General features: G+C 38.1%; 1 long non-coding RNA gene across 1 annotated transcript; it reads left to right on the top strand.

Moving 5' to 3' along the window:
* Positions 1 to 30,008: 30,008 nt before the first annotated feature.
* Positions 30,009 to 46,866, top strand: LOC307125226. The gene is made up of 3 exons (XR_013816341.1): positions 30,009 to 30,150; positions 43,720 to 43,766; positions 46,730 to 46,866. It is a non-coding gene; the product is annotated as an uncharacterized lncRNA (long non-coding RNA).
* Positions 46,867 to 72,089: the final 25,223 nt, after the last annotated feature.

Below are 72,089 nucleotides of genomic sequence, written 5' to 3'. Positions count from 1 at the left end.
TTACAATGTACAGCTGTCAGTGTGACAACCTTATCCCAAGATGTTTTTGGACACCGAATGTAGCGTATAACCCTGTCCGAATGATGGCCAAACTTTACTGATGGTTTAGGAAGTTTATTACATCGTTTTTCACTTAAAAAATCATCGTAAGAGCTGAACAAACAAACAAAGCATAAGTGCACATTAACGTCTCATTCACAATCTCTCTCTCTCTCTCTCTCTCTAGCCCTCTCTCCGTGGCACTACCATTAACATACACAGCAAATTACACAAAAACACTCACAGTAAAATAACACACACACAGACCTTATGCCTTTTCGGGGGTGCAGTTGACTGGTGAACTTTGTATCTGCAAAACAACTCCGATAAACTGCGTGCAAGTTCTCCCTTTTACAACCCGTAGACTATAATACTCATCAAAATTGGAGTCCTCCTTATAAGACAGATAATGCAGACCTTTAAACATATCTAAACTCCCAGAAATAAAATGGGAATAAAATAAATATGGTGAGAGAGTAATTTAGAAGCGATGGTTTACAGATCTCAATGCAAACGGGAGAAGCCTCTTGTTACGATCGCAGATGATAACATCCAGGATCAACACTGTTCATGTACCGCAGGATAAGATTACATAAATTCACATTTAATCAGTTTAATGTGGAGAGATGCACTGAAATGTAGACCTTCGTGTTTCTGACCTACACCGTTGCATGAGAACAGTTAGTTATAGTAAGTCTGTTTGTACGTTAGCAGGGAATTACTAACTTTAATAGTAACTTAATGAGAGTATGACAACCAGAAAATCCTCTCAGGATCCCTGGAATCAGTGTTGCAGTACCTCAGGCACGACGTTTACCATTTTTGTAGCATAAACACCATCAAACCGATGACAGCTTCGGATTTTCCAATGTTTTTCTATGGCGCTGAAACCTAAAGATGTCCGAGTTCCGGTCCCATCGCAACTGATACTCAACTCCCATTGGCTCATCTGCATTCGATGGGAGGAGCTTACTGATAGGTCAATTGATCATTACATATTGGCCCAATAAATGACTTCCAAATAATTATCCCCATGCAAAAAGATGCATTGTCCTGATCATAGCTTAAGGTCTTCACTCAAAATTAAAAATGTATATTCACCGAACATATTTAATTGTGCTCAGTCAATCTATGAAGTTCTGTAATCGTAATGTTGGATGAACAAGTCCTATGTCTGAAAAACTGGATACGCATGTGTAAAATGCACCTGAGGAAAACCGTTCGTGTGGAGATTTCATATGCGGATGCACGAGCAGAGCCAAACCAGCCGATGCTGAAGAAGACAAAATCTAGACATCGTCTATTCATCATATTCATCGTCACAAGACGTTGGTGAGTATTGAGCATTGAAATTATTCTCCAGAGTTTTGCTTTATGACCCGGTATGATGTTTAAAAGACATTTTGTATAATCACGAGTTCATGCATTCATTGGTTTCATGAGTGTGTTCTCGGTTACCACACATAATTATCTAATGGTACCCAAAAGTTTTATTTTCCTCATGTCTTATATGTCTAAAATAATAGGTAATAAGTAAATTAAGTCATTTGTGTGATATGTGCGCCATCCGACCGCTGAATATGGTGCCGTTAGATTGCATTTGGCGTCTTTTAATATCAGACACGTCAAGCTCGTGATTTTATTCGTCCATTCATTCGTCTCATCCTTATTATATAATGAAGTAACTTCTGTTCTGTCACTTGCCAGATGTGATGCAGGGGAACTTTGTCATTAATTGTATTTTATTTTTTATTTGCAGTGCCGCATTTTCTTCACCACATTAAGACCTCCTGTTATGCAGAAGACTTCTTGAATGTATTCAGAGTTTTTCCTTATTGAAAATAATGTATTTTCACCAAATATCCTGTGTTGGAATTGACTTGTTAATAAAGTAATGTGATAAAATATCATCCCTGTTGTCTGTGTTCATTTTGCTTAACGATAGTGGTTCATGTAGGTTGTCTACAAACTGGAAGGTTGGTGGTTCGATCCCCGGTTCCACCTGACCAAGTGTCGAGGTGTCCATGAGCAAGACACCTAACCCCAGCTGCTCCCGACGAGCTGGATGGCGCCTTGCATGGCTGAAACCGCCGTCGGTGTGTGAATGAGTGTTTGAATGTGTGGCAAATGTAAAGCGCTTTGGATAGCTGTAGGTCTGTTAAAAGCGCTATATAAATGCAGTCCATTTACCATTTGAATATGTTTGTTTTTAGTCATTTTTTGTCTTTTGGGACAGTGAGACATAAACAATTGTTACTACAATTTAAAATATTTAATTGGACCAACCTCAGTTTGGTAAATTACATGTTTCCATTAGCTCAACATATTTTTTCTGATTGAGCCCATGTTAACAGACTGTTGCCACAATTTGGTAAAATTCAATTCACAGAAATTCAATTTGGGCAATTGAAAAATTTAGAAGTGATCAGTCACTAGAAAATGTTGAATTGGAGAAGCCTGCATTTTTTTTTTACAGTGTAGAGACTACAGCCAGTAGAAGGAGCTAGTTCCGCATATGTTCAACCCGCCAATAGGGGTGGGATCTCACTCACAGAATGTAAATGAGCACGGCCTGTGACGTGACTTTCGTTCGGCTCACTCACACTTTATTGAAAAGACACGTTCCGTTTTTAATTGTAGTGTCTATTCTCTAATGGAACTAAATTATTTTATTACTATGAAAATCAAAACGACGGTGGGGGTGGTGTCATGGTGGGCAAGTGATAACCAGTGGCCGTGGCTTTGGGAGTGGCCTAGTTGAGCAGCGAAGCAAGTGCATTCTGGGAGTTGTTGTCTTTCATCCACGAGACAAAAATACATTTTCTGTCTTTTCTCAGTCTAGAAGACACCAAGTTCAAAAATAATTTCACATTTCCACTACATAAATGACCCAGTTTAAATACACATTCAACTTCCCAGCACTGAAGTACCCCTTTAAGCACACCCCTGTTGCCATTAAGCTCACAACATGTTTTTTGGGGAAAATTCTTGTTTATTTTAAACATTTTTAAGGAATTATTTTATAAAGATTAACTTGAAGTGACAACCATCAGTTAATATTTAAAGTCTGTTAATGAAGTATATACATAAACATTCGATGTGGATGAGCTTAAAGGGAGAACACTGAGCTTAACTTTTGGAACGGCGAACATTTTAAAAAGAATTAATAAATATTATTAAATTACATTTAAAAGGACAATTTTGCTAAATAAATAATCTAGGTCATGTATTAAGTTCATACATATTTTAATATGAACAGCTATTGAAAATATCTATGAAATTATACTTTTTCTTATTGATGTCACACTGTATGCTGTATGATTTCAATAGTAGTGCACCCTTTAAGCTGCACCTTACAATAATATGAAGTCTTTAAAAATTACAGCAGTGTAAAACCACAGAACATCAATAAACTGTAAATGTATAATATAATAGATTTAAAAGTACAAGCCAGTAATGCCTGGGAAGTAATATATTAGTGTAGCACACAGTCTTATTCAGCTAGTAAGCTAACAATGTTCTGCAGCATCTGCGCTATGTTGCTAAAACTATCTTTTGGATCGACTGTAATATTTCCCACATCCAGGTTCCAGGTTATAATATGCAAAAGTCTAAACATCAATGTCTTAATTTTGCAGTAAGAAGTTATACTTATCCAAAATAAAGGCTTAAACATCTAAAAAAAAAAAAAAAAAAGCACATTTAAGGGACTACTCTTTTGGTGAAAGTTTTCAGACAGCTTTCAAAATGGCCACCAGACAGTGTAAACACATAGATACCCATATCTCAGTGTGCAATGGTCTGATAAGCTTGAAATTACAGGATGCATATAGTAACAAACGCATCAATTGGTTGACATCAAGTAGGATGATAAATTATTTTCTTCTTTTTATAATCTGAGCTCAAAGATAGTAGTGTGCTTAATGGGTACTTGAGCTTAATAGGTACGTTTACCATACTTTTTGATTTGGAATTGATTAAATGGTGAGTTTTTGTTTTTTGTGGGTCAACAGCCTGAGGGTGGCTGGATATTGTTACCTTCAGAAAATCGTTCCTTGCCTTAGTCCTTCTTTGCCACCTTTCATTGGTTCAACCTTTCATTCAAAGTGAACATGTCTGCGTCTCTGTGCACAAACTTGTCAACCCTCTGTCTTTAGTACCACACACATACTTGCACACTCGCTCGCTTCTCTCTCACTGCGCACAAGAGCTCTTTTGTTCTGTATGTTTCTCATGACCTTTGACCTTAGGTATCAGTCGGGTGTCCATTGGGGTCTAAGAGGTGTTCCCTACTGTGTGTGTCTCTCACTTGCTCACACAAACTCTGACAAAGAAACTGGTCTGGAGAAACTGCAAGAACAGATAGCAAACTCTGTGAAAAGAATTATTGACGCTAATCTTCTTTACCTTTATTGTCTCCAAATGAAACAAGATTTTGAACAATTCAGCAGCTCAAAAAAGGCTTTGTTGGTGAAGACTCGAAAGTATCTGTAATTTAAATCAAAGTGACGTTTTAGTGAGCTGAAACATTGTGCGTGGGCTGCGATTTTACACAGCAGACGGACTACCCTCAAGTGAGGATCTTACTGACCTGGATCTATCTGACCTTGTCTGGCTGCAAACATCACCAACCAAGTGCTTTCCAGAATGACAGAGTTTCGTTTTCCTTCACTATTCTTGTATAATCCTCATATTCCTTCATGGTTTACGAGAAAAGTCAAAAATTGGGGGTTTGCCATCTAAGGGTGGTAATCAGCATTAACCTGGCAATACAATATTTATGTTTTTTTTAATCAATATAATAGTGAAATATTTAATGTTAATATTAGAATAATACTTATTTCAGTAATATTCACATGCTGTATTAGGAAATATATTTAAGATTTTAAAATATTTATTAGGACTGGACCAGAATATTTGAATATTCGTTCGATGGATTGGTATTCGATTTTCAATTTTGAGATCCGAATATTCGTTTTTTTTGTTTGTTTTTGTTTTTTCACACACCTGGCATCCCCCTCGAAACAGTTCTCATTCACGCTTGCATATGTTTACACTATAAAATCTGTCGTGGTTAAAAGTTAATTTATATCAGTAATTATATAGACTCATAACATGCAAAGTGTGATATTTCAAGCCTTTATTCGTTATAATTTTGATCATTATGGCTTACAGCTTATGAAAACCCCAACATCTAAATCTCAGAAAATTAGGATATTGTGAAAAGGTTCAGTATTGTTGGCTCAAAGTGTCACACTCTAATAAGCTAATTAATCCAAAACATCTGCAAAGGATTCCTGAGCCTTTAAATTGTCTCTTAGTCTGGTTCAGTAGAATTCACAATCATGGGGAAGACTGCTGACCTGACAGTTGTGCAGAAAACCATCATTGATACCCTCCACAAGGAGGGAAAGCCTCAAAAGATAATTGCAAAAGAAGTTGGATGTTCTCAAAGTGCTGTATCAAAGCACATTAATAGAAAGTTAAGTGGAAGGGAAAAGTGTGGAAGAAAAAGGTACACAAGCTGCAGGGATGAAAAGATTGGAAAAGATTGTCAGGAAAAGCCCATTCAAATGTGTGGGGGAGTTTCACAAGGAGTGGCCTGAGGCTGGAATTACTGCATCAAGAGCCACCACACACAGACGGATCCTGGACATGGGCTTCAAATGTCGTCAGAAGAGTCTTTCCTGGGCTAAAGAAATAAAGAACTGGTCTGTTGCTCAGTGGTCCAGTCCTCTCTTCTGATGAGAGCAAATTTTGCATCTCATTTGGAAACCAACGTCCCAGAGTCTGGAGGAAGAATGGAGAGGTACGCAGTCCAAGATGCTTAAAGTCCAGTGTGAAGTTTCCACAGTCTGTGTTGGTTTGGGGAGCCATGTCATCGGCTGATGTTGGTCCACTGTGCTTTATTAAGTCCAGAGTCAACACACCCGTCTACCAGGACAATTTAGAGCACTTCATGCTTCCTTCAGCAGACAAGCTTTATGGAGATGCTGACTTCATTTTCCAGCAGGACTTGGCACCTGCCCACACTGCCAAAAAGTACCAAAACCTGGTTCAATGACCATGGGATCACTGTGCTTGATTGACCTGCAAACTCGCCTGACCTGAACCCCATAGAGAATCTATGGGGCATTGCCAAGAGAAAGATGAGAGACATGAGACCGAATAATGCAGAAGAGCTGAAGGCCGCTATTGAAGCATCCTGGTCTTCCATAACACCTCAGCAGTGCCACAGGCTGATAGCATCCATGCCACACCGCATTGAGGCAGTAATTCATGCAAAAGGGGCCCAAACCAAGTACTGAGTACATATGCATGATTATACTTTTCAGAGGGCTGACATTTCTGTATTTAAAATCCTTTTTTTATTTTTATTTTTTTTATTTCATGTAATATTCTAATTTTCTGAGATTTAAATGTTTTGGGTTTTCTTAAGCTGTAAGCCATAATCATCAAAATTATAACGAATAAAGACTTGAAATATCTCACTTTGCATGCAATGGACCTCATTCATAAAACGTTCGTAAATATATGAGCAAATTCTAGTAATTTGCGCATAAAATGGACCTTTACGAAACTCTCCTCCAGATTCACAAATGCTTCGTGCCTGGCAATAAATATTAAATTATCATGTGTCCATCAAAGCATTTTTAGTCAGCTAAAAAATGCCTGGTGCTCTTCTGAAAACGGCCAGCTGGTGGTGCTTTGCAAGGGCAGCGTTTTTCCATCAGAGATACTTTGATTGCTATGAAAATGATACCAAATATCCATGGCTACTAGTTATAGTTATAGTTACTAGTATCTCATTTTGAAGAATATTACTGAATATAAAAAATGCAGTAAAGAGCAGTATTAACTTCTCCATTATTGTTGTTCAGTGGGATGATTGGTCGTGTAGTTTTTGTCCCGCCCCTCCTCCACTGTGATTGGGCAGCTGGTTAAAAAGTGACAGTGACGAGCGCTGCCTACCCAACGTTGAACAGTAAAAAAAAATAAAATAAAAAAATAGACTGTGCAAATCAACTCTTGAAATATTATGATGGTACATAGTGCATCAAACTGCAATGTCGTTTGCCTAAATTAGAACATAGAACGTTCAAATGTTTTATGCACCATTTACACGTGGTAGGGAGCAGGTGTAAATTTTTTCGTACCAACTAACATTTCGAAAATACAAACATTTTCGTGAATCCGAACATTTAGGTCAGAGCGGCTTTACAAACGATTTACACACACATTCGTTCTGCTCGTGTTTCATGAATGAAGCCCAATGAGTTTATATTAAGCCTGTAGCACTCCTGTCAGAAACTGAAGCCTACGTGCCTCAATTGTCCCCAGGTGGCTGGTCCCAGTATAGCTCATAACCCCCGCCCCTCCGTGTTTTCTAATGGATGCGAGACAAACTAAACAATCAAATTACACTTCAAATAATTTTTTTAAATTATTTGTTCTTTAAATAAGTTAAGTTTTAATTAGTTATTTGATGCTATAAAAACGGAGGGGTGACGTCATGATCGACAGCTGTGATTGACGGCTTCTCTGAGTGAAGTTGTCACTGAGGCACTAACGTTTTTTTTTTTTGGATTTTTGGGAGGAGATTGGAGCTTTTATAGTTTTAATTTCTACATTTCCATAACTGTTTATTTCACACCAACATAATGAATTGTTCTGCATCTGCGAGAGTGTGGGTGAAGCATGAAGTGATCTAAAATGTCCTGGTCAGGGCACTGCCACCTTGTAAAGTTACTGTCAGTGTCACTGGACACTTTTATTTACTTCGTTATTTATCATTGTTGCCTCCCCTCGATGTGTGTTAATCCATTGCTAGGGTCAGACAGTATTTTATCTAACCGTTTTACTGGTGTGTCAGCGTTTATTTTGTATTAAACAACCATATAGATTTACGTTAATTAGTTAAGATAGGCTGTGATTTGACATTTGAACATGGATTTTTCTTATTTTACATGTATACACAGACTTTCATGGAAGGTTAGGTCCTGAATATTTTCTTAAAAGTCATGGAAATGTATTGTTAGAAATATATATATTATACATTTGTATTTTTTTTTAAAAACAATTGTCTTATAGCCTAGCCATTTTTAATAGGATGGACAGTTGAATAGGAACCTAACCTAGTTACTAGTACCTAGTACTTAAAGGTCCCATGGCATGAAATTTTCATTTTATGAGGTTTTTTAACATTAATATGATTTCCCCTAGCCTGCATATGGTCCCCAAGTGGCTAGAAATTTTGATGGGTGTAAACCGAGTTTTGGGTATCCTGCTCTGCCTTTGAAAAAATGAAAGCTCAGACGAGCCGATCTGGAATCTTCCCTGTATGTCGTCATACGGGGAAAGGTTACCTCCCCTTTCTCTGCTTTGCCTGGCCAGAGAATTTGGAAAAAAAATGGATTCAGTTTATTTTAGTCGCAATGTCAGCACAGGCTTTACAAACAGACTTTTACGATATGGGTTCGATAGCACCGCCACTAACAGTGTTCATTAAAGGGATAGTTCACCCAAAAATGAAATTAGCCTATAATTTACTCACTCTCAAGTCATCCTTGGTGTATATGACATTCTTCTTTCAGGCGAATAAAATCTGAGTTATATTACAAAAGTCCAGGCTAATCCAAGCATTAGAATTGGATTCATTGTTGCTCTGTTTTTGAAGTCCATAAAAAGTGCATCTGCCCATCAAATAACATGCTCCACGCGGCTCTGGTGTGTTAAAAAAGGCCTTCTGAAGCGAATCGATGCGTTTGTGTAAGAAAAATATCCATATTTAAAACTTTTTAAAGTATACTTTCGACCGACCGCCTTCCCTGTTTAATTTATGGAAAAATTGTTGAAAGTTCCCCTGCCGATCGAAAGACTTACGCGACCAGGTAGGCTCGTCATGACGTCACGTACGCATCTTGAGTTTCACTTTCAACGTTCAACACTTTTCAATGGAAGGCGGTCGGTCGAAAGTTTACGTGATAAAGTTTTAAATATTAAATATTTTTCTTACACAAACGCGCCGATTCGCTTCAGAAGGCCTTTATTAACACCCCAGAGACGCATAGAGCATGTTATTTGACGGACAGATGCACTTTTTTTATGGACTTCAAAAACAGCAACTATGAATCAAATTCTAATGCTTGGATTAGCCTGGACTTTTGTAATATAACTCGTCTGAAAGAAGAATGTCATATACACCTCGGATGACTTGGAGGTGAGTAAATTATGGGCTAATTTTCATTTTTGGCTAAACTATCCCTTTAATGCCTGATCTGTGATCAGTGATTTCTGATGTGTAGCTAATCATTCAAGTTCACATACTTTCTTTTTTAAATCTACTGTTTATGCATCAGTGAATCAAGCCAGTGACTAAACGATAAACTTCACATCGTTTCTGTTAGTAGCATGGAACAAATCTGTTATCTAAATGATTAAACTACAGAGAGCGATCAAAGAACACTCTCTTTATAATGTTTGGAGCTGTCAATTACACATCACCAGTGTATCTGCACACTTTCCCAAACTGCCGTTAATGAATTACGCTGTTATGTTGCACAACGAAGCTCTTACTGTATTCATATCAATATTGTGTTTGCTGTTAGTTGTGGTGAAAGCATTCTCTAAGAGAAATAGCATAGCAATAACGAGATCATTGCATTCACGCGATCAACAGACTGTCATCTACTCAATGCTCATCACTGCAGCCTTTCATGTGATGGGAAAATATCTAAAAATAATGCTATAATCAACACTTTCACAATTTGTTCATCTCGACAGCTGTAATGGTAAAAAAAAAAGTAAAAGTATTCGAGAGGGGTTCCACATGTTACAAAGTTCGTAGAATAAGGAGGAAGAAGACAGGGTCGATGTGACTGGGACTCGTGTTTATTCAGAACTCTCTGATACAAACAAAATAAACTTGCGCTCACGGCGTTCTCAACAACTCAGTACAATATAACTTTCTCGGCAATCTGTCTCCAGCTCTCCGTCTCTCTGGTCCATGAGTGTCCAGTCCGTCTCTCTCTGGCAGTGCTTGCAGCAGACCTCGCTAAACCACGCCCCCTCCGCCACATAATCTAATACTCATTTCAAATGCAAAGATGTCAGCCAATCACAACAGGGGTGTTTTCACTGACGGCTCACAGCAGACACGCCGCTTGAAACAGCATTCAAGCCTAGAGGGATAATATCAGGATCGAAAAAATACCTTCTATTTCTAAATTATGACATTTTGTGATGTAAAAAGCATACTAACAATATAAGTACACCTCACGAAAACATTATAAAATAATTTAAAAAATTCACGCCATGGGACCTTTAAATATAGTTGCTGCTGCTTAGCCTAAGTGTTCCCTGCAACTGGAGTATATTCTCTGTCTAGAGCGCACAACTGCATGAGCTTATATGGAAGAAGCGCATGCCTGAGCTTGCATTTTGGGTTAAGCTGCGTTTGTTTGACATTGTGGAAAAAAGAATAATAGGATTTTAATAGGATAGGCCTTTTTACCCATTAGGAATGTGACAGTGAGAATTTTCCCTCACCGTCACATTACAGTGCTTATGCACTGTGCGGCTGTGAATGAATGACAGTGCAGCCATGCACATTTTACTTTCGGTTTACCAATTCGCGGGCGGGTTGCTTGAATGGGGGGTCGTTAGCCTATTATTCTAAATAAAAAACACAACAACAAAACAGTACATTACAAATATAAATAGGCGCGTTTACATTTCACTTTGAAACCAAATTTTCCGCGATCATCTTGTCATTCAGCTCCTCACTCTTGTGATGAATGAAATTTGACTCCTGCTGCTGATGTGCGGTGACTCTCGTTCAGCTCACGCTGCAAGTTTAGGCCCTGATGGTCATTCTGACAGAGCTCCAGCGTTTCTCTGTGGAGAGAGGAGAACCTTCCAGAAGAACAACTATCTCTGCTGCACTCAACCAATCAGGCCAGACGGACGCCACTCAGTAAAAGGCACATGACAGCCCGTCTGGAGTTTGCCAAAAGGCACCTGAAGGATTCTCAGACCATGAGAAGCAAAATTCTCTGGTCTGATGAAACAAAGATTGAGCTCTTTGGCCTGAATGGCAAGCGTCATGTCTGGAGGAAACCAGGCACTGCTCATCACCTGGCCAATACCATCCCTACAGTGAAGCATTGTGGTGGCAGCATCATGCTGTGGGAATGTTTTTTAGCGGGAGGAACTGGGAGACAGGTCAGGATCGAGGGAAAGATGAACGCAGCAATGTACAGAGACATCCTTGATGAAAACCAGTTCAAGAGCACTCTGGACCTCAGACTAGAGCATAGGTTCATCTTCCAACAGGACAATGACCCTAAGCACACAGCCAAGATAACAAAGGAGTGGCTACAGGACAACTCTGTGAATGTCCTTGCGTGGGCCAGCCAGAGCCCAGACATGAACCCGATTGAACATATCTGGAGAGATCTGAAAATGGCTGTGCAGCGACGCTCCCCATCCAACCAGATGGAGCTTGAGAGGTCCTGCAAAGAAGAATGGGAGAAACTGGCCAAAAATAGGTGTGCTAAGCTTGTAGCATCATTTTAAAAAAAGACTTGAGGCTGTAATTGGTGTCAGGTTCTTCAACAAAGTATTGAGCTAAAGGCTGTGAAAACTCATGTACATGTGATTTTTTTTAATTTTATACCTTTGCCAGTATTTCAAATTAATTTCTTTCACGTTGTCATTACGGTGTATTGTTTGTAGAATTTGGAGGAAAATAATACATTTAATCCATTTTGGAATAACGCAGTAACATAAAAAATACTTTCCGGATGCACTGTATATATAGGCAATATTTCATCAAATATTCCAAGCTTTATAATGCCAGTGGCTCATGAGTTTGAAGCTCAAATAAGTGCATCCATCTGGTGGAAGCTAGATATTATACTTTATAAAGTAAATATGGATATTCTTCTTACAAAAACCCAAGTGAAAATTTTAATATGCTGATTTATTGACCAAGCAACATGTCTTATGATTTGCTGTTGTGCTGGTTTATTTATATATATGTATAGAGGTTGGACAATGAAACTGAAAAATTATTTTAAAATAATGTATTAGTATGGTGTAGATAGGGCCTCCTTTTGTAGCCAATACAGAATCAATTTCTCTTGGGAATGACAGATACATGTCCTTAACAAGTAACCAGAGGTATTTTGAGCCATTCCTATTGCAGAACAGAGGCCCTGCTGGTCACTATGTGATGCTGGTGGTGGAAAACGGTTTCTGACTCACTCCTCCAAAACACCCCAAAATGACTAATATTAAAGGGTTAGTTCACCCAAAAAATGAAAATAATGTAATTTATTATTCACCCTCTGCCGTTCCACACCCGTAAGACCTCTGTTCATCTTCGGAACACAAATCAAGATATTTTTGTTGACATCCTATGGCTCAGTGAGGCCTGCATAGCCAGCAATGACATTTACTCTCTCAAGATCCATTAATGTACTAAAAACATATTTAAATCAGTTCATGTGAGTACAGTGGTTCAATATTAATATTATAAAGCGGCGAGAATATTTTTGGTGCGCCCAAAAAAAAACTAAATAATGACTTGTAAAGTGATAACCGATTTCAAAACACTGCTTTATGAAGCTTCGAAGGGTATCAACTCAGCGTATCGACTCGGCGTATCGATTCAGCGGCTCGGAGCGCCAAAGTCAAGTGATTTCAGCAGTTTGGCGGTTTGACACGCGATCCGAATCAGGATTCGACTCACTGATTCGATACACTCCGAAGCTCTACACTTCCATTTTTCTTGTGGAGCACTTGTGCTCCTTAATTTAAAAAAAATTAGGAGCACAGTCAAAAATTTTGGAGCACTAACTTCCCCATTACAGGACGATCTTTGTCCCTTTAAATTAATGTCCAGGGGCATTTTTACCATTATAAGAGCAATGTTTTCAAATCTTTTTAAATGTATGTATAATCTTTTGTCAATTTCTTCAATTAAAATAGAAAATTTGTTTTTAAAATGTTAATTTAAATAATAAATTCAGTTAGAGCAATAAGACACAACCAGACTGTTACCAATCTAATTAAATCCGCATCGAAAGATCAATCTTTGCACTGTAGAAGTGGCACAGCAGCTCTATCTGAAGTGCTGTTTAGACACATTTACATAGACTTAATGCAGCTCATGGGTATATAATGCCGTATAAATGTTTTAAATATAAGTTTTTGAATTTAGAAATAGGCTATGTACAAGTTAAACTTAGTTAAAATATTTATATTTTATATAAAAAAAAGTCCATGCAAAGTATAAATATGAAAATAAAACCGCCAGTAGGTGGCGTCAAGTCTGTGTGAGTCATTCATTCAATCGTTCAAACGCAGATTCATTCGAATCGAACCGCTTGGAGATGCGCAACAGTTCTGGTGTAGTTTTGATTTTCACAAAATAGACAGTATTGTGGCTAAAACGTTGTTACTTAATATCAACTTGTCTATTGGACTTTTGTACAAGATAAGTATCACATTTGCAATCATGCCAATACTCGGAGCAATAGCAGTCCGTAACTTTAGGCGTTCTAGCGGTTAATAAACAGAACTGCACGTGTCTTGCGGAAGAACATTGCAGACGGAGCTACTTCTCTCTGTTTATGTCTATGGCGAGTCACGCAGGGACTGTGCTCCTTCCTCCGCAGCACTGCGACCCGAACTGGATATTCAGAAAATAAACACTTATTATATGTGTACCGTAGTGATTCAGGGTAAGACAAAAACACGGTTTGGAAAATTAAACACAATACAAGTTATGGACTGCAGCTGATAAAGATCAAATCAAGAACTCATACAGGGACGTTTTTAATTTTTTTTATTAATACATTTTTGGTGGCATTTTTGCCCCAAGCCCCCGTTAATTTCCGATCTTGTTTATGATAATCCACATGTGGTATTTCTAGTTAATTTTGTCTGCATTAGCGCGAGGCGTCTGGTTAGTGCGCATGGCTGCGTCACACCCGTTTCACCTTGTAAACAATCTTTGAAGTGTGGTCCGTCACACCCGTTTTTTGCACATGCTCTGCTGACAGAAGGCTTGAAAAGCAGTCGATCGCAGAATGAAACGTAACAGTTGCTCAGTCAGTGTTGATGCACTTTGGCAGTTGTAGTTTTTATTCCGATTGTATTATACATCTATTCATGAGAATCGATCGGGTCCTTCGCACCGGTGCGCCTAAATATTTTTCCACAGTCGCACGCAGTAATTTTCAGGTGCAAATGCTACATTATGTAGAGCCCTGGTTATGTATAGCTGTGCTATTGCTCTGCTAATTCAACCTCCACACTCAGCTCTTACTGATGGAATGTGCAATCATTGAAGATTTGCCGCGCATGGGCGTGGAACTGCCAACACTATATTGGCCAGTGTGGGACAACTCCATATTACACCCTACGGATTAAGAATGAGATATCTTATATATAATATTCAGAATACTGTGAATAATTAATGCATTTTAAAAATACTGTTCCCATCAACCGGTTAAAATGCAGAACACCGCTGTATGCTGTGTCAAAGAGGTATGCGTGCTCTCTGATGTAAATGAGTCTAATGGTGCGTTCACATGTTAAGTCAATTCAGAGACACGAATAGGCATTCTGCGGCGTGATTCGCGCAAATGAGGCGGCGCGAATTGACCGTTTTGAACGTGTGATTCACGCGAATCGCTCAAGTTGAAAAATCTGAACTTTGCCGGATATTCGCGCCGGGTTAACCAACCAGGAGCTTACTCTAGTAGTGACAACAATGAGGAGAAAATCTTTATATTAATATCTGGTTCAGACAATATGATTATCAATGTGATAACATTAAATGACATGAAACACAACCCAGTCTCTTTTTGTAAAATGCAAGTTTATGTTTGATCAATAATACAAAAGTATAATTAAAAGGTATAATAAGCTATACATGAAATAAAGCAAACATTTCAGTCAAACATTCAAAGTCAGTGCTAGTAGGCTACAACTATAACGTAAAGTTATAGCCTAAAAATAAAAAAATAAACGATTTGCCAGGGAAAAAATTATAGATCCACGAGACCAAAGATCGGCCGTTACATCTAAGACGAATTATAGCTCGAGACACCACAGAGACATCAGAGCCAGCGGCAGACGGCAGAAGGACTGGCCAAGGAAAGGCTACTCTCGCCGGGGTAAACAAGCGCAGAGCGCCGCTGATCCACTGGAGCTCACAATTCTGAAACGCCAGATAAAATGTTCAAATAGGCACTCTTTTTATAAATAAACCACAGATTTGAGCTTTAAACAACTACATTATCGCCTGAAAAGTCTTAAAACTACGTTTTATCACACATTCATAGTAGATTTTAACAAAAAAAGACGTGTAAACGGCCCATGTCAGCCATTTCTCAACGAGACGAGCCGGCAGACAGAAGTTGACAGAAGCCCCTCCCACGGCGCGAATTTGCGTCTGTTGTGCAGTGAATGTCACTTGCGAATGAAGCCAGTAAACTCAATGTTCAAGCGTCCACCTTCGCGCGAATCGCGTCCGATGTGAACGCCACATAACACAGATGAGAAGCGATGGCGGAACATGTGAAGTAGACACACTGAATGAAAATGCACATTCACTCTGACAGCAAAGGGTGCTAACACTTTAGATGCAGTTGTTACCTTGGTAACCCCTGTAAACATAGCAGCCACACTACTTTCTTTTTTTTTAACAGAATTTCGATGTGCTGCGATGAACACCACTGCGAATAAAAAAATCTGATTTGCTGTTTCGAAATTCTGTTCAAAAAAGAAAGTGGTGTGGCTGCTATGTTTACATGCATATCCCATACTACACTCTCAGAAAATTTTTTTCTAAAATGTGTACCTTAAGTGGTACAACACTGGGGCAGTACCATTAAAATGACATGTTATACCCCTGAAGGTATGAATTGACGCCTTGTTTTAGTGGAATCGTGGGAGTTGTTGTCTTCACCTTTAGAAATGCAGAAATCATATTTATGGATGAGCTAATTTATTAAAGATTTATTAACGTTAGTGTAGTTTGAAGCGGGATGAGGTTGAAAGCCGTTGGAGCGGAACGAGGCTGCTGGAGCGATTGCTAATGAGAAACAAGGGCGACACACAGCTCAAATACAGTGGAGCTTTTATTATACCAAAAATTACCGCTTCCACTTCCGGTCATGCGTATGTGGGTAATGCAGCGCTGTTTAATGTGGGTATGATATTGTGGCGAGCAGAGAGGCTGAGGGACCGTGAGAGCGGGACGAGGCCGCGGTCATTAGTGATGATGAGCACCAGCTGCGTGCTGTCGGCCTTGTGTCTCATGGAGGAGTGACGGGAGTATAAAGGAGGAGCAACGACAGTGAAGGACGAGAGAGGACCAGGCCTGGATTTTAAGTTGTGTTTTATTTATGTTATGTGTGTGCGCGGCAGTCGTCCGTGAGGGGCTGCCGCTTTTACTTTCCTTTTGTGTTCATTTATTTTATTAAAAGTATGTTGAACGTTCGCCGGTTCCCACCTCCTTCTTCCCACACGAACAAACTCTGTTACAGATATCATTCAGGGCTCGACATTAACGCTTGTCCGCTTGTCTGGGACAAGTGGATTTTTTTAAGGGGCAAGTGAAAGAGAATTTTACTTGCCCGACGGACAAGTAGCCTGATAAAACGTCATTAACAAAAATAACTAGAGAATCACCCAAATGCAAGAATGATTCTGCATTCATTACTGTAAGTGGCGATTGACAGTGAATGATAATAATGTATAATGAACTGACGTTAAAGTTGCACTGTTGACACTCGCGCAGCCTCTCCAGGAGAAATCGAAACAAATGTGCACCGCTCACACAGAGAAACTCAGTTAACACACTGCCATAAAAATGTAGAAATGTGGAGTTTATTTATATTTATAACATGATACAGTTGCAACGTCACATTACCAAGAGTGCTGTTTTCCTGAATAACATCAAGACTGAAAATGACACTGATTTCATATGACAGTTCCAAAACAATTATTAACATTAAGTCACTTACATTTTAGATACAATAGTGCTTTTGTTCTATTTCAGCAGCGAAAATAGTTCCAAAAGATCACAGCAGAACGCGTGTCACAGCAACAGCGTGTTAGTGAATGATTCAACCGTTTTGAATGAATCGATAGAATCAAAGATTCAGTTAACTGTTCGTAAACGACCGCCTCATTCTTGAATGAATCAGCGTTTGAACGAATCGACTCAATGACTCACTCATTCAGACGGTCACCTGCTGCCACCTACTGGTGGTTTAGTTTCATCTTTCCAACATTTCTTATTTGTATATTCAAAAAATATTTAAAACAATCTCATAACATTATTTAATGCAGTTGTAATTTTTCAGAGTAAATTATTTAATTTGACTGGTAACAGCCAGTGTCGTCTTCTAATTTAATTTATTGATCCAATTTAAGAATATAAAAGGAAATCTGAATCATAGCCTATATTTAATAAGATTAGGGGAAAAATGCCCTTTATAAAAGGTAAAAATATCACAAATATACATATGTCAAAGCTGATTGAACACTGGTGAGAATATTGCTTCAGAATAAATGATTTACAACACACAAAAAAAAAAATGGATCAGAGCTAACATGAACTAACAGTTAACAGTATTTTTTTAACTAACGTTAACAAAGAATAATAACTTATGTGAAAAATATAGCTTGTTAATGCATTAACTAATGAGACCTTATTATAAAGTATTACCTATTGTTCTTTATAATTATTTTTCACTTTAATCTGTTTGTTTACTTTATACATTTGTCTATTGCTTTATTGTATTTAAATATAGTTTTTTTTGTTATAAGAAAAAAGGCTTACCTGTTGACCTGTAACCTGTTAAAAGTATGACACCACTTTTTTTGCAACGTATTTCAATATCGTGATAATACCGTATACCGTGATAAAAACTTAGGCATTTATCGCAACATGAAAATTTGATACCATCACATGCCTAATACACACCCAAACATCATCTATATATATACCCAAATCATCAGATTAGACATGGACTTCTCAAGCTGACCATGGTTTAGCCTTACCCAGAGCCACTATGTCATCCCAGCTGCACTAGTCACAGTCTGCGTGTAACTGTCCTCAGTGTTCTGCTCATTGCTATGAATCAGCAAAGCCAGCAGAGCATAGTACAAAACACAGACAGAATGTTCTGTCTGCTCGCTGGATTACTGGAGCTATTTCCAGATAGCACTCTGTAGTTTTCTTTCTGCCACACATACACACGCATACAAGGTTTTTAAGGGCGGCCTGCCTCTGGGGACAGCTGTGCCTCTCTGAGTTAGGCTCACTGAGCCATGGCTCCTATACATTCATGTGTGAAAGCGACGATGGCTGATTTATATGTCTATAAATCCAGAAGTGTTCTGTCCAGTTTTTGAATGCATGAATTTATAGATCCTAGAATGTGGTAATATTTCTATTGGATGCTGGACTGCATATGGCAAACATGACCCGTTCAGTCCACTGAAATACCCTATCAGATCAAAAGCACTGTGACAAAGGATTTTCAAAGGATCCATGATGGAGACAAGCTCTGGGTGTGACCATCCCAACTGTGTTTGACTGTGGGACATTATGTACTTTATCTGCTGTCATATAGATAGACTGTTTGCTATATGTGTGTGTATATATATAGACTCATACAGTATGTAAATGTGTAAATGTGGGTCAGGAAAAAAAGAGGAGATTATGTGCAGACAGATCCGCTCTTGGTGTCAGTGCTGTGGGATATATTAGATTGAAGGATTTCTAGGACAGACATCAGAGAACATTCAAATTGCCCTCAACCACACATACACAGTTCAGAATGTCCTCATTCATTCGCCATATACAACACACTTCCATTGCTATATGTGTAATGCTCCGGACAATAATGCAGGTACAGTTTAGAAATATACAGTATTAGATAAATGTTGGACTAACAACCCTCTACACACACCTTGACAATAGAATCACCATTGACTAGTACATTTTTTTTTATCTTACTCACCAGACTATATATATATATATATATATATATACAGTGAGGAAAATAAGTATTTGAACACCCTGCTACTTTGCTGCTATTTCTGCTATTAAGTTCTCCCACTTAGAAATCATGGAGGGGTTTGAAATTGTCATCGTAGGTGCATGAGACATAATCTAAATTTTTTTTTTCAAGAAATCACAATGTATGATTTTTTAACTATTTATTTGTATGATACAGCTGCAAATAAGTATTTGAACACCTGTCTATCAGCTAGAATTCTGACCCTCAAAGACCTGTTAGTCTGCCTTTAAAATGTCCACCTCCACTCCTGCATAAAGACACCTGTCCACCCCATACAATCAGTAAGAATCCAACTACTAACATGGCCAAGACCAAAGAGCTGTCCAAAGACACTAGAGACAAAATTGTACACCTCCACAAGGCTGGAAAGGGCTACGGGGAAATTGCCAAGCAGCTTGGTGAAAAAAGGTCCACTGTTGGAGCAATCATTAGAAAATGGAAGAAGCTAAACATGACTGTCAATCTCCCTCGGACTGGGGCTCCATGCAAGATCTCACCTCGTGGGGTCTCAATGATCCTAAGAAAGGTGAGAAATCAGCCCAGAACTACACGGGAGGAGCTGGTCAATGACCTGAAAAGAGCTGGGACCACCGTTTCCAAGGTTACTGTTGGTAATACACTAAGACGTCATGGTTTGAAATCATGCATGGCACGGAAGGTTCCCTTCTTAAGTTTGGGGCCCGTCTTAAGTTTGCCAATGACCATTTGGATGATCCAGAGGAGTCATGGGAGAAAGTCATGTGGTCAGATGAGACCAAAATAGAACTTTTTGGTCATAATTCCACTAAACGTGTTTGGAGGAAGAAGAATGATGAGTACCATCCCAAGAACACCATCCCTACTGTGAAGCATGGGGGTGGTAGCATCATGCTTTGGGGGTGTTTTTCTGCACATGGGACAGGGCGACTGCACTGTATTAAGGAGAGGATGACCAGGGCCATGTATTGCGAGATTTTGGGGAACAACCTCCTTCCCTCAGTTAGAGCATTGAAGATGGGTCGAGGCTGGGTCTTCCAACATGACAATGACCCGAAGCACACAGCCAGGATAACCAAGGAGTGGCTCTGTAAGAAGCATATCAAGGTTCTGGCGTGGCCTAGCCAGTCTCCAGACCTAAACCCAATAGAGAATCTTTAGAGGGTCTCAAACTCTGTGTTTCTCAGCGACAGGCCAGAAACCTGACTGATCTAGAGAAGATCTGTGTGGAGGAGTGGGCCAAAATCCCTCCTGCAGTGTGTGCAAACATGGTGAAAAACGACAGGAAACGTTTGACCTCTGTAATTGCAAACAAAGGCTACTGTACCAAATATTAACATTGATTTTCTCAGGTGTTCAAATACTTATTTGTAGCTGTATCAAACAAATAAATAGTTAAAAAATCATACATTGTGATTTCTGGATTTTTTTTTTTTAGATTATGTCTCTCACAGTGGACATGCACCTACGGTGACAATTTCAGACCCCTCCATGATTTCTAAGTGGGAGAACTTGCAAAATAGCAGGGTGTTCAAATACTTATTTTCCTCACTGTATATACGTACACACATATACACAGGTGCTGGTCATATAATTAGAATATCATCAACAAGTTTATTTATTTCTCTAATTCCATTCAAAAAGTGAAACTTTTATATTATATTCATTCATTACACACAGACTGATATATTTCAAATGTTTATTTCTTTTAATTTTGATGATTATAACTGACAAATAAGGAAAATCCCAAATTAGAATATTGTGAAATGGTTATATATTGAAGACACCTGATGCCACACTCTAATCAGCTAATTAACTCAAAACACCTGCAAAGGCCTTTAAATGGTCTCTCAGTCTAGTTCTGTAGGCTACACAATCATGGGGAAGACTGCTGACTTGACAGTTGTCCAAAAGACGACCATTGACACCTTGCACAAGGAGGGCAAGACACAAAAGGTCATTGCAAAAAAGGCTGGCTGTTCACTGAGCCCCTTGTCCAAGCACATCAATAGAGAGGCGAAGGAAAAGATGTGGTAGAAAAAAGTGCACAAGCAATAGGGATAACCGCATTCTGAAGAGGATTGTGAAACCAAACCCATTCAAAAATGTGGGGGAGATTCACAAAGAGTGAACTGCAGCTGGAGTCAGTGCTTCAAGAACCACTACGCACAGACGTATGCAAGACATGGGTTTCAGCTGTCGCATTCCTTGTGTCAAGCCACTCTTGAACAACAGACAGCGTCAGAAGAGTCTCGTCTGGGCTAAAGACAAAAAGGACTGGACTGCTGCTGAGTGGTCCAAAGTTATGTTCTCTGATGAAAGTAAATTTAGCATTTCCTTTGGAAATCAGGATCCCAGAGTCTGGAGGAAGAGAGGAGTGTACAGTTTCTACAGTCAGTGATGGTTTGGGGTGCCATGTCATCTGCTGGTGTTGGTCCACTGTGTTTTCTCAGGTCCAAGGTCAACACAGCCGTATACCAGGAAGTTTTAGAGCACTTCATGCTTCCTGCTGTTGACCAACTTTATGGAGAAGCAGATTTCATTTTCCAACAGGACTTGGTACCTGCACACAGTGCCAAAGCAACCAGTACCTGGTTTAAGGACCATAGTAACCCTGTTCTTAATTGGCCTGCAAACTCGCCTGACCTTAACCCCATAGAAAATCTATGGGGTATTGTGAAGAGGAAGATGCGATATGCCAGACCCAACAATGCAGAAGAGCTGAAGGCCACTATCAGAGCAACCTGGGCTCTCATTACACCTGAGCAGTGCCACAGACTGATCGACTCCATGCCACGCCGCATTGCTGCAGTAATTCAGGCAAAAGGAGCCCCAACCAAGTATTGAGTGCTGTACATGCTCATACTTTTCATGTTCATACTTTTCAGTTGGCCAAGATTTCTAAAAATTCTTTCTTTGTATTGATCTTAAGTAATATTCAAATTTTCTGAGATACTGAATTTGGGATTTTCCTTAGTTGTCAGTTATATTCATCAAAATTAAAATAAATAAACATTTGAAATATATCCGTCTGTGAATGAATATAATATACAAGTTTCACTATTTGAATGGAATTAGTGAAATAAATCAACTTTTTGATGATATTCTAATTATATGACCTGGGGCCTCATTTATAAAACTTTGCGTAGGATTTGCGTCAGAAGTGGCATACGGATGAAACATAGGACGTGCGTACGCACAGAAATATTCGGATTTATAAAACCGTGCGCACGCACATCCTACGCAGTTTTCCCTTAATAAATCACAATCAATTCTAAATGTAGCGCAGCTTTTAAGTCTTCATGTCACACCCATAGTTGTAGGAAATAAAAAAAAGTAACTTCACTCAATGTGCGGTAGAAGTTATCGTTGGCGAGGTTGAAAAGAGAAGAAAAATGTTGTTTTGGAGGGCACAGTTTGGGTATTACTAATGCCAAAAAGGCACTTGAGTGGCAAAAGGTTGCAGACGCCGTAAATGCTGTAGCCTCACAACCTCGGACCATCGCCGAAAAAAAAAAAAAATGGTCGGACATCAAAGTCGAGGCAAAAAAGCGTCTAGCGCTCCATCGCCAGAGTGTGTCCTAATTTGCCAGCAAGTCTTCTTGCTGTCTGAAGATGCGTTCACTCCGAATCCTTCCATTTGCCACATCTTCTAGAGCGCAAGATCAGCCATTGTGCGTCATTACACATTGAGATGGGCATTTTATTTCCATCCATTTAATTGCATCTGACAAGCTACAGATGTCGGTTATAATCTACGTGGAAATGGGAAATAGTTCAGTGCAAATGTAATGTCTTGCAGCTTTCTGAATGGTTGAGACATGCGTCATACGTTATTTTATCAAAAATAAAACTAAAGGCATATCAATGAATACCATGATTCCGTAGCTGATGAAGAAATTTTACTATGAAAACAACTTTCCCCAGTGGACAATTAATACATCTATCTATCTATCTATCTATCTATCTATCTATCTATCTATCTATCTATCTATCTATCTATCTATCTATCTATCTATCTATCTATCTATCTATCTATCTATCTATCTATCTATCTATCTATCTATCTATCTATCTATCTATCTATCTATCTATCTATCTATCTATCTATCTATCTATCTATCTATCTATCTATCTATCTATCTATCTATCTATCTATCTATCTATCTATCTATCTATCTATCTATCTATCTATCTATCTATCTATCTATCTATCTATCTATCTATCTATCTATCTATCTATCTATCTATCTATCTATCTAATCTCCCTAATTATCTATCTATCTATCTATCTATCTATCTATCTAGATCTCCCTAATTATCTATCTATCTATCTAATTGCATCTATATCTGCTCCGCCAGACGGACACATTAGCTATTTTGTTCTGTTTACCATATTTATGAGGATGAATTGCAATGCATAACATGCCAATATTATTGCAGAACATATTTCACTTTTCTTTTTGCAAATATGTGTTAATTTGCATTTCTGTTGTAATTTTCGTTTGATTTTGTTTTACACTGCAGATCGATCAAACGGGTGTTTGTGACGTGTAGGCTGTTAATATTAAGACTTGCTTTGTGAAGTCTTCAAGTTATTTATGAGAGGCAGTATTGCCATTTCTTTTACACAACGGTCTACAGTTTCACACACTTTCACGTGTTTCATCCATCTGCCGACGGTGTCGCCATTTCTCATTTCACCCGTTTTTGTGTGTACGCCTGGGTCAGAGCTTGCGTGAAGGACCGCACATTTTCCCGTCAAGTTTGCTTTTTATAAATACCAATTATTGCGTAGAGAGCAGCGTACGCCTTCTTTTGTGCGTACGCAATGTTTATAAATGAGGCCCCAGCACCTGTGTATATATATATATATATATATATATATATATATATATATATATATATATATATATATATATATATAATATATATGGGGATTGAAAAAACAACAGGTTTTGACAGCTTTACTTTTACATATATTAAGAGGAAACATTTTCTATTGGCATGTTCTCTTTTGTTGCACCTTTTTTCACCATGCATATATGCATGACAATTTGATTATCAGATCATCAGATTCAAATGACTGTTGGGTTTTGACTATTCAGGGTTTAAAATTAACCTTGTCAATCAGAATGTGTTAAAGGGTAACACACATTTTCTGCCAATCTCATGTTAATCTTGAGTACCTATAGAGTAGTATTGCATATTTATAAAAGACAGATATGCTGTACCATTTCTTTCCGAAAACAGCCAAGCTTGTGTAGGCGTGCAGTGGGCAGTGGGCATGAGTATGGAATTCCAAAGCTGCCAATATAAATGTAAAAAAAAAAAAAAAAAATACATACATAAATATACAAATAAATGTAAAAAACCCAAAAATGTATAAATAAATATTCATAGAAAAAATTCATTAAAAAATTATACATTTATTTCCTTATTTCTGTGTATATATATATATATATATATATATATATATATATATATATATATATATATATATATATATATATATATATATATATATATATATATATATATATATATATATTTAATATATAAAAAAAATCCATATTTATTTATTATTTATTTATATATTTATTCATTTTTACATTTATTTATTTTTACATTTATTTATTTATACATTTATTTATTTGTACATTTATTTGTCCGTAGGGTAATGAGGAGGGCGTGGTTTACCTCAGACATAGCAATCTAGCTCAGAGTAGGCGAGGGCGAAGCGTTGAGGCCACAGTGACAACTTGTGGTCGAAATACAATAAGTATAGCCTACTGACGTTGATTCTGTCTGTGTCTTGGATAGGTATATGGCCAAAATCTTAAATCTTACTGTGTCACGCACGGTTTGCCAACAAAACACATACATTTGATGCAGTTTAACTCACCGCCTGTGGTTTCGACTCGTGACTGGGAACAATCACTTGCAGAACTCCGTTGCTGCTCCGGAAAAACAAACTGCATCCACTGTTCCCTTAACGCTGGGTTATTTCCCTCACAACCAAAAACACACTTATATAGTGACATTGTTGATTTTGTGGTCTGCGACAGCTTCTGTAACCCGGACGAAGCGCATTGATGGACGTGCTCTCGCTCGGGTCTCGCACGCGCTCATCCAGGAGAAGTGCCCACAAGCAATTCCGCGCTTTATGAAGTCATAAAGGGCCATACTCGTAAAAAGCGTTCCAAAAAATTTTCAAATCCTAAAGGAGTGTATTTGGCATAGAAATACTCCATCATACGTTCAACTAATTATCAGGGATGGGCATTTCAAGCAAAAATAATATTCGATGATCGCTGGGAATTATTCGATTATTATTCGAATCGCAACTCCTCCCCTGCATGCACGCATGTAGCCTATAGGCCACACACGTATAAACAGAGAGAGAGAGAGGGAGAGATAACAAACAGTTTAATTCATTAGGGAATAGGCTATATCAGCTCAAGCCTTAGAATTATTGTAACATGCTGAAACATATGGCTGTTATTTGACATTGTCTCAAGTTATCGTAACCGTTATATGCCACGCAAGTCTGCAGTGTGCTTGAGACACAATGTGTTGTTCTTCAGTTGTCTTATAGGGCGTTTTTACACTGACATTTTAGTTTGAAATGGGGCACGGTTCGCATGAAATATTGCTAATCTGAAAGCTGTCATACAGAGCTTGGTGCGCACTGAGGTAGCCTACCGAACCAGAGAACCCATAACCTGAGTTCGGTTGCTCTCGAACTGTGCTGCGATTCCTGTGAATGTGAAAGCAACACTCTGGTGCGCACTTGTTCAGGAAGAAAAGTAACCAACGTTTTAGGCGATTACAATGTCATTAGTTCAATAACATACATGTAAGGGATGATACTAGTGTTGATTTACCTTAGATACAAGTGAGAGCGAGCCTGTTGTGAATTCGCTCAAATCTAGGCCCTAGCTCGGCCCGTGTCTGACAGCTTATCAAAATTCTCTGCCCGAGTCCGACTGGAGCCCGTGTTAAAAAAAAAAAAATTATCCTCCCGATTACACACTGTTGCAGCCATTAAAATAGTTCACAACAAATAGTTGTTTTTAATGTTAATGTAGTTATATTTAGTTTAGTTTCTTTATTAAGTTAATTTAGAAAAATGTTTGGAGCCTTTTTTGTTTGTTAAAATTAAAGTTTTTGTTTTTCAAAGTGACAACCAAGTGGCCAGCGGCCGACAGTGAGTTAACCACATGTTTGATCAATTTAGCCTCTCAAATCAACAGTTGACTTGTGCCTATAATAAAGTCAATATATATAAAACACTTCAAGCTTATCACAATGTTGGTTTCACCACCACAGTAAAAAGGCATGTTTGACATGCTGAGGCAGGCTGCTGCTGCTTGCAACGGCACTCGCAAACGAAACGGCTGTACAATCTACTAATAAACTAAATAAAAATAAAAAACATGCAGTTTGTCTTACCTTACACCTCTCCTCAAAATGAATATAAATCTGATCTTCAATTTCCGCGCTATATACACATTTAACGGAGTTCACGTCAACGAAAGCAACAGATAAGAGCTAAATTTTATTTATCATCAGCTCAAGATGAGATCAAATACCGCAATAGGAGAAAGAGTGACCTAAGCACTGGTGAGATCATTTAGTTTCATTAGTTTTAATGAAGATGATTGTGTTTTTGAGCATCCAAGACTTGGCTACTTTCAGTTTCATTTGGGTTTTGCGGCGATGCGTTAGGGGTGTGGTCCTGGTCAAGACAATCTCCTGAACTCCAAACTGCATGTCAGAATGGGAAAGAAAGGTGATTTAAGCAATTTTGAGCGTGGCATGGTTGTTGGTGCCAGACGGGCCGGTCTTAGTATTTCACAATCTGCTCAGTTACTGGGATTTTCATGCACAACCATTTCTAGGGTTTACAAAGAATGGTGTGAAAAGGGAAAAACATCCAGTATGCGGCAGTCCTGTGGGAGAAAATGCCTTGTTGGTGCTAGAGGTCAGAGGAGAATGGGTCGAATGATTCAAGCTGATAGAAGAGCAACTTTGACTGAAATAACCACTCGTTACCGTATGCAGCAAAGCATTTGTGAAGCCACAACACGCACAGCAGAAGACCCCACCGGGTACCACTCATCTCCACTACAAATACGAAAAAGAGGCTACAATTTGCATGAGCTCACCAAAATTGGACAGTTGAAGACTGGAAAAATGTTGCCTGGTCTGATGAGTCTCGATTTCTGTTGAGACATTCAGATGGTAGAGTCAGAATTTGGCGTAAACAGAATGAGAACATGGATCCATCATGCCTTGTTACCACTGTGCAGGCTGGTGGTGGTGGTGTAATGGTGTGGGGGATGTTTTCTTGGCACACTTTAGGCCCCTTAGTGCCAATTGGGCATCGTTTAAATGCCACAGCCTACCTGAGCATTGTTTCTGACCATGTCCATCCCTTTATGACCACCATGTACCCATCCTCTGATGGCTACTTCCAGCAGGATAATGCACCATGTCACAAAGCTCAAATCATTTCAAATTGGTTTCTAGAACATGACAATGAGTTCACTGTACTAAAATGGCCCCCACAGTCACCAGATCTCAACCCAATAGAGCATCTTTGAGATGTGGTGGAACGGGAGCTTTGTGCCCTGGATGTGCATCCCACAAATCTCCCATCAACTGCAAGATGCGATCCTATCAATATGGGCCAACATTTCTAAAGAATGCTTACAGCACCTTGTTGAATCAATGCCACGTAGAATTAAGGCAGTTCTGAAGGCGAAAGGGGGTCAAACACAGTATTAGTATGGTGTTCCTAATAATCCTTTAGGTGAGTGTATAGCCCTATAACACCCTCTCACACTTAAAAAAAAAAAAAAAATTATTTACCAGGAGTAAGATTTACTTATGTGGTTTAAATATCCAGATGCATTTACACTTTTCGTCCAGTTTCCTCTGAAATGCGTCCCAGACCACCTTCTGAATTGGTTTGTTTGAGTGATCGGATATTAATCTGTCTTGAAAGAATTTCAAAAGGCATAGTAAATGGTCTTTTCACAATCGGATAGATATCTGATCAGAGAAATCGAATGAAGTGAGCTGAAGGAGCGCTCACTGCTACTACTGCTGCTGCTGGCGCGGACTCTGAACACCGTGCAAACCAGTCTTGACAGTCGCGTGGTCTCCTGTTGTTTCCACCAGCGCAGCACATCTCAGTTTCTTTTAATTAATGAATGAATTAATTAATGTCTAATATATAAAAAGGAGAAGCCTAAAATGAACGCGTCACCTCCACATCAGCACCGAAAACGTGGGGATCTTTTTAGATGATAATCGCACAGCATATTCGATATTCTATAATTAAATCAACTAATCGAAAATTCGAAAATCTTGATTCATCCCTACTAATTATTTGAAATTTTAGCCATGTTTAGCATGAGAATCGAACTCTGTAACAGTGTAAATAAGTCAGAATGCATGAAATAGCGGTAGACCCCCCCTTTAAGAACATGAATGTGATCTTATGAAGTATATATATATTGTACTATATATACTAATGTATTATGTAGTCATTGTAATATATATTTATTGAGTAAGCCAATAAACTATCTTTAGAAAATAATAAATAATCCTTAGAATAAAATGTATCTTTTATCTTTTTAAATATCGTATCCTGTGCTTTTTTGTGCCCTTGTTATGCTTTTTCGGATATTAGCTTTCGTGTAGTGTTATTCAGTAGCTATTTGTGAGTGTAAAAGGTCTACAAAGTTTCAAAGATCAAAGTGTTCGATAAACGGAGTTATTGTCTAGCAAAGGAAAGAACCAATTCTGAACTGCCTGAAATGAGTCTTCAGAAATTCCACTCTTACTTCTTGCACGAATCTACATAGGTTTGTAACATAGTCCTCATTGAGTGCCCATGAACATCTACTTTGACCCACCCTCAAGCACTTTTGTAGCGCTGTCGACATGAGAAGACGTCGTTTTCTGCGCTATGAAAGTTTACTATGTATGCACTTTCAAAGGATGTTATTGATATGGTAAAACTGGCACCATCGTTACTGTTCATATCACCGTGTACAAGGAAGCCTCTGGAGCTGAAATTCAGATATGGTAATGGCTGTTTCATTTCCGTCACGTGCAGCAAGCCAAATTTATTGAACCGTTTGAGACACTATGAGAAATGAGGTGACTGTGCAATGTATATTATGACAAAATTAAAAAAACATTTTTTTATCTTGGATGCATGTAAATCTATTGAAGGAGACCCCCAAAACAAAGTTAGGAACCGTAGGGTTTTAAGTTGCACCTTAAAAGAAAACAAACATGCAATAGACAAATAAATACACAAAGAAGCGTCATGCCCCATGCACGTTAATTAAAAGCTGTACTGTACCACTAAACTAACACATGTATAGAACTACTAAGTTACTAAAAAGTGTTTTATTTCTTCTTCTTCCCCCATGTCTTTTCTTGCCAATGCACCAAGTAAGCCACGACTTCCATTGGTCCTTTCTCAGAAAAACACAGACATATTTATGTGTGCTCACATAACTCCACACGCTGTGGGGATGCAAACTCAATACAGTGCAAACAGTACATTTTAATTCTTCCTCTCTCTCTCTCTCTCTCTCTCTCTCTCTCTCTCTCTCTCTCTCACATGCACACACGCTGCATTTGCAGTGGACTTTGGACTGTACCAGATGGCTTATGCTCTGCTACAGGACTGAGTCTCTGAGAGGGAGGAGAGTGGAGCAGAGGAAGGTGGGGGGTGGAAGAGTATGCAGAAAAGTGGCAGTGGTCTTTTCACTGAGCGTTTGTGTCTGGAGCGTTCACTAGCTTCTACCACTCTCTCTCTCGCTCTTATTGTTGCTCAGGTTGGAGGTTGAAACTGGATTTAACTGACTCCTATAGGAAAGAAAGTAAAGTGAAATAGAGGAGCAGAGCAGTGTGTTGTACATGTTTTTTCAGATATCGCTGTATGATTATAAAGAACGGTCCCGAAACGGAACAGACGGCTGAAGTTGTGGAATAGTGGGTAAGTAGATTTCTGGAGTCTGGCTGAGTGCCGTGTGTGTGTGTGTGTTTGTTTGTGAGGTTAGGTTTTGATACCATGAGCATGTTTTTCTCGGTACAGTTTTTCACTTTATGGCAATAGGAGGGTCTAAAGTTAGCACACAGGTTTTCTTCATCTAAGTGTGGCGAAAATGTAACTATTCCACTTTGGGAGGCTTACGATCAGTTTAGAAGGGTAAACAAACTATTTATGCAGGCAAGAATGTTTGATTTGCATGTACATACTTGATAGAAGTACTGTTGACACAATAGACAATATAAAATCTGTAAAAGTGAGAAATATTGGGATCCATGTGCATGTGCAGCATGTGAGTTATGCTATATACTTGAATGAATATCATATGAGTCTGTATGCATGCATGCGTGTGTGTGTCGTACACTCATCTGGAATGTTTGCATGTGTGTTGTGGATGTGTATTAATCCTAACGGAGGGGTTGCTCACTGCTGCAGTGTATGATGGACTCAGCTGCTGTCTTTTTCCTCGTCTATGTCTCCTTTGTTCAGACGTCCCGACATCTACTGCATCCAGAAATAGAGACTCTCTCTCTCTTTCACTCCCTAGTGTTTTGAGGGGGCACACACACAGAGACATAGTTTCAGATGGCATCAAAGCAGTTCCTCACAGCTGTCTGCATATGCTGTCGACTTACTGATAAACCAAGCGTCGCAAGAAAAACCTCTGATTCATTCTTATCACTCCATAATCCATATAATCGCTCATCAGTTACTTTCTAAAGGGCTTTGAGTTGTTTATGCTTATGCTGCATTAGCAATGTGTGCACAGCCTGCAAAAGTTGTTGGGTAACTTTCTGTACAAGTATGCGCGGGTTCAGGGGTGGTTGGGTGTAATCTGCACTAGAGTTTGAAAATAATATACAGCATGTCCAAAAGGATATCCTGAGGGGAAACAGCCTAAAATAGCCATACTTTTTAAACTTCATTTCAATCTCTTATCGCAACTTTTGTGTTTATGGAGACTGAACGAATCTGTGGCTGAGAAACTGATTAACGACAAAAAGAAAACAGACTCAATGAGCAGAAAAGGGAGGTAGAGATACAGACTGAGAATGAGGGAGAGAAAAGGGCTTACTAGGAAGAGAGACACATGCGGTCTTTGCATGCCGTGCATTCTTAGTGGCTGACCCCTATGGAAAATAACAACAGGCACATGTGAAGGTCATTCAGTCATCATCCTCCCCTCATACTGACCACTTGCGCGCACAAACACACCACTGGTCATATAGTTTGCTTTTTCAACACTTGCTTCGTTCACAAATCTGTCTGTCAGCACTTGATGAAACCACCAACTCAAGTCTTCATCGCTTTACTCTGTAACACTAAGAGAGAATGAGAAAAATAGGCCAAAATCAAACCAAGGCGGCACCTGTGATTTAAAAAAGTGTTTCTTGTTGTGTCTGATATCCTCCTTTTCCTCCTCTTTTTAATCTGATTAGTTCTCATGTTTTTGCTCAGCTTGCTCATACCAAGGAGCGAGAGGTCACGATGACTCCCATTGTGTTTGTGAAAGGAGACGATGAGGTCATGAGGGACTTTGGTCCTTCAGAGGTCAAAGTTCAGATTACGGGCAGGCTGTGTTCTTGGTTGGATGCTGTTTTGAGTGGCTAAACTGAATAAGATGACACCTGGAGAACCCATTAGATTAGAATATATTTACTATGGTACTTCTTGCAAATCTGAGTTTGGAAATAAGCGAAATATTTTTGTTTTTCTTGATGAATGGATGATGGTGCAAATGTGTTTTTTATTTGTTGTTAGTGTCCGTGAGATTTTTGTAAATACTCTCCTCCCCTCCTTACCTTTGCTCTACTTTTGTCTTCATGCGCTATTACGCAATGTCTAAAGATTTCACATTCTGCCTTGTAAAAAAATAAACCACAGTGTTCACTGTTCATATATAATTGAGAAATCATCTGCATATATGATCTAAATGAACTATTGCTATTTAAAAAAGAACCACGTGATCTTCTGCTGAGGTGTATGAACACAATTATGTCAGTTTCACAACATTGTTAAAATTGAGGTCTGATAATTTCATGGCACTTGCGACCATTTAGTTAAACTATTTTAATTTTACATTTCAGGCTCCGTGAGATGAATTGCAAGCACTGCTGGGTTCACCACAAGATTTCAAAATAGTTGTTGATAGAGTGTAACTTGACCTTAGCCAATGGCGTTGCTCAGAGCTGCTTTAATCCCTCCCACATGTAAACAATGGCATGTTGCCCAGAGCAACTGCCAAAACCGTCATGCCTCATGTGAACTGACCGAAAGTGCCTTTTCCCACCTCTCTCTCTCTCTCTTTCTCTTTCTCTTTTTGCCATATTCTATTACTCTGTCTCTGCTTGCTTTCTGTTGTTAGTTCATAGGAAGAGAAAGAAAGAGTTGCACCTGTAGCCAATGCGCTTTTGTTCAGGCACATGTATTCCCAGTTGTATTTGCTTTGATTAAACAAACAAACTACTATTGTATTTTTTTTTATTATTATCTCAATTGAATTATGTTATCCACTTTTTAATCCTTTTAGGGTCCACTACTTGTGGTTGCCTTTATAAAGAAAAAAAAAAACAAGCATCATATTGCTCAATCCATAATTAGCAAGCGCTTTGCATTTTGCTTGCTAAATTCAGAAGAGAAGAATATGCCGACTGAAGCTCAACTATCAACACATGTAAAGTTAGTTGACGGTCCTGTGCAAAAAAATCCTGTGCACAAAGGAGTGTATGCAATTGTTTGAGCTAGATGAAGTCTGACAGTCTGTATTTAAATTAGGGTGTGTCTAAAGAAGGTCAGCAATGCTGAAAATACATTGAGGATCTGGTTTTCGATTTGCCATTATGACAGATCCCAGATGTTTTTAGTTTCTATATGGTCAGAAACTGAACAGAGCATACAGCTCAAAAGTAAAAAAAAAAAAAATTTTTTGAAAGAAGTCTCTTATTTGATCAAGTATACAGTAAAATTGTGTTCAAATGATTTGTTATATCTTAAAGTTCCTCAGGTTCGAACAGAGCTAGGAAAAATATAATGCTGCTTCTGCTTGGAATAATTAATCTTAAAACGTACTATGCTTCCATCAGTTTAAGTTACTTTTTACAGATTGTGTTTTAGCCTTTGGGAAATTGCGATTGTGTTTTGATGTGTATCTGTATGTTATTGTAGCTGCTTTTTTTGGCCAGGTTACTCTTGTAAAACAGATTTTAATCTCAATAAGTTTTTAACCTGGTTAAATAAAGAGTGAATGAAAAAAATTGTAATTTTGTAAACTTTAAAATAAATTTAAATGACTTAATTTTAACATCTTTTAAAATTTTATTGTCAAAGTTGAATTTTCAGCAGCCATTTCTCCAGTCTTTCTAATATGTAGATTCGGAGCTCAAGAAACATTTCTTTTTATTGTTAATTTTGAAATCAGTTGTTCTTTTTCAGGATTCTTTGAATAGAAAGTTTAAAAGAACAGCAATTTTTGCGATAGAAATATTTTGTAGCATTAAAAATGTCTTTCCTTTTCTGACCAATTCATCCTTGTTGAATAAGCGGTAATTTCTTTAGAAAAAAAAGATAGACTAATCTTAATGACCACAAACTTTTGGACGGTAATGTGTCTTTCATTTGTACTGTTAATCTAAGATCGTATACTTAAAGGGATAGTTTACCCTGAAATGAATATAAAGCCATCTTTTACTCACCCTGCTGTTGTTCTAATGCCCTAATGCGCTCCTTCTGGCTTTTTTCGGACCTCAAAAGCAGAAATTTTTATTTCGTCTCGCACTCATCACAGGAACGTACGCAGAGTAACGTAGGCCGAGCTCAGTATTTAGACTGAATAATAGGGTTTCTTTCTCGCAAAAATTATAGCATGCCTCCTGAACATTTTCCATATATGGTGCGCGTTTCACTGTATCATTACGTGATACTTTTGTATCATTTTTGTAATGTTTTAGCCTGGTTGCTATTCAGTGCCTTTATAGGAAGGCGCGCGTGCAGGACTATTTTAAAAATTTCTGCTTTTGATGTCCAAAAAAGATAGAAGGACATAGGGCATTAGAACAACAGCAGGGTGAGCAAAAGATGGCTTTATTTTCATTTCAGGGTAAACTATCCCTTTAACAAAAGTTAATGTGACACATGTTAATTACCATATGCCACAATAAAATGCTGTAAAATCTATTGCATGAGGAGTAGACTTTGTGACCTCATTATAATTGGCTAAACACTTGGGCTGCACAATATATCGAAATGATCGAAATATCGCAAATGTACATATCGCGATATGCATATCGCAGCGGCACGCAATATCTTAATGATTTTAATATGCTACTTCAACATTGTGAAAAGTGTACGTTTTAGGTTGACGCATATAGCAGAGAATAGACTGGGCACAAGAGTTATTAAACGCAATAACTTGCGAAAAACCATTAAAGCATGTTATCCCTTCAGTTCTGTTTTGTGTCTTGTTACTCACTCGAAATGTCAAACACACACACACAGTTATGTCAAAATGGCTGTCTTGATGAGTATTCATGTAAATACAGTCGGTTATGCTTTAAGTGAACGATATCAGTTGGGGAAAGAAACCAAATGCGTGTCAATAGGATCCGTGCATTATGTCTTAAAGTGACAGCCTGCTAATACAGTAAACAGGGTTCCTACACAATTTTCATTTCAAAATTCCATACTTTTCCAGGCTCGAATTTCCAGACTTTTTCCGACCATATTTAACTTGTTCTGATAAATTGTTTTCAAATTCAACTGCTAACAAGTGTTACATTATAAAGATTTAGTATTGGCGTTTTTGCCTTTTATTAGGATAGGAAAGTAGCTAGCCCGGAAGTAAGGTGGGAGAGAGAGGGGGGCGGGATTGGGAAAATTCCATGAGGCAGGACTCGAACTCGGGTCTCCCAAAGCACAACAGCACTACATGGCGAACCACTTACCCACAATGCTATCGGCACCGACAAGTCTGTTACACTCTGAGTCAAAACCTCTATGTAGGCTATCTAATATTTTGAAATCCTATATTAAAATATTGCCTTTTGTGACCTTAACGATCAAAATGCTAAATTAGTCACAATTTTTTTAAAGGATTATTAATTTACCCAAAAATGAAATTTCTATCATAATTTACTAACCCTCATGTCATTCTAAACTAATATGACTTTTGTTAATCTTGGAAATCTTGGACACATGAAGATATTTAAAGGATTAGTTCACCTTAAAATGAAAATGTCCTAATCATTTACTCACCCCAATGCCATCCAAAATGGCAACCAACTCAGTTGGTTGCTCAAAAACTTAATTTATCTTTCACTGAAGAAAGTAAGTCATGGATATCTTGGATGGCATTGAGGTGAGTAAATGATTAGGACATTTTCATTTTGGGGTGAACTAGTCCTTTAATAAAGGGACTAAAATCTCTCAGATTTAAAATATAATGGTTTTGAAAGACATGGGGGTGAATAAATGACACATTTTCATTTTGGGTGTACTATTCCTTTAAGAACTCCACCATCGACTCTGTTTTATCCTCAAACCCAACTTGCTTTCTCAAACTACAAAGTGCTGTGTTAACCACTGTTGAACTGTGAAAAGGAAGGAACACACAGGTCTGACCTTTACTGCCATAGCTAGGCTACAAGTTTTTCATTCATTGAAAAAAACGTTTGTGTATATATTTATTATATATATTTAGAAATTATTAATTTTATATTTAGAAAATGAAATAGGGACAATAGTCTGGAAATATAAATATTTTTCCATACTCAGATTTATTTTTTCCATACTTTTCCAGACCTGGAAATTACTCAAATCAAATTCCATACTTTTCCATACTTTTTCAAACCCCGTAGGAACCCTGCGTAAACCTGCTGCTGTCTGTCAAACAACAAAAGAACAAGAGGAAATCACTCAGTGCTCTTGGCTGAATAATATTTGTAGCTTTATTAAGTTCTTATTTTTAATAACAAAGATACATTAAAATAACAAAAATAATCGTCCACCTCTAGTTCAGGTGTGTTTGTTTACCTGGATGTTCTTGATGTTAAGTTTTAGGTTGATTTAACTATATATTACCAAGTCAAGAAAAGAGTTTATTTCATTACATTTTTTGTTTGTTTACATTGATGTTAAAATTATATGGTCAGATTTGTGACATTCATTTTTGCTAAAACACTGCTGGTCACTTTCAGAAGTTGTAGCGATGCTTTCTTTTCCCAGAAAGAATGTGAAACGCATAAATGGTATCATTCTCAGTGTTTAAAAATATATTTTTTAATATAATTTAAATAGATTTTACACACTTAAAGCAATATCATATCGCATATCGCATTATTTAACAAGGTATTGCATATCGCATTTTTCTTCAATATCGCACAGCCCTACTAAACACAAACATTAATAATGATGTAAGTAGCTGACAGATGTAAGAGCTGTAGATCAGGAGGAGATTTGGAAGAAAACAGGACAGATAAACAGAAAGCGAGACTTTGAATCTGACTCGCTTAGTCGTGTTGTAGATGTAGAAAGAGAGAGTGAGACAGAGATGCCTTGGGCTAAGTCTGACCCAGCAGTGTAAAAATACCATCTATTTTTTTCACACAGTCACACTCTCGTCTATTAAAGATACTGTTTATCTCCCTGTGCCTCCAACCAAAAGAGGGACACAACTCTCCATCTAGAAATAGATCAGAAGTTGTGTGCTGTAAATTACGCTATAGAGTCCTGACAGTGTTCTTATAGCTTTGGTTGGGTTTTTTCTCATTAGATTTTATGGGTATTGAGAGGAAGGCTGCTGCTATGGTGACAAAAAGATTTTCCCTTACTACAATTATTCTAGAGTTTATGGTTGTGAATGGTGCTACAGAGTTTGTAATAGTGCATCTACATGCATCCCAGAATAGTCCAAAGAATGACAGGAAGTGGATTGCCACAGTTGCAGGGGTCAGGCAGGGTCAACTCTGTGACTGGAGACTGGAGGAGTAGAATGGTACACACTCACAGCTTCTTAGGGACAAATGGTGTGACAAGAACACACAGTTCTTCACTTCTCCTTTGCTCTTTATTCACAGAGCTCAGGCATGTTTATATTTATGGTTGTGCATTATAGGCTTTTGTGATGCAAATTATCACATATGAAAATATGGTCTGACAGTCACGCAAATGAGTGTTTTGTCCTTTTTATTTTTATTTTTTCAATACACAATGACAATTCTGAGAAACATCAAGAGGTTTTTCTTTCATAGCTCAGGAATTCTTTCTGTAATTTGATATATTGGTATACCTTATTGGAAAACATTCATTGTTTTTTTATTATTATTTATTTATTGTATTTTCTATGCTCATTTCCCCTATTTTACATTACGATTAGCAGTGGTGTCATCTAACAGTCAAAGTTCTTTAATCTTTAAAAACACTATTTCTGTACTGTGCATTATGATGGTGTGATGCCCAAATGAACCTGTAGCATAAAAAATGATTGATTTTGTAGTGTTTTATTTTTTATTTATTCCGACAAAACTGAATATTATCCTTAACAAGAAGATTATTTTATCATATTGACCACAATTTTAATGTGTGCTAATGTTTGATTAAACCTTCAGTTTTGTCTTAGATTTTTCTACTAAAAGGTATTTCCTAAGGAGAAGATAATTGAAATCACTGACTTTTTAATGTTTTAACAAATCTTTGCAATGTGTGACCATCTTCTGAAATTGAGATACTATACTTTTTTTTCTCCGAAGAAAAGCAGCAGTAGAGACGCAGCAAACTTAAGAAAACAAAATGGCTCTCAATTTAATCTCAATGTTGTCTGGTAGAACAACTATTATATTCTTATATACTATTCTATATACATATTAAAGAGATCACATTTCTTTTTTCTTCTTCTTTTCTATGAGAAACACACAGACAGCAGCGAAACGAATTGGAAATAGCACACTCTCGGTTTTCTTCCAGCTTCCTGCAGCACTGCTCTAGGGAGGTGCCGCAGAACACGTTCCAGGCGTTCTTCTGTGTAGTAAATCCAACCACAGAGAGAAATCACATTCCAGTGTTAATTCATGGATTAATTTCGGCAAATTAAATGGTCTATGAAACGTCAGAGCACAGCACATGCTTTAGAAACATCTGTTTATGACATCCTTGTGTAAGTCTTTCGTGTTCCCTTTGTCATGCAGCTGAAAAGGTTTATTTTGCAGATCTGAAATGGTCACCTTGTCTTTGTTCACGTTATCCAGCAGAAATGTCTCTTAACACATCGTTAGACTTTAAGCATTTCTTAGCAAAACATGAGAGTGCCTCTCTGTGTACATTACACATGACAGAATGAGACCGTATATGAAAGTCAGCCAAAGCAATTGAAGAAAGCTAGTGACCGGCTGTGTTTATTATTTCTTATGTAGAAGTCCAGAGCCATGTAGTCAAGTCACCTTCATTTATATAGTGCTTTTACAACACTGATTGCTTCAAAGCAGCTTTACAGTGATGATAGGAAATTAATTTAATTTTTGAAGAAAAGTTTTTGATTAATTTCTGTTGTAAAAGCTGATTAGTTACTTAATTTGGTGCCATTTAAACAACACCATCCTCAATCAAAACAGAAAACCCCCAATGCGTTCCGGCGTTTGTAGCACACAAAACATGCACTGTACTCAACTGTCCAGCTGTTCACAACACGTTACCTCTATAATGTACGTGTCATTATAGAAGTAACAGGAATTCATGTCGATGTTAACAGTTTAGTAGCCTACAGTTTGTATTTCTAAGAGAAATAATATTCAATGAAAAAAAAAATATGCTGGGAATTGATTGGATGATAAAAAAGTGTTACAGACAAGAATAAACGTTTGCTAAAGCAGCTATTTTTTATGTTTGTTAACATTATATAATTGTTACTGGTATTCTGGCTTCTCAGCAACTGATTGTCATAAGGGGAGTTGGGTTTCCAGTCTCACATTTTCTCATATTTTCTGAATGAAAAAAAGAAGCCTTTTGAGATTAGTGACATGAGCAGAAATGGAAAGTTAGGAAGTTTTAAAAGGAAATTCTTTATTTTTTTTTTTAATTAAATATTACGAAGACAGTTTTTTTTTTTCCTTTTGAATAATAACATGCTCTGATAAATCATTCATAATAATGGTTGAAGAGACATCTGGAATAGTTTGTTTCTCAAAAGGCTTCCTATTTTCAGTCAGAAAATATGACAATGTGAGACTGGAAACCCAACTCCCCTTATGACAATCAATTGCAGTGGTAACTGAGAAGCCAGAATACCAGTAACAATGAAAGAGCTGTGGGATCTCTTGAACAGGTAAATGACTGAGGTGTCCGTTCTCAAGCCAGAAAGAGAAAGAACAGGCCTGGAATGTAACTTGACAGGCAACATATATGTTGATAAAGTTTCAGGACATCTGGACACAGTTTCATTGAGCAACTCTTTGAGGGATATTTTTCTTCATTCCTCTCTTTTTTTCACCATTCACTGGAGATCTAGAGCCACAGAATGTCTTTTACTTGACCAAAATATATTTTAGATTACAATCAGTGTCTGGGATGGTTTTCCTTTTGAACTGTTTTATGTGCTTGTTCTAAATTCAAACCTACTCCATTTTCAGCATGATGATCAGTGTTATATAATAGACATATGACTTCACCCTAATGGACAGAAATTGTTTTTACTAGCGCAGTAATTAGCAGGTGGTCTGTGTTTTCCCTGCATTTGTCTGCCGCTCAGGAAAGGAAGGAGCCAAACATGTGCATGTATGTGTGTGTGTGTGTGTTGGCAGTGTCACATGGTGAAGGCATGTGTGTTTCCTCCCAGAGAGGCCTCCGCTGAGTGTATGTGTACGCATGTATATGAATGAACTTGTTGCACTGCAGCAGTTTCCAGGGTCACAGGGTGCAATGCTTTCAGAGCAGCACTGTATGTTTACAGTGCTCATGCACATACATTCAGAGACATACATTAACATACTCACCTACCCAGAGAGGCCTCTTAGGGTGGAAACCCAGTTCATTCCCTCTAAAAACCCACAGATGTTTTGTGCAATTTGGTTCTTTGTGTTGTCCAGTTAAAGGAATATATTCTGGGTTCAGCACAAGTTAATCTCAAATCACTGCATTTGTTGCATAATGTTGATTAAAAATGTAAATTTTATGTTATTTAGACATGCTTTTAGACACCTACAATTGAATACAAAAGTAAATGGGGCCAATTTTTGAAGTTTTAAAAGCGAATGAAAAAAGTGATGCTTAATTTTATAAAAGCAATTCTTTAGTTAAAACTTGTATTATTTGACCTGTAAAGTTGTTGTTGTGGTGTTTACAGTCCTGTTTACGGTTTTAGACGTAATCTTTTTTCATTTTCAAACTGAAATCATGTTATCACGCAGTGTTTACATCTTGTGATCATGCTATTGAAACAGTGAGTATTTAATGTGGAAATTAATTTTTGTGGTAATCAACGTTATGCAACAAGTTAAGTCAATTGAGCTTAACTTGTACAGAATGCTGAATATTCCTTTAAACCTACTTGTAGCGAGCACTTTCTAACATATCTAGTAAAGCCAAAAATAGAAGGATCAAACAAATGGATCAATAAAATTCTCGATCTGTCCAATGATTTTCAACCTCTTTGAACTGATTTGAAACAATTAAAATCGAATTGAAATATGCATCGTTTTCTGAAAATTCGTGGAGTAAAAATAACACATTTTATAAAAGATAAATTATATGAAAGTCTGAGGCCAAAGAGAAAAAGAAAGGACAAACTGCAGGGAAAATGGAGACATGAGAGATAGACATTTAGACTGTAGTGAAATACAGAAACAGTCAGACTGTCAAAGGCTCTATTGTCTTTACTTTGCTCTGGGCTCAAGACATCCGCATAGTTGTACCTCTCTATGGGGCCTTTGCACAGCTGTGTGCGCATGCATGGGCGTCCTCTTACGCAGTATGGGTTACAGTGTAACTGTGTCAGTGTTTTCTCTAGGAAGAGTGTTTGTCTTACAGGCCGCTGGAGAGGCCCTTTTGTTTAACTTGGTGAAGAGGATCATCCTCAAAGCGAAAGCCCAAAACAGTACTGTACGCTTGCACTATGGTGTAGTCAATGTGCTTGTAGAGTATGCACGCTTGTGTGTGCGCGCGGATGTCATTATGTATCTCTGCAAGTTTGTTTAGTGTCTACGCTTCAAGGAAAAGCAAGCGGTGGCCCCGCTCAGTTATTACAGTTATTAGCTGTGTTTACATCCAAGTTGCGAAATTAATTTAGGTGAGAAAGAATGTCACAAAAACTGTTTGCAAATGAAAAAGTGACATTTCATGCCCCATGCTCGAGAGAACAAAATCATCACTTCTGTGGAAATTGGCTACCTCCTCACAGAACTGTTTGCCAAACATTTTATGGACTGGCTTTGCCTCCAACATTTCTAAATAACCAGAAAAAACATATTTTCTTGTTGTTCTCTGAGCAAATTATTCAGTTACACAAAGTGACACGTGACTTTTGGGATGCTTATTTAGGAATTTATTTGGCAAATGGGTTGTCGTCGTGGTCAATATGCATATCTTCTTACTGAAAAATACTTTAACCACCTGAAGCAAGCATATTTTATGTACTTTTTAAAATGCATTTTGGTATTTCCAAACAATATTTTTAATGTAGTGTCCCTGAATTAACAAAAAACATATGAAACCAGACTGTCGTATTTTTTTCTCCAGTTTCTTGCCCCAGCTTTTAAAAATGTGCTTATGCTAGATGTGGATCCCATGAAGAGTTTTTCATTGTTCATTGTTTCTCCCGAAAAGACCAAAAACTGCCTTATTGTATGAACAATATTGTATGAACTTGTTTTATTTGCATCTTGGTATTTTTAACGTTTGGAAATATATGAACATATGGATGTTTTTTTTCATAGTTTCTTTAATTTATGGTAAATGTGGCTCCCGTGAAAAGTTTTTCTTTGTTGTTTCTCCCGAAAAACTGTCCCATACCTGCTTGCTTTTCTGTGAAGGACTTGATCACACATCAGTATCCAGAAGCTTTTTTCATTTCTCACTGTAATAACTCTCAGCTCACAGTGACAAGGGCCACATAATCAATAGCTCTGAACCTGAAGACCTCAGATCCGTGGTCATAGTTCAGAATTCTGTGTAAGGGGAGTCTGTGAAACAATACTGCCCTCTTCTGGGAAGAGGGAGGAGAAAAGTCCAGAATAAGGCCAGCAACAGATCAGAGTCACTGCTCTAAGAGGAATAGAAAGCTTTGCAGCAGATGTGCTCTTATAATAGCCCCCTTAATGGAAGCGAAACACCAAACCAAAATAGTGAAATCCAAACAGGTTAAATCTTTAGGAAAGTAACACAAAATTGAGATCATCCCCATCCTCTTCTGCACACTTTCTTGGCTTGTAGTCAATTTTGATTGCCTCTTTTTAATCTGTCATTGAACTTTTGTTTTAGGAAACAAAAAAACTAAATGTAGCTCGTGAATTAGTCACAGTACAGCTGAATGACAGACTGACAGAAGAAACCGACATTCACAAACACACACACACACACTTTACTCATGTGCATTGGTAGAAATGGAGCTGTCTGGTGCCATGGCAACCAATGCGGATATCCACCCTGATTCCCACCCCCTTCCTCATCAGAAAAAGAGAGAAAGTGAGAGAGAGCGATAGAACGTTAATTAAAATGGAAGCAGGGAATAACCGGAGAGCGGAGGGGGGTGGTGGTGGGGGGATTGAGAGGAAAGCATAGCTTCTACAAGATAAAAGGTTAGACTTTGCCTACAATGCAAATAAAAAGGAAATGAGACAAATCCGGATTTCTGTTCTTCATGAAATGAAGTCCAACGTAATTACACAGGTTTTTCAAAAATTGACACAATGCCAAATAATGAAAAACTGCAATTTACAAGTAGGGAAATATATTACCTACATTTACATATTTTTTCTTTCTTTTAATATTCTTTTTTATATTTTAATAACGATTGCCTTACCCACTTTTGCTTTGACAATACAAATGTGTAAATATTTGTCATGCAATGAAGCACAAGAAAAAACTGAAACATTAACACACACATACACACACACACACACACACACACACACACACACACACACACACACACACACACACACACACACACACACACACACACACACACACAGGAAAAGCACCAACATGAGCTAACCAGGGCGTCAGGCCGGGGCATCTGAGGACAACATGGGAGGGAGGTAAGCGGGGGGAGGGACTAAGGTAGATTTAGAACTGGAGAAAATAATAATTCCAGAGTACACAGAGAAATAAATGAAGGGATCGAGAGAGATTGTGGCATAGTGAGAGATGGGGGGTAGAGTAAAGATCATGACGTGCCTATGTCAGCCAAAGGCATTGAGTTCAGACATGATCCACTGTGACACTCCTGAGACGTGCATTTTAAAACAATTTTATAAAGGTTTGACTGTAATATTCTTTCACTAAACTGAGGTATTTTTTGTATGTCCCTTACAGATCAACCTGCAAATTCAACATGGAATTGAATATTTCCTACATAAGAGGTAAGAGCTATGTGATATGGCCTTTGATATGCATGGTCGCAGTACTGTAGTGAACCTGCAAGTGGCAGACTGTCACACCAGCGTCCTGTTGGAACCGTCTGTTCAACTGTCTTCAAAACATGACCCAGCAGAACAGTGTTATAAAAAGGGAGTGGTTGGTGGCACCACCCCTCTATAGTCACAACTCATGAGTCAACCAGATATCATCATCATAATTCGGGTAAAAGAACAGCGGTTTTGCACAGCAGGAGTCATCTGTGTGATCCTATAGTTGGAAAGGTATTACACATTCCACATTCTCTCTTTTAAGTGTACTCTCCTCTTAGAGCTAGTAAAAACTCTACCTCTTAAAGACTATGTGGACAGCATGGACGTGCATTCAATCACTGTACATAATTAGCTAAATATTATAGTAGCTTTTTTCCACCTGAGAGTTAAAAATAGAATTTTTATAATTGTGGGAAAGTTACAAAGCAGAAATAGTTACATAGTACATTGTAAGATGGTTACATAACACAAAATGTCACAAAATGCATTGTGACAATATATCTTGTAACAACTGACTGTCAAGATTTTTATTACCCCACAAAGTTGTGATTGCGAGATATAAAGTCAAATGACGTCACATAGCGAGGGTCGCATTGCAATAAAGTTGCATTAGTGAGAGAAACAAGATAAAGCATGTCATATTGTGAGATATGAAGTCACGAAATATAATGTTGGAATTATGAGTCACAGTTGCGACATTGATTAAAAAAATTACAATTGGGAGAAAATAAAAGATATATTTTGAATTGCAAAATTGGAATTATGAGAAACAAAGTTGCAACTGTACATTTTGCAAATGCAGCGAAATTACATCTCACAGTCAAATTGTGAAAAATAAAGTTGCAATCACAAGACACAAAGTCACAACTGTGAGATATAAAGTCACAGTTTGGGAGAAATAAAGTTGCATTTATGAGAAACAAAGTTGCAATTGTGAGATGTAGCGAAAGTGAGAAATAAAGTTACAGTTGTCAAATTTACAGTCTCATTTTGAAATAATAAAGAGTTGGAATTATGAGAATAAAGTTGCAATTTACTCGCAGACGGAATCAGGCATCCATTAAAGACCTGCGAAAGTATTTGCTTTCTGAAACAACAGTAATCGTGTCAGGATTCTGCACATCTGTGCATGAAGCAAGAGAAAGAAAACATGACTCAGCAGTCTCCTGGCACCCTCTTAGGGCCAATCTTTGTTGTGGGATAGCTGCCCATGGATGTGCCCGATCAAATAAACCTTAATCTCCATAGGCTTCCAGGCCAAACAGGCCGGTCCGGCTCCATCTAGTCCTATCCAGGCAGGCCGCCAGTCTGCCTGGGCCTCGCTTGCAAAGTCATGCCCACTGCGCCCTCCCTGCAGCGGGTACTGGACCGAGGGGAATGACCCCCGCCCCTCCCTCTTTCTCTTGCCCAGGCCTGTTTGAGATAGCCAATGGTATAACCAACTCGGACAAAGTTAAAGTGGTTCGAGACAAGCTTTCATCCAATCAGAGCACACTGCAGTAGAGCAAGCAGGTGGGTGGGGGTGGAAAGGAGAGAGACAAGGCGAAAGACAAAGGAAACAGAAGATGGAGGGATTGACTTGGCACAAGGGAGAAGAGTAGAAATCGAGATAGATGGAGGAGAAAAGAACATGTTGTTTGTCGGAGAGGAAGCTACGAGTATCGACTGTTGCTCCACTTATTGATCGTTCTCAAACGCTGTTTGTCCAGCACAGTCACAGAGACATTTATCTTCACATGTGCACACACCCAGATGTTGTGCGGATTTTGAAACATCTGTGCAATTTTTGTAACAACCGTTACTGCCAGTGTTCTTTGAATAGTAACACCCACATTGTGAATTCTGGACCTCAGGGCAGGAGACAGACACACTCCATGCGTCTTCCTGCCAAGATTCGCCAAGTTCACTCACCAGTGAGAAATTGGTTAGTGTAGCAGACTGACTCCTCCGCCTCATATCGCTCATCCTTTTCCAGCCATCAATAGATGGATGACCCAGGCAGACCGGAGGTGATGGAGGAATGGGCAGAGAGCAGAGCTCCCACACACAGAGTCTATCTATACTTCTGTCTGTTTCAATAGATGAAGGGAAGAGAGTTGATTGAATGAGTTCAGCTGCATTGCTTTGCTTTCTGCTTCAAGACTGAAGAATCCTTCTATCTCTCCATCTTCCTTCCTCCTTCCATTTCCTGACCACTGTTTGTCTCCTCAAGAGTCCTCTCAGACACCACACACACACACAACACATACAGGAACACTGACTTAAAATACACAAGCGTCCAGTGGGGCAACATTATCTAAAGAAAAAGGTCAGGTAAATTGGTGTTTCACAGATACACTTGATTGAAAATTACAGAGCAAATTACACTCTCGGGAAAACAAAGTGGAAAATGTCACCTCACATCTAGCATATTGGTACCTTTTGATAATAAAGTAAATATCTTTTTGAGCGTGACCAGCTGTTGTACCCCTAAAGGTAAATCGTTTTTTTTTTTTTAACGCTTTCCTATTATTTTTTGTAACTCTAGGGTCCTCTGAGAATCGAAATCTTGCCCGAATAGAATAGAATAGAATTTTCGGTAACACTTTACAATAAGGTTCATTAGTTAACATTAGTTAACTACATTAGTTAACGTGACCTAATAATGAACTGCACAACTTTGTTAATGTTAATTTCAACATTTACTAATGCATTATTAAAATCTTGCTAATGTTAGTTAATGCACTGTGAACTAACATGAACAGCTGGATTTTTATGAACTAACGTTAACAAAGATGAACTAATGTTGAACAGAGGTGTTGTTCATGGTTAGTTCATGTTAACTAATGCATTAACTAATGTTAACTAATGCAACCTTATTGTAAAGTGTTACTGAATTTTCATATAATCAAGGTTCTTTTTATTGTCTCCCATAGGAGAAATTTGTATTGAATGAGAGAACTGCTGCAACATTAACCAACAAAACATACATAGTACAGACTAGAGGTCTTCATGGGTCCAAAATGTTTTACCCGAACCCGAAGAGACCCGCAAATGTGCTACACAGAACCGACCCGGACCCGTCTATTATTTGAAAAGTTGGACCTGGACCCGAGCAGAAACGAGAAATTCCATAAATGTACTACACAGACCCGACTGGACCCGATCATATTCCACAGCAAACTGTTATTAACAAAGTCAATAAATAAGTCGCAGAAATTTGTCTTGCCTACCCGACTCTTTGTCTTGCCTCTAGTTAGCAGTCTTTTCCTTTGTACCCGTCTGTGGTGCATGCAGTCCTCCTTGACAAGAAAGTTCCCTCCATGTTATTCCTCTACCGAGCATGCTTAATTCACTCATTATTCCAGCATTAAAAGTCCACTTGCTATCACGGTGATGGATGACAAATGCAAGTTTTGCATTTTGTTGTATCTCGAGTCAACTCACATAAGGTAACTTCAACTGTTTGCCCTTTTGAAATGTATTAAAGGATTAGTTCACTTTTAAATAAACTTTTGCTGATAATTTACTCACCCCCATGTCATCCAAGATGTCCATGTCTTTCTTTCTGCAGTCGAAAAAAATTAAGGTTTTGGATGAAAACAGTCCAGGGTTTTTCTCCATATAATGGACTTCAGTGGGATCCAAACGGTTCAAGGTCCAAATGACAGTTTCAGTGCAATTTCAAAGGGCTTTAAACGAAACCAAACGATACCAGACGATGAATAAGGGTCTTATCTAGCGAAACGATCAGTTTCTGCGAGAAACCGAGCAGTATTTATGCTACAATCCCAAATCAGAAAAAGTTGGGACAGTATGGAAAACGCAATAAAAAAAAAAAAAGAAGTGATTTCTAAATTTACTTTGACTTGTATTTCATTGCAGACAATATGAACACAAAATATTTCATGTTTTGTCTGGTCAACTTCATGTCATTTGTAAATATGCATCCTTTCCTGTCATTCAGACCTGCAACACATTTCAAAAAAACCCTGGGCTGTTTTCATCCAAAACCTTAATTTCTTTTGGACTGCAGAAAGAAAGACATGGACATCTCGGATGATATGGGGGTGAGTAAATTATCAGCAAAAGTTTATTTAAAAGTGAACTAATCCTTTAACGACTGCTCGTTCAGAGCCATGGCAGCGGACGGTAGCATTACTTATTTAACCCTCTATGGCATGACTTTATTTTTTGGGGAAAAAAATATTTCACCCCATTTTTTGGGAGCTTGGGGGTCCCTGATAATATATCCATCATAAAAAGGTTTTCTACATAGGTGGAATAGGGTAAACAAGCAATATGTGCATTAGATAAAGTTTTCTTTTGAAAAACATCAAACAATACAAAAACACTACTACTAATTACAACTAACACCTCGGGCCCTATTTTAACGATCTGAAACGCAAGTGTCAAAGCGTGAAGCGCAAGTAACTTTGTGGGCGGGTCTCGGCGCTGTTGCTATTTTCCCGGCGGGATAAATGGCTCTTGCGCCCGGCGCAAATCTAAAATGGGTTGGTCTGAAGTAGCTTCATTATTCATAGGTGTGGTTTGGGCGTAACGTGAATAAACCAATCCGAGCGTCATCCAACATTCCCTTTAAAAGCAGGTGCGCAAGTTCCATTATGGATTGCTATTATTATGGCGTATTTACCAGGCGCACGCCAGGAGCGGTTCACAGCCGAGGAGACTGATGTTCTTGTAAGAGCAGTGAAAGACAGAGAAGTGAAGTTGTAATGTTGTACATTATGGTAAAGGTGATTTCACAGTCTTTTTTTTTTTTCAGTCTTTCAGTTTTTTCAGTTTTTCAGTCGATTTTTTTTCCTGGTTCTTGACGGACAAACCAATTTGTCAGATGTCCTTATATACATATATGTCTTGCCACTATTGGGCAAACAGGTCTTATCCTTAATTATTACAATTAGCCTGAATCATTTGTAAGCTAGATTTATGCCTATTTTTTCACATCTTCGTGGCACATCACAATGATTTCCGTCATCTCGTGTGTTAATATTTTTTTAGTGTAACAATTTATGATTTGCAAAAATAACTGTTGCATCTGTGTAGATTACGCAAAGTGTATGCGCGTTGTGCACGCTATACATTATGGTCAAGCATGCGCCCTTAAAATAGCATAATGAACAACGCGCAACGCGCCACTGACTTTAGACTAGTTTTTTTCTGGTCAGTGGCGCAATTGTTTAATGGAACAGCAAAATAGCACCAGGGATTGTTTGCGCCGGAACACGCCTCCTTTTTTGCGCTGAACCGCCCAGGGAGCGCAAGTTCATTCACTAGTTTAGCGACGTGCTTCTGTGGAGGGAAAAGCGCGCTTTGCGCGGGTGCAAAATAGGAATGACACATGCGTTGTGTGTACAAAGTCAATTGCGCTGGGTGCAAGATAGGGCCCCTCATGTATTATAGTCATACAACAATCAGGCATAACATTATGACCACTGACAGGTGAAGAGAATAACACTGATGATCTCTTCATCACCTGTTAGTGGGTGGGATATATTGGGCAGCAAGTGAAAATTTTGTCCTCAGAGTTGATGTGTTAGAAGCAGGAAAAATGGGCAAGCGTAAGGATTTGAGCGAGTTTGACAAGGGCCAAAATGTGATGGCTAGACGACTGGGTCAGAGCATCTCCAAAACAGCAGCTCTTGTGGGGTGTTCCCGGTCTGCAGTGGTCAGTATCTATCAAAAGTGCTCCAAGGAAGGAACAGTGGTGAAGCGGCGACAGGGTCATGGGCGGCCAAGGCTCATTGAGACCTGTCAAGGTGCTCATGCCACTTTTACATTTACATTTATGCATTTGGCAGACGCTTTTATCTAAAGCGACTTACATTGCATTCAAGGTACACTTTTTACATTTTGTCAGTTCTTGCTTTCCCTGGGAATCGAACCCACGACCTTGCCGTTGCTAGCGCCACGCTCTACTGTTTGAGCTACAGGAAAGCCTCATGCTGACCCCTGTCCACCGCCGAAAGCACCAACAGTGGCACGTGAGCATCAGAACTGGACCACTGAGCAATGGGAGAAGGTGACCTGGTCTGATGAATCACGTGTTCTTTTACATCACGTGGATGGCTGGGTGCGTGTGCGTGGCTTACCTTGGGAACACGTGGCACCAGGATGCATTATGGGTAAAAGGCAAACATTGGGCAATGTTCTGCTTGGAAACCTTGGGTCCCGCCATCCATGTGGATGCTACTTTGACATGCACCACCTACCTAAGCATTGTTGCAGACCATGTACACCCTTTCATGGAAACAGTATTCCCTGGTGGCTGAGGCCTCTTTAACTCTTTCACACTTCCACAAAGCAACAATGATCCAGGAATGGTTTGAGGAGCACAACATGAGGTGTTGATTTGGCCTCCAAATTCCCCAGATCTCAATCCAATCGAGCATCTGTGGGATGTGCTGAACAAACAAGTCCGATCCATGGAGGCCCCACCTCACAACTTACAGGACTTAAAGGATCTGGTGGAGTCCATGCCTCGATGGGTCAGGGTTGTTTTGGCAGCAAAAGGGGGACCAAAACAATATTAGGGATCGGTGTTAATAATAAAAAAAAAAACATAAATGACACACATAATGCACATTCTTTCAGTTTTCTGAACTTGTAAAAACAAACTTCCCAGGAGGACTTGAATGCACCAGATGGTCCTAACCCTATGATACTGCCTGAACAAAAGTGGTCTAACTGCACAGTGTTGCCCTGAGGCAACAACAACAAAAAAAAAACAGTTTTGGTATTTAAATAAAATCAAAATAAATATTTAAACAATCAAACATACTTCTTTACATACTAAAAAAAACTAATATTTTTTTATATAAAGTTATTTCAATTTAAACATATTAAAAAAATTATATTTATCTAACCAATTGATGTGTCCCATGTGGCTTTGCTTCATGAAGGGACTGCTCCACCCCCCAAAAAAAGTCACACCCACTTCAGCCCCTCATTTCATTGAACAGACATGTCAGGTGATTGATATATATTTAAAAAATATATATATAAAAAAGTTAAAGGGGCGGTGTGAGGTCCAAAAAGGTAGTTTGTTGCCTGAGGGTAACACCATGCCATAGAAGGTTAAAAACATCTCTGAGCCGAGTCTGACCAGAAATATAAATATAACAAGACGTTTAATTCATAATATTATTATGAAGTGCGCGCGCTTGAGCGCTGAAATATAGCCTATGCTTTTTAATGCAATTTGAGCATAATAGAAAACATTCATGCTTTGTTGCTGATTTGAAATATATTAAATGTGTGTACACTGTGCAAGGCTGGAAGCAGTTTGAGATTTGAAGTTTGTTTGCATTTACTGCTGTACATAGAAACAGGAAAACTCATGAACTCAGCCCTCTCTCTTTTCTGACGGCTGGGCATGCTTGTGTTTTTTTCACCTTATTTCCTGGCTCACAATTTTCTCATTCTAATTGTACAAGTTGCATGTTACAAAACACGGACAGCGCTGACTGACTCTCATCACAGCCGGGTGTCCAATTGACTCAGGTATTAAACAAAACATTAAACAGATCCGGGACCCAAAGTAATAGATTGGGACCTGACCCGGAACTTGCTGACCATTTAAAATATAGACCCGAACCCGTACGGGTCCCGAGTCGGGCCATGTGTCCTCGAGTCTCGGGTCCTCCATGAAGACCTCTAGTACAGACATTAACAAATCATCACACTTATAAAAACTTCCTAAGAAACATTTTAATTAATTAATAACTTAAAAACCTTTAGTTGCATGTATACCAACATATTATCTCAAAACCCCCTGCCAATATCCCTATCCTGCTGGACTTGCTCATTGATACATTTGACCAACAGAGGAACATGAATGAGTATTCATACTGATTGTACCTGCATAACGAGACTCTGTGTCTCCTACCAGAGTTTATCAGCATATACTCAGAATCCTGCTCAAAAATATCTTGGTATCATGTAAGGTGCTGAGTGTGGGTATTTCCACAATTTTCCCTGCCACTTCAGACTGCATTTGCGACCAAAAATATTAATTTGCGAGTGATATTTTTGCTGAGATCGCCACTGGCGACAATATAAATTGACATGTTATGATTAAAAGTTGCGTGCCTTTTTACTGCATGTTGTGATGAGTAGCCCATCACATCTTTTGTTGTGTTGACGTAATAAAATGAGACGATGTGCAGCAAAGTTGCAGTGGGGAAAAAACGCACTGAGGTTGAGTGCCAAAATACACACGGGCATGGTTTTCCACGTCAGAAACGCATGTCAAAACGAAAAATATCAGGCTTTTTCAAAGCCCTCATCTCTATTGAGCAACAACGCTGACGGCTGTGCCAGCATAAGAGAGAAATGAAGAAGATATGTCAATAAATGAACATCCAAGTACTGTAAAAGGTGCAGGAAGGGAGTGTCTATTTCATGCACACCACGTGGTTAAACTACAACAGATAAAAGTCAGCTGTTGTTAACCATTCTTGTTTTTAATTGATACTGGTATGGATTCTTATTCTCAATATCTTTTAATCACTGTTTTCTGTTACTGCCTGAACTTCACATTATTTGTAGCACAGCCATCCATAATCGCAGTAAGATTTGTACTTAACTGTCACCTTAATATGTCACTTTTAATATAATTGGTCATTTTAGTAAGCAATTAACAAACTTTCAGCTCTCAAATTCTGTCAATTTTATCACAAAATACAAGGAATAAATGTCGCTTTTATAAACCAGCTTGAGAAGGATCATTCAAATGGATCGCCAAATTTACCTTAGAAAAGCTATTCAATGCTCATAAACTAGAAAAATTACTACAGAAAGGGGCATTTTGCTAAATATATGCACTATATCAATAATCTTTATATTTTTTCTTAACCTGTTGTCTACATGAGAAAGAATGGAAGGAGCTAAAAATAAAATTCAACATTGCCCGTATAATTGCATGTGAAGAGCTGCCTTTCACCAAATTTACCTCCTCAGATATTACTAATGAAGACAAATAGATTGGGTGTGTGCAGGACATACAGTGAGGAAAATAAGTATTTGAACACCCTGCTATTTTGCAAGTTCTCCCACTTGGAAATCATGGAGGGGTCTGAAATTGTCATCGTAGGTGCATGTCCACTGTGAGAGACATAAAATCAAAATGTATGATTTTTTAACTATTTATTTGTATGATACAGCTGCAAATAAGTATTTGAACACCTGTCTATCATCTAGAATTCTGACCCTCAAAGACCTGTTAGTCTGCCTTTAAAATGTCCACCTCCACTCCATTTATTATCCTAAATTAGATGCACCTGTTTGAGGTCGTTAGCTGCATAAAGACACCCGTCCACCCCATACAATCAGTAAGAATCCAACTACTAACATGGCCAAGACCAAAGAGCTGTCCAAAGACACTAGAGACAAAATTGTACACCTCCACAAGGCTGGAAAGGGCTACGGGGAAATTGCCAAGCAGCTTGGTGAAAAAAGGTCCACTGTTGGAGCAATCATTAGAAAATGGAAGAAGCTAAACATGACTGTCAATCTCCCTCGGACTGGGGCTCCATGACCTGAAAAGAGCTGGGACCACTGTTTCCAAGGTTACTGTTGGTAATACACTAAGACGTCATGGTTTGAAATCATACATGGCACGGAAGGTTCCCCTGCTTAAACCAGCACATGTCCAGGCCAGTCTTAAGTTTGCCAATGACCATTTGGATGATCCAGAGGAGTCATGGGAGAAAGTCATGTGGTCAGATGAGACCAAAATATAACTTTTTGGTCATAATTCCACTAAACGTGTTTGGAGGAAGAAGAATGATGAGTACCATCCCAAGAACACCATCCCTACTGTGAAGCATGGGGGTGGTAGCATCATGCTTCGGGGGTGTTTTTTATGCACATGGGACAGGGCGACTGCACTGTATTAAGGAGAGGATGACCGGGGCCATGTATTGCGAGATTTTGGGGAACAACCTCCTTCCCTCAGTTAGAGCATGAAGATGGGTCGAGGCTGGGTCTTCCAACATGACAATGACCCGAAGCACACAGCCAGGATAACCAAGGAGTGGCTCTGTAAGAAGCATATCAAGGTTCTGGCGTGGCCTAGCCAGTCTCCAGACCTAAACCCAATAACAGGTCCAACAACAGAACCTTACGGCTCTGGACGTAACAGTACCTACTACTCAACCCAGCCTATATAGCTTTGATATTGGGAGTCAGGCTATTGTGTCGCCTAATTTGCACGAATCAGGGAGGTCGTTTTCCAACTGAATTAAATGGTTTTTATTTCCATAAAAAAAGCAAAATGACAGTGGAGGATGTAATGTAAACGTAGCTAATTTCACCCTCACTTTATTGTCATGGCGATATCGCGAGACAGCTTTCCAGAGATAAATATATATTTATATTTATGAAGAGTTCAGATGCAAAAGCCTTTAAAAGCCACTTCGGTCAAAAATTAGATATGCAGCGTGCCGCCAAATTTGCGCATGCAATTGAAGAGTATGTTCTACGAGCACAGTATAAAGGCTTACAGGACAATTAAGTTCGGTTTTCTGAGGTGAGAGACTTTAATTCGTAACAAGCTACGAAAATAACGTTAGAATAATGACACTGCTAATGACATCTGACTGCAGATAGGCCTACTGAATTGGGACAATTTTCTCAGGGACTCCGCAACCCCACTCATAACGATCTTGCTACCCACCAGTTGAGAAACACTGGTGTAGACAGTGCAATACATATTATGCAGGCTTCATCCTATCTATGTTAGAGAATATCTTCAGATGGACACATGATGAAACACTATTAATATCTGTTTAGTGTCCGTTGTCACCAGCCTGTTTTCTGACAAAGGATTTCTTAGAATCACATGCTCTAATTGGATTGGATGGGTCTATGCCATTTTCTCATGTCAGGATGCACTGATTTTTATCAGGCTCGTCGTATTTACAAGGTACTGGGCTCTTATAATGAGAACTTTGTTAAATCCAAAGTCTTTTTCTATCAAACCTTGAGGCTTTTGGCATCTTACATTTTTCAAAGATATTTAGAGTTTGGTTCGTCTACTACTTGGTATCACCAAATTGTAAAATACACAGATAAAGCATAACATTATGATGAATATTGTGTTGGTCCCCCTTTTGCTGCCAAAACAGCCCTGACCCTTCGAGGCATGGACTCCACTAGACCCCTGAAAGTGTGCTGTGGAATCTGGCACCAAGATTTTAGCAGCAGATCCTTTAAGTCCTGTAATTTGCGGGGTGGGGCCTCCATGGATCGGACTTGTTTATTCAGCACATCTCACAGATGCTCGATTGGATTGAGATCTGGGGAATTTGGAGGCCAAGTCAACACCTCATACTCATTGTTCTGCTCCTCAATCCATTCCTGAAAAATTTTTGCTTTGTGTGGTTGATCCATAAAATGTTGTGTCTTACTAAATTTAGTAGGATTGTCTCCATCATAGGTTTAGGAGATGTTTTGAGTTGAGTCGGTATAAAGAAACACACATCCTGGCAAATGCAATATTTTTGTGAATGTAACTTTTTCATTCTTTTATTAATTTAATTTTTCTTTTGGTTCAGCGCCACTCATTATGTCAGTGTTGGGATGCTATTGGAAATAGTAGCTTGCCAAGTTATAGTCATAATTTATAGTTATTGTCTCAAGGTTACAAATAAGATCAGTGGTTCTCAGCCTTTTTGCCTTGAAGGCCCCCCATTGTCCAACAAAATATTCAAAAGCCCCTCATATTGGCTAAGATATTTCCTGCTGTTTCTGCTGTAATTGTGACAATGCTGCTTGTTTTCAAACTTTTTTTAATTAACAGAACCTGGGAGTGTTGATTTAATAATTTATTCAAAAACCACGGTTCATTTTGTGATTCCAGAGGATTCTGATTTTGGATGTTCTTCAATAAAAACAATAGTTATTTAGGGGGAAAATTTCTGTTTGTATTTAATATATATACATACATATTGAAGTTTCATTGGTCTTTTTAATATAATTAAATCATTTTAAGTCATTTAAATCATCCACCCTGTGGATCTGTGGAAGTTTGCTGAGGCACCCAGGTTGAGAACCACTGCCTTAGACGGTATTTTTAATGCTTCTGTTTGTATGCCCATGCTTCTATATGCTAGGCACCTTTATACTGTCACCACATAATGCACAATAATTCACAATAATTCATATTAGTAAAGCACACTATATTTAGGCCTACTATTTGCACTACACCCTTAAAAATAAAGGTGCCAGGAAGAACCAAAAAGGGGTTTTCACAGTGATGCCATAGAAGAACCATTTTTGGTTCCCTCAAGAACCGTTTTGTTAAAGGTTCTTAAAATAGCCATTTTTTTCTAACCATTTTATAGTCTAAAGAACCTTTCTGCGCTACAAAAAAACTTTTGTGCAATGGAAAGGTTCTTTGGATATTAAAGGTTCTTCATGGAACCATACACCCCACCAAAGAACTATTTAAGAACCTTTATTTTTAAGAGTTTAGGCATATATGTGTTTGCTTGGATAGTTCTGCAAGTCTATAGACTTGAATCTTTGTTCTTATCTGGATCAGTTTTTTTTATTTATTATTACTTTGTGATTATTTAAAAGCAGCACTGGAAGCCACTCGGGCAGATCTCCACATACTGTTCATACCAACACATTATCCCACTGAATGCCTGCTGAAGAATGCAGCACATCCCTCAACCCCCCGCTATATCCCTCTGCCTGACTTTATACCATCTCATTTCACCAACCACGAAGGAAAGGTGGAGATAGAAATTGAGAGAAATATGCAAGATTGTAAATTCAAGCATAAAGTCTGTGAGTGAGAAGATGGAGTGATAAAAGTTTGAGTGAAGAATGACAGGTATCATTTATGAGTTAGTATGATTCTGCAAAAGTATGTGTATGAGTAGCACATTACTCTTTAACCATTGTGTGTGTGTGTGTGTGTGTGTGTGTGTGTGTGTGTGTGTGTGTGTGTGTGTGTGTGTGTGTGTGTGTGTGTGTGTGTGTGTGTGTGTGTGTGTGTGTGTGTGTGTGTGTGTGTTTTGGGTTCAGCTTGGCTAGGTTTGTTCTCCCTAATATGTGTGTGTGTTGCAGGTATGACTCAGTGTCGGATATGAGCAAGCATGAGGTATGTGTGCGGGTTTGTGTAGAGGATGTGACTCAGGAGGCATGCACTGTGTGTTCAGTGTAAATCGCTCAATCTAATGACAACTGGAGTAATCACATTGTTCAGTAGTCTGAGCCAGCAGTGAAAGTGCTCTGTGACTCATACAGAAAGGCAGGATGACGCTCACACTCGCAAACAATATAACCCCAAGGGCCATCATTCGCTAAACGTGAGATAATTTGCTATAAACATGAGATAATTCAGAGGGAAAACGCTTTGCAAGGTTGGTTGGTTTTTCTAGATAGTTTCTTTCATCTGTAAAATGTGTTAGTTGAAGTTACGGCCACTCACTCCCAAGAGGCGATTACATAAACCTACTCGTATCTAATGTACACAAAATGTTGCAACGAAATGATGAAAACATTCTGGCAGTGTATACACATTCACAACAGTATACTCAATAGGACTTTTTCAGTGTTTTGGTCAGTGCTAAAATATTGAATATACTTTATATATAATTCTTTTTGTAAATGCTGACTTCACCTCAAATCTCATTTTAGTAAGCACAATCACTGGTTTAAATTAGGCTTTAATAGTTTGATAAATTGATTAGTTTTAAATTACATGTATATTCATAAAATTAATCTATAAAATTTCAGTGACATTAAAGTTGAAATTAGTTTAATGATCTTGAGGTATACAAGCAGCAGTTTTTCTCAGTAAACTACTAGCAGACCACGTTGTCCCCTTCATTATTCTTGACAGTAATCCTGGTGTAATTTGATGATTACTTTTCAGGCTTAATAATTTGAAAATAAGCAAATTTGCAAGAACATGTTTACCATAAAAGAGCATTTTCGATCACAGGATAAAAAAGGCTGAAAACATGAATAGAAAACACATCTGAAAACAGATACTTTAAAATGGAAAAAGCAGCATGCATTTATATTTATTTTAATGTCAAGTTTTATTATATTTGTAATATCTTGCCAGAAAGAGCCCGCTTTTACAGTTAATGAGACACATACCTGTACAACTGCTCTATATGTATGATTAGATACACCCAGAGAAATCCAGACGGGCAACAAGCACTCAGTCTGAAGACTAGTGGTAGCATATTGTCAATATTCAGATGTGATTGCGAACTCATTTCGCATTTGTGTTGCCTAATTGTGCACAAAAAAAAATACAATTGTGACAATTCAAATACTTAAATATAACACAAATAACATTTGCATTTCCCAAGATACTCCTTTTGGATACTGGCTGATTAAAAAGGAATGTTTCCGTTCTTGAACAGATTGCAGGCATGCACTTGTCTGCCCCTGTGCGTTTATATAAAGAGACTAACCAAATTTTTAATGTAATATGTGCAGGGAACAGATGGACTTTATTTGAAATTCCAGATTGAGATCGTAGTAATTTAACACATGCATAACTACTGGTAAACCATTTTTTCTATATAGTTAATTTATTTAAACTGTACATTTAGATTACAGCCTGGAAAGTACTGCGTAAGTAAAGCAAATTTACAGCGTAACTTTCTGTAATTATAGTGTAACTATAAAGTACGTACCTGTATAAGGGAACAATATGTAATATTTAGGGAATAAAGGGGTAACTATCAGGAAAATTTACAAATAATGTGGTAACACTTTACAATAAGGTTCATTAGTTAACTACGTTAGTTAACATGAACTAATAATGAACTGCACTTATAAAGCAATTATTTATCTTTGTCAATGTTAATTTCAACATTTGCTAATGCATTATTAAAATCTTGTTAACATTAGTTAATGCTCTGTGAACTAACATGAACAAACCATGAACAGCTGTATTTTTATGAACTAACGTTAACAAAGATTAACTAATGCTGTTGTTCAGGTGTTCTTCATGGTTAGTTCATGTTAACTAATACAAACTTATTGTAAAGTGTTACCAATAATTTATACTGTAAGTATTTTTTAATTAAGGGGTGATTATCCATGTAGTTACAGGGTAAGTATGAATCTGCAGGCTGTAAATTAAAGTGGTGTTTGTTCCCCTCTTGTTTCATGTAGTTACAGGGTAAATACAATAAAAACACGTACACAATCTGATATCACTCGGAAATCTTTATTTGAAAAACAACTTTTAAAACAGATTTACAACACTTCTTATTCTTTCTCTTGCTTGGCTTCATCCTTCTCTTCCTCTTCTTTTTCATTCTTGCCACAGATGAATCTTAAGTTAACTAAAAGTTGAAGCATCAAACAGCACATACAGCAATAACTACAGTAATCCATACGATCCCAATGGATGAATCAATGTCTTCTGAAGTGAAACGATAAGTGTTTGTAAGAAAAATACCAATATTTTACATTTTTTAAACTGTAGACTATCGCTTCCGACTCAGTCACCTGCGCATGCATGAGAGGGTTAAGTTCACCCGTGACGTAACTTGAAGTGTGACGTGAGTGCGCCGAGAAACTCTGGTCACGTGGATGTCGGATGCCGTCCGTTATTATTATTATTTTTTTTTTTTATTATGCTCACATCTGTATACAATAACATAATATATGATAATAGCCATGAGAAGCAAACAAGACTAGAAGTCAGAGACGCCAGTATGAAACTCGTGTGTGAACGTCATGAAAGCTTGAAGCCTCATGTTGCTCTTTACTCATGCACGAGCTGGTAACAGCTGGTCGGATGCGAAAAGATTAGTAAATTATGAGAGCATTTCAGGGTGTACTTTTTCTTTTAATAACTAATACAGAATATCAAAAGACATGGGGTTCCTTCTAAGGATCCATCAGTGGAAATAATGTAGAGGAACAAGAGGAGGAGAAGCCAAGCAAGAGAAATAAAAAAGGGATAAAACGTGCCTCTTTCTGTCAAGACGTTATTATTTGAAATGAAAAATTCATTTAAAAAAATGAATAAATAAGAAGTGTCGTAAATCCGGTTTTGCGTTACAGTTGTTACACAACTGTTTTTTTTTTATTGTACTTACCCTGTAACTACACAAAACAAGAGGGTAAACACCACTTTAATTTACAGCCCGCAGATTCATACTTACCCGGTAACTTCATGGAATAACAAGCACCACTTACCCTGTAACTACATGGATAATTACCCCTTAATTAAAAAATACTTACAGTATAAATCATTTGTTAATTTTCCTGATAGTTACCCTTTTATTCTCCAAATATTACATATTGTTTCCTTATACCCACACGTACATACTTTATAGTTATACACTATACACTATACCTTTATATTATATAATGAAGGAAGTAACTGTATTTTAACATTGATAGAATTGTTATTTAATCAAAGCAAAAGCTAATTGAAAATGAGCTTTTTGGTATTGGTTTTCAGCCCCATGAGTTTAGAATTTTTCAGATTCAGACAAGTTTTTTTTTTACTGTATTACTATTATATTACTATTACATATATACTATTACAAGTATACTGAAGGTTTTGAAAATGCCAATTCATTTTTGTTGTGCAGTGTTTTTGTTTTGCATCTAACAGCTCACAATTGTTATATAAGAACATTTTGCAGTTGGCATTAAATAGGTGACAGTACAGTAGTGATGTAAATCTTTGAAGTGATGGGGAATAATGTTGTCTAAATAATGGTACTCAAGTCTCTTGGCTAGATTAGTTTTTTGAGTTCCCAAACTGTGCCAGAATTTGAAACCTTGAAACATTTCTTGACTACATCACTTGTAGGCTTTAAAGAGAATACAAACATAAGTGGCTTTTAGACATGAAATTCATGCCAAGATATGATTAAAACAGGACAGGCCATCTGTGAAGTGATGGAATGTCTCTTGCTAAATGATCTTGACATTTTCTGTATTTTTTATATTTTCAAAGATGTCCCCTACCCCCTACCCCCCACCCCCTACGTTCATGGAAATATCAAAGCATTTTGAAATTGTGATTTCCAGGAATCGGAAAGTCATGGAAAATCAAAAAGTGTTGGAACCCTTAATTAAAGCTGAAAAACATATTGTTTCTTTTCACAGTGTAGTACGCAGAGACCATACTTCCCTAATATGGAGAGGGTTGATTCCTCTGAAAAGTATAAACACTGTAAAAAACCAACACATCTCAGCTAATGACATGAGTTTGGGGCTGGACTATCTTTTCGTCAAGCCAATTGAAGATGGGGCAGTGTTCAGAAAACCTGTTTGAGAATATTACATTTGGTGACTTTTAAACTTTTCAGCTTTAAATAGTAAAGTTGGTCATAATGTGCACCTAATATGGTATATTGTTCATCTTTGCAGGATACTCTTTTGCTTGTTTCAGCAAGATTCATGTTGATTTGCTGCCAAAATGTTAATCAATTTAGTGCAGCTGTTTAGTCTGTCACCCTTCCTCCATTCTTAATTGGTGAATGTGACAGACCTGTTAGAAGAGGGTGAGAATTCAGCAAAAACTGTTGAAGGTGTGACATCCCCCAAATCACATTTTTGAGTCAGCTAGCGGAGTTCGCCCGTGTGATGCTTCACCATTCAGTTTTCAGACCATAAAATGCAAATGCAAAACTGAAAAAACATTTAACCAAAAGGTGCATTTTTAATAGTACAATTTATAATTGCTATTTTTTTCCTTTTGTTTAGTTTTACTTTTTCTAAATCGTGACTTTAGAAAATATTTTGACATTTTATCGTTCTATCTAACCCAATACAAAATGTTTAAAGTGCCCCAATTATGCTACTTTACAGGGTACTAATTTTGTTTTGACTAATCAGGTTTACATGCACCAAAGGTCAAAAACACTTTCATTTTCTCATAATATCCATTGCACATCACCACATTTTTTCAATGATTTTTAAATGACTTGTCAGGTGATTCAGTACCCCCTTTTCGGGAGCCTACTCTGCTCTGATTGGCCAGACGCCTAGTCTGCATACAGCGGGTGTCTGAAGCTAAACGGCCATTGCCATAACTGAACTTCAGCTCCATCTGGAGGCTTCCTAAAGCTCAGTGATTGGACACACTGTAAAGACCGTAACAATGGCATCAATTTTACCATATCCGAGCTGACGATGAAACAACAGAAGAGGCTTAAACCAATCACATACAAGGAAATAAAAGGTGACGAAATGTCCAGTTGATGTCATTAGCTATTCAATCAACATTAACCTTTGCCAAGTATCGCATTTCTCAAGAGATTACAGCTATAGTTGTAGTTACAGCTCTACAGATGCAGCTCTGTTTCCCCACTGTAGGCTACAGACAACGATAACATAACCTTTTGAGTTAAAACTCGTTTATTTTTTCTAAACCTAATTGTGTCCACGACTATAGAAAGTTGGTTCCGGAAATGTGTGGTTTGTCTCGTCAGATGCGGTGCTACTGTTTCTAGAGGAGCTCCTCAAGTTGTCCCACGGACATTTGAAAGTAAGTGCGGAACTGGCCATGATAAAGTTTTAGCTCCTGCACAAGATTAGCCTGCTCCCCTTTAGACTCTCTGTTCTTTAAGACTGGGTGCACCCAAAACCTTCTTTTCGGTCTTTTAAATAAAATGAAAAGCTCGTCTTCACTGGATGATGAAGTGTCCGTGTTTTCTCTGCTGTCGCCATGAATGTTTTGGAATGTTGGAGCTCTGAAACGTCACAGACGTCGCAAATTCGTGTCGCGGCTGATGTGAAGGGTTCACGAAATTAGCTTTTCCGCTTCACTTTTTCGTTACACGTCCGGTGTGAAAGGGCCTTAATCCTTCTATATTACTCAAAGTAGTAAAAATGGTACAATCTGCATTAATAGACACAATTTTAGATAATAGTGGCCCACAGCTGATTAGCATTAACTATTTCAGTAAGACACCAATAACGTGAGTTAGCAGGAGACTAACTCTATATAAAACAAACAATATAAAACACAATACTACATATTTTGAACACCCGGTAGAAAGTACATACATCAATAATTAATCATACTTACAGGTTGTGATTCTGAGGAGCAAGCTGGTCCAAATAAACTGGGTACTGTCCCATCTTTCGAAAGTAAACGTTTTGTAAATTCTTCGTTGAAGTGCGGGTGAAGTTGTTTGCGAGTGGACAACGTACAACATAGTTGGGCATTATGCAAATGTGTTAGCAAGTGACGTATAGAATTATATACGTATAACTATTCGAATTCCTGATGACTCGTTTAGTTATTTTGGGAGACAATAACTTTATTTATTGTGCACTTTCGACAACTTTGCAGAACGTTTACATTCACAGAGAGCTATATTACACCCTGCATGGAAAGGAATATTCTGAAAAAAAAAACATAATAGTGGCACTTTAAAGGGATAGTTCATCCAAAAATGAAAATTAGCCCATGATTTACTCACCCTCAAGTCATCCGACGTGTATATGACATTCTTCTTTCAGATTAATAAAATCTGAGTTATATTAAAAATGTTCTGGCTAATCCAAGCATTATAATAGCAGTAATAGTTGCTCTTTTTTTAAAGTCCATAAAAAATGCATCTGTCCATCAAATAACGTGCTCCACGCGGCTCCGGGGTGTTAATAAAGGCCTTCTGAAGCGAATCGATGCATTTGTGTAAGAAAAATATCCATATTTAAAAATGTATATAATTTTTTTCTATGGCTCTGCATCAGCCGTCCCCGCGCCATCACTTCCGTCGAATGAGGTCAAAATACATCCAAAATACCGGCGCAATCATATATCCCATAGAATCCTATATTCATATATAGATACAGTGAGGAAAAAAGTATTTGAACACCCTGCTATTTTGCAAGTTCTCCCACTTAGAAATCATGGAGGGGTCTGAAATTGTCATCGTAGGTGCATGTCCACTGTGAGAGAAGCACTGTCCACTGTGTTTAACCATTTTTTAAATGGTTAAAAAATCATACATTGTGATTTCTGGATTTTTTTTTTAGATTATGTCTCTCACAGTGGACATGCACCTACGATAACAATTTCAGACCCCTCCATGATTTCTAAGTGGGAGAATTTGCAAAATAGCAGGGTGTTCAAATACTTATTTTCCTCACTGTATATCTTTGATCGCACTAGTATTTTGACCTTATTCGCCGGAAGTTATGGCGCTGGGAAAACTAGATGACATTCGTCTGATAAGAGGTAAAAAAATATTTACCTAAATACTGTTTGGTTTCTCGAAGAAACCGATCGTTTCGTGTCTTAAAGGTCCCATGGCATGGCATTTTTCTATTATTTTATAATGTTTCCTGAGGTGTACTTATATTGTTAGTATGATTTTTACATCATAAAATGTCATAATTTAGAAATTAAAGGCATTTTTTCTATACTGCTGTTTGCCCTGTGGCTGAATGCCCTGTTTCAAGAGGCGTGTCTGCTGTGAGACTTCAGTAAAAACGCCCACTGTTGTGATTGGCTGACATCTTTGCATTTGAAATGAGTGGAGGGGGCGTGGTTTAACGAGGTCTACGACGCACAAGCTGCTGCCAGAGAGACGGATGGACCTGAGTTCACTTCACATCAGTTCTCAGCATGTCTCAGTTCAGTGAACTGTTGTAGTTACAGCATATACTTCAGGTTATTAGTTTATTTATAGTCGGAGGGGCTGTAACTCATGTCAGAAAATTAGTAACTTTAGTAAATTATGGATCAGCGCTGACTCGAGACGCGAACCGTTTAGAATGATTCAGTCCGATTTGGTGAACTGGTTCGGTTCACTAAAAAGAACCGATTCAAAAGAATGATTTGTTCGCGAACCGGACATCACGGAGACGGAGCGATTGCTAACAAAGTTATTTATAGTAACTACTGAGTTGTGAGAGCGTGGTCTGTCAGCGCGAGTTTATTGTGTTTGTATCTGAGAGTTCTGAATAAACACGAGTCTCAGTCACGCCGAGTCCGTCTTCATCATTATTACCAACTTTGTAACACATGCAATGTAAGTTACCATTACAGCGAGATGAACGAGTTAGTAAGTGTTGATTATAGCATTATTTTTAGATATGTTCCAATCATATGAAAAGCGTCAGTGACGTGCATTGAGTACACAGCGCAAACAAAGACACAACAACAGTAATCGAATGTAATCCAGTTTATTGTGGAGATAGCTGGCTAGCCTAGCCGGATACCCTCGCGCTTACCCCCCTTCTGCTTAATCTCGCGCCGCGTTTGGTGCCTCCGCTGTGGGCCAGATGCAGTACTGGGGGTCATTGATGTTGAAGGCCGACCGGTCAGTTCAGCCCGAGCCTCGGCGTGTGTGAGGTTTATCTCTAAAGAAATGTGAGTCTGCCGATGTTGAGCAGAAACTCATGACTGTATGCACATTGTAGAACAGATAGACGCGACGAGGACGTACAAAAACACTGACTCACAAGATAGAAAACACGAAAACACCGTTCTGTCGGGAGAGAGAGAGAAGCCGCAGTGTGTGCACGAATAATAAATAATTAGCTACACATAAGAAATCACTGATCATAGATCAGAAGGAACTGAAAAAAGACTTCTGTTTTCATTTGTACATCCAAACACTGAGAAACTGCCAGCATTCACTCGTTCACAAGCCATGATCTCTCGAGCGCTTGCATGGGCGTGCCAGATTCTCTGGGTGGAGGAAAGGGAGGGAACCGTTCCTGTGTGGACGTCAAAACAGGAGACTTCAGGATTGGCTAGTCTGGCCTGTCATTTTCTCGAAGGCAGAGAAAGACAGCCAGAACTCGGTTTTACACCGATCAGCATTTATATCCACTAGTAGTGGGAAGTTCGGATCATTTTACTGACTCGGATCTTTGAGTCTCGTTCAGCAAAATTAACTAATCTTTTTTCGAGTCATTTCGAGTCATTTCGTTCATTTCAGAAAAATATAATTAAAATGACATGTTAAATAGCCCAACCCATCTAGTACTTATGAAAATGTTGATTACATTTGTAAAACTAAATAAAAATAAACTATAGGGTACTGCAACCAAAGCCAAATGATAAGAAACTGAAACGTTTAATTAATTGATTAGTTGTAGGGTCAGGCTATTGCAGTCTAACTCTGTTAGTTCACTTCACCTCCTGATCCAAGACATTATTTATTTTGCAACTTCATATTTATCACGTTTGTTCTCCGCCTCTCGTGTCTTCGAACTCCTCGAGACGTTAGTTGTCGACTCTGATCTGGGGCTGGGCCGACCGTGTGACACAGGTCCGGGAACAGAATGATTATTTAGTTCATCTTTCGAGTCTCAAGTCTCGAGTTCGGGTTTGAGTCTTTCGTTCTTCCTGTCAGTCCCATAGAGTCTATGCTGTCAGTAACGGAAACAGAAAAGATTAGTTCTTACGAGTCTTTCGGGTTTGACGTTTGAGTCATTCGTTCTTTTGCCACGTGACTTGTCACCGTATTGAACACTAGTTCACAACCTTTTTACTAACAAGCACAAAGTTATTTTTTTATTTTATTTTTATTTTTTATATATATAATTCTCAGTTAATATCAAACATAAACAAATATGGGAAATATATTGACTATTCAAGTCTAACATCACAAATTCAAGTCAATTAGACTATTACTCATTCTGAATCATATAGCACAAACACACACACACACACACACACACACACACACACACACACACATACACACACGTGTGTGTGTGTGTGTGTGTGTGTGTGTGTGTGTGTAATATGTTTTTGTATAGGTGCTATAGACCTATAAGCTATGTTACAAAGGTTTAGGTAACATTTTTAAACTGATTTTTATTCATTAATAACACAAGGACAAAAAAATTATATTACAACTCAATAGAGAAAAATAAAATACAGTTGATTCAAAACGAGTAATAGTCTAATTGACCTGAATTTGTGATGTTAGACCCATATTTGTATATGTCTGATAATAACTGAGAATTATGTATAAAAAATATAATTTTTTTCAAAAATAACTACGTGCTTGTTAGTAAAAAGGTTATGAACTAGTGTTCAATACGGTGACAAGTCACGTGGCAAAAGAACGAATGACTCAAACGTCAAACCCGAAAGACTCGTAAGAACTAATCTTTTCTGTTTCCGCTACTGACAGCATAGACTCTATGGGACTGACAGGAAGAACGAAAGACTCAAACCCGAACTCAAGACTTGAGACTCGAAAGATGAACTAATCATTTTTGTTGTTTCCAGTACAGATTCAGCGTAATGCGCATGCGCGGTCAACACAAAATGAACGAATCACTCTCTGAGACAACTCGGTAGTCCCGAGTCATATTAAAGATTCGTTCAAAATGAACGAATCGTTCATGAACGACACATCACTACTATCCACTTGGGGACAATATTCAGGCTAGGGGAACTCATATTAATGTTGAAATACCTCATAAAATGAAAATTTCATGCCATGGGACCTTTAAGACATCAATGTGTCCCCACGAGCCGCATGGTTTAATAAGGATTTGTATGTCTATGTGTTTTTACTCTCATAGCTCTCATACTCTAAAATATCACCATTGACATGCATTATACGACTATCACACTGCAACGGTTGGAGTTAAAAATCTTCATTTGTGTTCTACTGAAGATACAAAGACACCTACATCTTGGATGCCCTGGGGGTAAGCAGATAAACATAAACATTTTGTTTTTGGGTGAACTATCCCTTTAAGGCAAGTTTATTTATATCGAATAGTGCATTTTATATACTTTGGTAATTCAGTTTTATTTACATAAATAAAAGTTAAAGGGGTTTTCTTTTTCTTTTCTTTTTTCTTTCTTTCTCCTTTATTTGTTACCACTTTGTCTCTCTCTCTCTCTCTCTCTCTCTCTCTCTCTCTCTCTCTCTCTCTCTCTCTCTCTCTCTCTCTCTTCTCTCTCTCTCTCTCTCTCTCTCTCTCTCTCTCTCTCCCTTTCCACTTCTGTTGCTGAGGGATCATGGTCCTGTCATAATTAGGCCCTTTCTACCCGATATTATTCTGAGGCCCATTAGGGGGACGGCAGGCACTTCTGCTCCCTCTCAGCTGAAACATTACAACTCTTTAGCCTGTGTAAACACACTCTGAGTTTGATTCTGGTCAACACCCCTTCTCACTAAGATCTCAAGAGTGGTACTGTAAGCACTGACCGCACTGGTGATTTAATCACCGTCCCAAAAATGTTAAATGTGTTTACAAATATAGGTTTCTTAATGTATTCCAACGTGTTGGGAAATGGTATGTCACTGCCCTCTATTTTCACTCAAGCTCTTTGTAGTGCACTACAGTGTCACTTCAAAACTTGCATATCATCCTGTTTGTCTCTTTTTTTTTTTTTTTGTCTTAGTTACAGCCACAATAACACATGCTGTGGTAAATGCACACCCTCTCAACTTGTAAAGTCTTCTCACTTGTAAGTAGTGCTCAATGTTAAGGGCTACTTTAAATGTTAAGGGCTACTTTTCACTCAAAAATGACAGTTCTGTCATTTTTTACGGACTCTCTTATTGTTCCAGACCTGAATGACTTTTGTTCTTCAGTGGAATTCAAAAGGAGAATTTTTAAAGAGCCTTCACACAGCTCCTTTACATCATATAATTGACATACAAGCAATGTTCCCTCTAAATTATTTTCTTGCTGAGCAAAACTTTATTGGGCGGACATATTGGTCACCAGAACAAAAACATTCTTTATACCAGACCTGTACAGCGTATGTAAAGTGGTTTCATCATGCAGTTATAACTTTTAACTTTAATGTGCCATTTCTTTTTTATTTAACCCTTGATGTAACTTGGTGATATATTAAATAATATAAAAAAGCAGTTAATTCAGAAGTCACTAAATTAAGCACATTTTAGGTTGACTGAAATTAATTTTTACAGTGCTGTTAACTGTACAAGTCTTCTTTACCAAGAAATACAATTAAAAATCTCCCACAGGACAGTTACATACTTTATAATAATATAATATGAAAAAAAATTAAGAAGTTAAACTGAGATGGTTTTTATTGTGTTTTTGTACAGTCAATTATTGGTGACAGGCAGCCTTAAACCATCAAAATTAAAATGTAATTAAAATGCACGCGTGCAGCTTAGACATTGCATACAAGTGGTCCAAATGATGCATCACTGCATCCTATTTTCAATGTGATCCTTCTATAATGTTATTATATAGCTTGAAGACTTGGAAAGATTTGAGTCATAATTACCACTTATATGGTGCATTTATTGTGTTTTTTGATTTTTGCTAGACCATGACCGCTGTGGTTCTATCTAGGGATGGAACAAAATGAAAATTCTTGGCTGAAGCCGAATAATAATAAAACACTTGGCCGAAGTCGAATACCAAACGCGGTTTTTAGATTTATTTTCCATTTATTTTGCCATTTTTTCACCATTGCATAAATTAAAGCAGCACTAGGTAGTTTTTGCTCTCGGGGTCCCCCTACAGTTGGGAAACAGTATTGTCCTCTACTACTGTCGTAAACTTTTGTCATCTTACATCAGTGGATGCATCGCACGTGCATTTGTTGACATGACAACCATGATAACACTGCAGGAGGAGTTCACCTGTCTATGGAGTTCACATGCAGGTGTTCTGCTTGTGTCGCGTGTGAAATGTCTTCATCCCAGGTACAGTGGCATATGTTTCAACATGTCATATGAATATAATTTCATGGGTTTTATTTTTTTCATTTCATGGGTTTTATTTTTTTCAAACGCCAAATGATCGCGATGCTCACGTTTACAAGCCAGCGTCATTATAGTAGCCTAGTCTATTGGTTATCGTTTTACAGAATCTATATGATACTTCAATTCAATGCTTGAGTGAGGTAATAACCATACATCGTCAATATTACAATATCAAGCTACCATAGATAAATCGATTTGCATTATAGCTTGAGGCAAGACAAATAAACAAATATCACAGACATGTTAGGTATCCTAAAATATGATTTTGTACGTCTTATGTATTTACTTGCAAGCATGTAGCCCCTCCTCCTTCAGCTCACGCCAACGAGCAAACACTGGCCCAATATTGATCCTCGTCCTGCCTTTAATCCGATCACTTTCTCGTTTCCTCTTTTTGCTTTCCTCCGACAAAACCTTTGCTTTCTTATTTTTCTGTGCTGCTTCGGCCATGACTAAAACATTCGGCAAACAAATGATAGTTGGGCTCGCACGTCCGAATTTAAGGAAGTGGGGGTGGTGGTGGAAGTGACGTATATGCCGTAAAGCAGTCAAATTTTGTAGTTCTTTTTTTTCTCGGGTTACTACCCGAAACCCGAAGTTTAAAAGTACGATTAAAAACGATACAGACCCCGTCAGGCTATGGCAGACGTGTCATTCAACCTATTGTAAGTCGACGTATTATCCCAAGAGGTTTGAAAATATATTATGAAGGTTGAAAAGTTACCTAGTGCTGCTTTAAATGGTAAAAATTAGCTTTTTACTCTTTTGTCTTGCTTTTTTTAAAGAAAAATAAATTACAAAACTGCAATTGAAAAATATTTATTTAACACTGAAATTTGTTTAGCATTCCAGCAGACATTATACAAACAAAGCACAATATTACTTAAAAAAAAAAAAAAAGTAAAATAAAAATATTTTCTTTTGGCCATCTTATGCCTACAGCTATCATAATCAAATCACTGAGGGTGCTTCTGAAATCACTGAGGGTGCTCTGTTAAAGTGCAGATGTAGGCTAAGCAACTGCTCCTCCACAGCAGTGAGTGTACAGTCAGACATTTAAGATTATTTAGAATTTCCAAAATATTTTGCAACAAATATTTTTCTATTAATCTATTAGTCTGCCTTTACATTGCTTTAATGCATTACTATTTAACTATGTCACTTCCGAAACTTTGCAGCATGAAATTGGCCATTAATCCTTTTTGCAACATGAAAAAAAAAATGTTTTATTCAATGGATTATATAGAATGTAGACTCAAAAGTGAGCCAAGACCGCTCCATTTACGATCACTAAACGCTGTCGCTATGTCAGTTCATCGTGATCTCACAAAGTACAAAGTTCAATGAAGCTGCTAACAATGCACAATAAATATCTTGCGTCGATTCGTGTCTACACTTTGTTTGTTTGTTCATGAGAGGTTTTGCGAGCCTGTCACCGCTGCAGGAACATGTTGTAAATGGATACATTTGACGGTCTACAGACACAAATATGCACAGGAGCATTTGCCAATATATTATTACAGTTTCAACTGAGGGTGCTCTTGCTTGCATTTGAGTGTGCTTAGACAGTGTCTGGAAACGGCCATTTTTGCGTCTATCTCGGACACTTTAATGTTTGCTGCATTTAGAAGCATGCGTGCCTCTCTCTTACACGCGCTGGTTGCTATATTTGATTGCGTCATCAAAAACATCATTGTTCGGTTAAATTTATTCAGTCTTTTCACTTATTTGGCCCAGTGCAATTTTTGCTATTTTCGGCCGAATAATTTCGGTTGGCCAACATTCGGTGCATCCCTAGTTCTATCTATATGAACTGCCCTCAAATATCTCCTTTTGTCTCTTTCTTGAAAAAGCATTGTATGGTTTTGGAATGACATGAGGATTTTTCATTTTTGGGTGGACGACTCCTTTAAGATGTTTGAGAGTGTTGGCAATTTTCTCGAGCACTTTAATAGTCTGTTGTTCTGGTGTTAGTTAACTTGTTGGGAGGCATTCCAATTTGTCCATTTACTCCATGTTTTTCATTTGCAAACAAGCTTTTCTTTTTTTCCTTTTCTGAAGAGAAATTTGAAAGAGATTTGTCAAAATCTGGCAGAAATGTTTTGCTGTATAACAATAACATACAGTTTGTGAGTTTTATTTGACTTACATTGCATTTATTATTTAATTTACATTGTTGGATGCTGTGATCACATCTGAATCACAAGGTTTTTCACACATGTCCCTTTAGCCAGCCGGTCGTGTGAGAAAAATGGGTCAGAGTTTGTTTATTATTCTGGGGTTTGCAATGGATTGCCTCAGTAGGTGAAATGATTGGCTTTTCTCTGAAACTCTTTTCTCTCTCTTCAAGTGCCCATTCATTTCTAGACGTGTACATAATCAGTCGACTATTCTGTCTTGTGACTAACTCTTATCTTCTTGTCAATCATAACTTGTCATTTGTCAATCAGACCACAAGAGCTTGTGGTTACTGTGTCATTAAAGTTACAGTTGCCACAACTTCTTTTGAAGCCTCTCCTCTGACTTGCGTATTGTTTCCCCTTTAGTGTCAGTTTTTATTTAAGCTTTTTATTTTATTTATCTATCT

This window comes from Gobio gobio, assembly GCF_949357685.1.
Source record: "Gobio gobio genome assembly, chromosome: 4".
NCBI lineage: Eukaryota > Metazoa > Chordata > Actinopteri > Cypriniformes > Gobionidae > Gobio > Gobio gobio.
Note: the sequence above shows the minus strand (reverse complement) of the source record. Positions and strands in the feature narration are given on the sequence as shown.